A 72,089-nucleotide genomic window follows, 5' to 3' on the forward strand; every position below is an offset into this window, starting at 1 on the left:
GCATGAGCCACGACTGAAAAGACTTCCGATAATATCAAACATGTTTGATATTGTCGTAACGGCAAAACTAGAGAAAGACTGCCTCCGACGGACTTAAAATCGCTAAGATTGGCACCTTACACTAAACGATTTAGATGACGGGAGCGCGCTGCGATTCTAGCACAACTCTCAAGATTTCCGCCCGATTTTGGAAATTTAGTCGCCGACTGTTAAAACAGGCCAAAATCGTGCAATGTAAGCCAGCCTTTACCTACTTTGATGAGAAGGAAGAGCACTTGTTCTGCTATGTGGATGATACATGTCTGGCAGAAGAGGTCCAATTGGAGCAAGTCCCTCTGACGCCTGCACTTACTGTCTGTGGTAAGTCTGCTTCAAACGTCTTTCAAATGTCTTTCAATAGCTATATTCCCCTTCGGTCGTAATAATCAACTCACACCAGAGAGTGTTTGGTCTCTGCCGTGTTTGCTCGCTACTTCAGAGACTATTTTCAGCTGCTGCATCGCTAGGTTTGCTGGACAATGCTGGGCCCTCGTCACATGCACCTGGGCTTTCTTACACCAGGCAGTGGAGACAGGTGGGGCAGCTATCCCACAGGCTGGGGAAGACGAGGCTGCGTTATCTGACATGGACGAGGGGAGTGCAAACACTGGAGTCGAGGCCTCCCAGTAGTCCTCTGCTACGGCACAACTCCTTGGGGAGCACTATACCACTCAATGCGAGTCTGGTATCTTAAGCAGAACTTCAGAACTTTCTGATGGAGACTTCTCCACCCCTACAGACAGGAAGCAGTTACCTGGGAGAGAGGTGGATATGTCTCGTAGAAAGCAAAACATCCGGATTCAAATTGGTAAATTGTTAGTAAAATTAGATTATTGTAATGCGGTTTTGATGTGTTTCAGAAGTTGATGTATTTGGTCCTTATAGAGTGGGTAATTATATGCTGAAATTTGGCTTTTACATCATTGACGGTCGACTCCCTCACAAAGACCAAGGGAAAGCAACACAGTTGACAAACTTGTAAATTTTGGTGCAGCACTTGTAAACATGGCACAAACTTTAATATAATACAAACTAAAATGTGTTCAGTAGTGTCTGTATTTGTTTTTAGATAATTTTCATATTTTTCTCACCTCACTTTGTAGCACTGTTGTCATCAATCGTGGGTGGATGTGTCTTGCCCATAATCTGCTGATCCCGTCCACCATTGAATGGCATTCCGTGAATGAATTCATCATATTTTAAGATTCTAAAGATCGTGGTCTGCTGTGGGGTCTAAGTAACTAAGTCTGTATACAGTCCTGCACAGAAACATTTGCAGCTGAACCTTTTGCAGGGAGTAGTACTTGTATTTAGGGGCAGCCGTGGTGTACTGGTTAGCGCATCGGGCTTGTAACTGGAGGGTTGCCAGTTCGATCCCCGACCAATCCACCACGGCTGACGTGCCCTTGAGCAAGGCACCTAACCCCTCACTGCTCCCCGAGCGCCGCTGGTTGGGCAGGCAGCTCACTGCTCTGGGTTGTGTGATTCACCTCACTGTGTGTTCACTGTGTGCTGTGTGTTCACTAATTCGGTTAAATTGGGTTAAATGCAGAGAACTGAATTTCCCTCTCGGGATCAAAAAAGTATATATTCTATTCTATTCTATTCTATTTCTTAAAGAATGTCATAATTCTGTTGACAACTGATTTCTTTATGTATAGCTTTGCCTTTGCAGAGTAAACAGTATCGGAGTGTAGTAAGCATGGTTGGGTTTCAAAGAAAACAATGTGGAAAGGTGCCCTTTCTCATCTGTCCAGCTCACAGACTGCAGACCTGCCCACGTAAAGGAATAGTTCGGAATTTTGGACATAGGACCTCATTTCCAGCTTACCCGAGGTGATATAGGTCGGTGGAGACTTATAGTTGCACAGGTGATACCCGAGGTGATATAGGTCGGTGGAGACTTATAGTTGCACAAGTCACTGTTGCTAAACTGGTGTTGAGCTAGCGCACGTCAACGGTAACATCCAGCCTGTTACTAAAAACAGCTATAACTGCTCCGCAGAACACCCGAGACAAATGTATTATAACGTCGGACTATCGGTGTACATGTCAGTGTTGGTAGAATCATTTAAAAAATTAAACCAACCTTGCATGGCATTGGAATAGCTCATACTTTGTTCCCTGTTGTTGCTCAGGCTATGGCAACGGCGGACTGATATTATCTCCGGGCTAGTGAGGCTACAGAGGAAGACGGTTTCGGTTTCGCTGACAATTACGCAAGTTTATTCAGCTGCTGTCAGTTTTAGGCTAGTGGGAAGGAATTGGGATAACAGGAAAATATGGCCACTGCCAGCTATGCTGAGATTTCGGAGTTTGGGGACGACGAATATGAGGTTGATTTATCAAATCTGCCATACCAGTTTAAGCCAGAGTATACGGACGAAGAACTGATACAGATGGATGCTCAAAGGGCAGAACGTGAAAGAGTTGAGACTGCTACCGGTGGAGCTGCAGCAGACCCTCGCCGGGACAGAACACCTGGAGACTGGTGGTGCCAATGCAGTAAATGCATACCAATGCCGACAGATCAAGAATGTTTTTGCTGCAGGGAGTGGGACTTAGTAATCACACAGATGCAAGAACTGGAGCTGGACACTAGTTTCCAAGACCTAGATGTGTCCGGGCATAGCTTGTCCCGAGACAGAAAAATCTGTATAATCGAGCACCAGGACTTTCCACCTCTTCTGAGTCCAGGTGTGCTAGAAACGTTTTTCTTCTTCGACAAAATCAATTGGAGAAGACGACCCAGACCTGCTGGACCCAACGGCCAGTTGTCAATGACGTAATGAGAGGTGCGCTTTATTAGCAAGAGTAGGTTACCAAAAAGTTATTTGCCTACCTGTTCATCCGAAGCTGTATCCGTCATCTCTGCATCCGGAAAGACAGCTGGGACGGCATTTTTTTTTGAGAAATTTGTGGTCCTTCAGACTGCGGGGTTTTTCAAAGTCATCTTGTCTAAAATGATCACTGCATATGCGCAACTTCAGCACCATCTCCGCCGGTGTCCCGGAGTCCAAGCCAGCTGCAAGTAGCCATAGTTGGTTCCGTTCTGCTTCTTGAAAAGGAAATCGGTGGAAACTCTGTGGTGCCCATCTGTAACTTTTATTGTTACAATTTCTGAACGCACACTGAAGCACCATCTTTATAACGCTGCTGCTACTACTAGCTGTCACGACTGTAGGGCGCTTCTGGTTTCGTTTTGGCGCACTACTACTAAATCGAAAGTAAAATTCCGCTGCTGCTGAGAAACTAGTCACTCAAAATGTTTTATCATTGGAAATGCAAGGTTGGTTTAATTTTTTTTGATTATTCTACCAACACTGACGTGTACACCGATAGTTCGACGTTATAATACATTTGTCTTGGGTGTTCTGCGGAGCAGTTATAGCTGTTTTTTAGTGACAGGCTGGATGTTACTATTGACGTGCGCTAGCTCAACACCAGTTTAGCAACAGTGACTTGTGCAACTATAAGGACGGGCTCAAATGTGCTACAAACTGTCTCCACCGACCTATATCACCTCGGGTAAGCTGGAAATGAGGTCCTATGTCCAAAATTCCGAACTATTCCTTTAACAGTATACGGGCATTTGGCCCCAAAACATTCGCATGACAGATAGGCATCACATGACACACCAAAGTATGGTCTCTCATGGCTGATTCTAAAGCCTGATCTGTCCACTCTTAATCCTTCATGTACTTTGCATATACTGTGTACATCTTCAGTTACCAATATGTTGGTAGATAATTGGCCAGGGGCTGGGCCAACGGCCGGTGCATATTTGTAGGTCTCCAGGGCATTATTTGCATTGTCTCTTCCCCACTTAAAGAGTCACTTCACCCAATAACTCCACCCACTTCACATTTCTGAAAAAGGCTTTCAAAATGGGTGAGACGTTCTGACATTTGGAGAGGGAGTGCAGCACTGCTGCAACCAATCAACCATGGTGATTTCGTGTCAATCTGGGAATGAGTGCTGTAGACATGGCTTATCACAGGTAGGCTAATCAGGGCAGCAGGTGTTGGGGTGTTTCATTCCTAATTTGTAACGACCCAGTGACGTAGTGTTGGACGAGAAGTACAGGACTTCGTCAGCATTCCAACAGCATTTTGGACCAACATGCCATGGCATGTTTCAACCTGTAGTATGCGCAGAGAGCAATATCTCCAATACAAAATCAGACGAAATGTTACTTTTGTCGAGAAACACGATTTTTGTCAATATTAACCCTGGTAATAGTACAGTTCACCACTTTTGAGTATTTTCAATCAATCATCAGCTCAAAAAACATATTTTAGGGTGCAGTGACTCTTTAAGGTCTTTAGCTCCTGACATGATGGTTCTGATTTAATTAGTGTTTTAGGGTTTCTCTTGAATACTGTGAAGAACGGTATGAGCAAACCAGCTGGTGATTCTTGGCTCCTTCTTGGTGCCTTCGCCAGGCCTTACAGGCTGCCTGCATCACTCTGTCTGCCTCGAGGAGCAAGTTCGTACATCAAAGCGTTACTGAGATATGAGCTTACTTCCTGTATCACAGCGCCCCCTATAGAGTCCAAACGATACCAATTTCCTAGTGCATCATCACAATCAGTTAAGGAGTCCCCTTACCAATGTTTGGACTTCATACATCAAACCTGTTTGGCGGCTTCGCAGTCAATTTTGATTGGCTGTATTGGGTGAACGCTTATGCATATTGAAACTCTGAAGCTTTGCTGCTAGACCCCCAAATATCATACCAGAATTCTTACACTACATGGTCAGATATTGCGAGCAACTCAGAAAAGCTGTTGCTTCAAGAGTGTATATGTACGCATATTTAATCAGATATTGCCTAATTTGCATATTTAAAAAAATTAATTAGACAAAGTGTTATACAAAAAGTATTTCTCTTAATATGAACATTAATCTGGTAGAAGTTTATGACGATATCTATAAAGGGGAAAAAAGTCCCATTCACCTCTAGTGTAATAATAATACTGTGATCTATAGTGTCACCTATTGTGGTCCTTTTCAGGACTTTCGTCCAGGACAGAGATTTTGGCACACATCCCACGTTGTTCAATGGGGTCATATTAGTCTAGAACAGTTGAGATATTCTCCGCTAAATGAAGCGCATACAAATCTTATACAGGACCTCTACTAATTATGACTTTTTATCTCATAATTATGACTTTTTATCTCATAATTTCGACTTTTTATCTCATAATTATGACTTTCTATCTCATAATTTTGACTTTTTAACTCATAATTATGACTTTTTATCTCATAATTTCGACTTTTTATCTCATAATTATGACTTTTTATCTCATAATTTCGACTTTCCTATCTCATAATTATGACTTTTTATCTCATAATTATGACTTTCTATCTCATAATTTCGACTTTTTATCTCATAATTACGACTTTCTATCTCATATTTACGACTTTCTATCTCATAATTATGACTTTTTATCTCATAATTATGACTTTCTATCTCATAATTACGACTTTGCATCTCATAATTATGACTTAGTATCTGCCAGTTTTTTTCCACCAAGTGGCGGAAACGGGCTTCCATAGTGTGTTAGCAATTGGAAAAAAACTGTAATCAAAGGATTTGTCAATGGAACAAAATGGCACTATTTTTGGACTTCTCTGATTAATATTGTGTACTATTTCATTGTTTGTGTGTGATGCCAAAATGGATTCTTAAATTACATCGGTCATTCTAGTCTGAGATGGGTTTAAAAAAATAATAATAAAAAAAAATGTAAAGTATGTTTTTGGGCTTATGCTTTTAATGATAGATATAATGGAGAATGACAGGAAGCGAATGGGAGAGAGAGCAGGGGTGGGATCCGGAAAGGGCCACGGGGCGGGAATCGAACCCGGGTCACCAGCGTAACCAGCGTACGGTGCAGGTGCCCCAGCCAGTTAAGCCACAGCTGGGGCCTGAGATGATGTTTAATCAAGGGCTAGTACTCCAGCAGTCACATTAGTCATTGAGGCCTACCGTCACTCCTCTGCCACGGCTCCTCCGACTCACAATGGCGCGGGACACACCAAACAGAGTCGAGTGTGTGTGTGTGTGTGTCCGTCCATCTGTGTGAGTGTATATGTGTGTGAGTGTACTCATGCTGCCCCATGTTTGCACGCAGTGTTTTGGGGCGATCAGCAGCAGGGCTTTGTGTGCAGGTGCAGGATGCCGCGCGCGTGCATTTGCAGGAAGTTGAAGAGCTCCTCCGGCATGGCGTGGAAGCCCGGCCGGCCCTTGACGTTGTCGTAGTAGTGGTGGTTGATGACGTCACCCGCCGGGTTGGTGTCGAAGGACCAGAACCCGTACAGGTGCACCTCCTCGCACAGCTCCATGGCGATGCTGACGAGCATGAGGCCGGTGCTCAAGCGCTTGGCGCGCACGCCCTGCAGCGTCCAGAAGCGATGGACGTTGAGCAGGTACTCCGGGTTGAAGAAGACGACGCCATGTGGTGAGCCGAGGTCGTCCAGCGCATACTTGACGCGGAAGGAGAGGTCAGTGTTGTATTTCTGGTGGAATGCGGGCAGTACGATGGAGGCATTCCTGTACGACTGCAGATTTTCGTAGAAGGGCTTGCGCCATTTCTCTAACTTCTGGAATCTGTGGTGAGGAGTGGGTGTTTTCAGTGACTGTTATATACTGTAAACAGATGTGTGTGAGTGGTTCTGTGAGAAATTATGCTTTGTGTTCATACATTTAAAAACTCAGCAAATTATTGTAAAAGTGTGTCGCATATTCCACAAGTTCATTCAGACAATGCTGAAGTTAACAGGTTTTACTATCATGGCCCAGTTCAAAAGATGTAACATAGAAAATGAATGAAATTAGGCTCATTTAAGTATTTCCAGGTCATGTAAAAATCCAATATATCATTGATCAATTGCACATAATCACAAAAGCTCGAAAAAAAATGGATATACCTCGCTACGAGGATATATATACAAAAAATGGATATACCTCGCTACGAGGATACTTGGGTTGATGGTGACAAAGTCAGTCCTCGATCCCACATCGGCAGTGTATTCATCAGATATGGGTGGAATGTTGCACCTGAACAAAAGAACGAGAGGTAAAGGGGGTGGGGATATTGAATGCCAATCCAATTCGCTCCCTACAAGCGTCGACTATGGTGACATGGTTTTAAATGATAAATTGTATGGTAATTGCATGTATGTTGCATTGCAATGACAGAGCTAATTTTGAATTAATAGTACAGTAAAAGGATTAAAGTGAGTCGAGTCTATGTAAAAGCTGCATTTTTACCGGAACACAAAGTCAGCTGAGTCGATCTGTTTTCCACATCTGCTGTTTAGGTTGATGCCTCCATTCCCAACGACAGCACAGCGCTTAAACTGTGATCTTGAATATGGCATGTCCTGTGAACACACAGACACATATTTACAGCAAAGCTGCACCATGTAGTTAAGCAAATAAGCCCCGAGAGGCCGTGGTTTACACTGAATTTAGAACAGCTAAAGGGGCGTTGTTAGGCATGACGCGAAACGGTTACCACCTCGATCTAGCAAGATTTCATGAAACAAAGGCACAGCAACGAAAAATTGTACGATGTATTAATAGATAATCATTCTTCTGCCAAGAAATATATTTCCTCTATGGTTGCCATGCAACAATGAGACGCAGCTACTCTTAACTTTTGTGCAAGTTGTGGTAGCGCATTACTATAGAACGAAATGCGGTCAAGGTGTGTGTATGTTGGATTTTACAACAGCATCGAACGCGATTCAGCCAGTCATAATCAAGGACCGGAACTATCCGTTTTAGAAAACACATTTCCATCTTGTTGTTTGTTCAAATATGTCAGAGAGAGAACAATGAAGAGTGTGTGTATACTGTATGTGTCTGGTGACTCACATCAGGGAACATGTCAAATATCTCGGGGTTGATGTCCAGGGTTCCGCTGACCTCATAGTGCAGCGTGGTGCCTGATGGTGTGTTGCTCTTCGTGGTGAACAGGAAGGAGGATGCATTACAGCTCTCAGAGAGAGACGCACTAGTTCACACACACACACACACACACACACACACACACACACACACACACACACACACACACACACACACACACACACACACACACACACACACAGGACAATAGAGGGTCACATACAGTGGGGAGTATATGTATTTGATACTATGCTAAAACAGGAATATAAAATCATCATTTGACAATTGATCTTAATCCCTTAATTTAAAAAAAAAATATTAAAAACCAAGGACACCAATTTTCTTTGTGATTGAAGAATGTATCGTAAATGAATAAATGTTTTCCTTAAATGCCAGGGGAAGGAAGTATTTGACCCCCTATGTAACCCTATGGGAATTTAACACATACTGTAGGGTTAACATAGGGACAGGCAGATTTTTAACAGGCTAATAGGCCTACTGGAAAAAGCACCATGCCGATCTCTAGCTATGGTGAAGGGTACAGTATGTGATGATGTGGGGATGCATAATATCCTGGATCCATGAAATAGCTGGCCTTAAAAAAAAAAAAAAATCTGCCTGCCCCTATGTTAACCCTATGTGTAAAATTCCCATAGGGTTACATTGGGGGTTAAATACTTCCTTCCCCCTAGCATTTGGGAAGAACATTTATTTATCTATTTACGATACATTCTTCAATCACAAAGAAAATTGATGTACTTGGCGGTTTAGTTTTTACTCATTTATTGAATTAAGATCAATTGTCAAATGATGATTTTATATTCCTCTTTTAAGGCAGCTTTAGCATGGTATCAAATACATTTTCTCCCCACTGTATGTAGGTAAGGGTATGATGAACCATTTAGCACACAGGTTTATGTGTGTGTGTGTGTGTGTGTGTGTGTGTGTGTGTGTGTGTGTGTGTGTGTGTCACTGACCTGAAGTTGTTGCTCTCCACTTTGCTCTGCTCCCACTGGCACACCTGAATATTTCTCCATCTCTCAAGCAACTCTGAGGTCTTCACCCTGAGTGTGCACGCAAACACACACACACCTAAACATACTCATAATCAGGGCTCTAAATTAACACCCGCCAAATGCGGGTAAAAATTCATTTTGGCGGGTAAAAAAACCCCCTTACTAGCCACTTTGGCTGGTGGTGAGTGATAGAAGAAAACTGTGTCCTGATTAGAACGGTATAGTGATTCTTAACCATAGGGCTGCAGCCAGCACCCCACAGAGGGCCGCAACAAACACTCAGTTTTGCTAGCCTGGCACGCCCTCCCAGTGACGCAACGCCTTCAGGCTTTTGCTGCTGGTCTGGTCAACTGCTCATTGAGAAGGATTTCTGAGTTCCCGAAATCTGCGGAACTGCCCCCTTTGGTCGAGAACCAATCAACTTTGAGCAGCTCCAACGGCTCTGGGTAGAGGCGTGTTCAAGGCAGCGGAAAGAGTGTTGTTATTGGTTTAAACTCGGCAATCCGCTTTCTGACATCTACCAGTAGCAAATCGAGGCACTTAAAGGAGGCGGGTCAACCAGCGCTGGCAAGAAACCGTGTTAGCACAGGCTGTTGGTCAGACTAAAGTCTCGCAGAGCCTTTGAAAGTCGATGGTAATCAGGCTACAGTTTTGCACCTGTGGGAATGCCATCAGGGGTGTCCAAACTACGGCCCGCGATGCACTTCAATGTAGATCTGGCCCGCCACGCAAGTTATCATATTGGCTATTTTTTTTCTTCTTAGAGAACGTCTACATTTACAATGTCAATATCAAAACAGCATGTTACATAGAGATGATAGCCTACTCTTTGAAATTTCTGCAGCAAATCTAATTTACGTTATGTTACTAATAACGTTACTCTTAAGCCCACCAGCTGGCTTGTCATTGTTGATAACGCTGGTTACGTATGTAACCTTGGTTCTATGAAGGAATGAAAGGCCAGTCGATGGTCGAGAATGTATAAATAATAGGGCTGGGCAACGATTAAAAGTTTTAATCGCGATTAATCGCATGATTTCCCTGATTAATCATGATTAATCGCATTGTTATACGCAAAACTCAATGATGAATTCAAAGGTAATGTATGGCACATATTTATTTGAAATGTGCTGCCATATGAACGCAAGTGCCATAGCATTTTTTCTGCAAACATTTAACATCAGCATTTTGTTTATACAGTAGCAGTTAAATAATTGATTTAGTTTAAATCTCAACTTACACAATGTAATCAAAAGAAATAAAAATGTAAAGCTTAGGCTATTGTACACACTTTTTTGGTGCATGTAGATATTTCCATAATACTTGTTGTAATAAGCCTACCCTGGTATAATGTCAACATTATTTTTTTATTTAGGCCTATAGGGGTGGGTGATATGGGCAAAAAATAATATCTTGATTTTTTTGTGATTTTGACTAACGATAATTAGTCGATATCCTTTAAAAAAAATGTTTTTTAAACGTCTGAGTTACTTTACAGCTCATTATTTCTGAGTAGCAACATTACTATTATAATCAATTACCAACCTGTAACTTTTTAACCAAATCAACCAATGCATTGTCACTCTATGACACATTTGTAATTCTGCCCCCACTTGTGTGTGTGGTAATGATGAAGTCAACCAGCTACATTAGAATAGATGGATATAGGGCTAACCAATTTCCCAAGGGAAACTCTGATGCTGAAATTCTTTTAAAACTTTCACTGTAAAACTAAGCAGAACAACAGAGTAGGCTACATTTCAGTTATTTCCTTCAATGTTTTGTTAGAGTGCAGTCACGTAGGCTATCAAGTTACAGAATAGAGACTAATGCGTTAGCTTATGGCTAATGTCTATGAGAAATCCCATAGAAATGCTAACGGTTAGCATAATCGATCAAATTAGATATTTAGAGCGAACTTCAGTCCATTTACAGCTTGGGCTACATAGGAAGATGTCTTTGTTTACAACTGAATATTAAAATACTCAAGGCTAATGTTTTCTTTCCATACAACAACGTTACCATGTAGGAAAAAACGACTGTTTAACTTATCAATGCCAATTGAACACCGTAGCTGCAAATCCAGCGCAAAACATAAACATTAGACGTGCCTGTGACAACGTGCACCATGAACATGTGACTTGCACTTGCACTGCTACAGCCAGTGCCTGCTCTCACTTCTGTTGCACATCTCCTGATTTCGTGAATGTAGGCTATGGCATTTCAATGCGTGATGAGACGCCTGTGACCAGCCTGTGAGCAACAGACTTTTACAGTATAAAATAAATAATAAAACTGCGTTAATGCGCGATAAAATAATTGTCGGCGTTAAATGATTGATGAGTTAACGTGATATTAACGCGTTAACGTGCCCAGCCCTAATAAATAATTGTGTCATCACGTGACCATGCCACCGCGAAATACAGTAGAAGTACAGTAGCAATGACGCGGGCATGACGGTCTCAATGGACATTCTTGCCCACCCGAGTGACCAGAGACACTGGCGGTCTTCCATTCCTTCATAGAACCACGGTTACATACGTAACCAGCGTTCTATTTCAGTCATTCCAGACCGCCAGAGGCAGTCAATAGACTAGTGGAAGACGTATACGCACATGTCACAAGGGTGACCCCTCACAATGAGGAAAAGCAGCACGAAGCACAGCCATATTTGCCAGTGGGGGTGACGCCACATTCAGACGATAGAACCTAGTAAACGTACTAGGAGAAGACCATGTAGCAGCTGAACAGATGTCAGACAAGGGAGCACCACCCAACGCTGCCCAGGATGTAGCCACAGCACAAGTAGGGTGCCCTTTAAGGGGCGCAGGAGCAGCAGAGGACCGCCAGGGCGAAGTAACAGATACATATCACTGCAAGGCACGAATGGGACACAAAGCCCTAGCGCTTTCAGATGCTGGATCGAAAACGGCTAAAAAACTGAGGCGACATAACTTTAGGAAGGAAGGCAGGATTAGGCCACAAGGTCACAGAACTGCCCTCAGGGCCCCAGGGCATGCACTGAGGGCTAACTGACAGGGCATAAATTTCACAGACCCTTTGTGGACACTTCAGGCAGCTAGGCGGACGAAGACGAAAAGCACCTCTAAGAAAGGCCGCAACGAGCCTGTGCGTACCCACAGATACACCTCCAATAAGATCATTATGATCTGCAATAGCAGCTACATAAACCTTTAGTGTGGCCGGGGACCTACCAGAGTCCAGTAAGCCCTGAAGATAATCAAGCAACCGAGGCACCGGACATGATTGTGGGTCCAAAGATCGCTCTGAACACCATGCAGAAAAAAGTTTCCGCCGGTTACTGTACAAGCTGCATGTTGATGGAGCACCGGCATTCATAACAGTGTTCCGAACCCCTTGTGAACAGTCCACAAGCTGTCGGTTTGCCCCAGCGGCCTTACCCACAGATTCAGCCTCTCTGGGTGGGGATGTCAGAACGTTCATTGTATTTTGGACAGGAGATCCCGTCTGCCCGGCAGAGGACAGGGCTGGGCTGCCAGAAGCGACAGCAGCAGAGGAAACCACGTTTTGGATGGCTGGTGAGGTGCAATCAACAAGACCCAACAGCCTGTCTCCTGGATGCGGGTCAGAGTCATCCAGATGAGGGACAGAGGGGGGAATGCATAAAGCAGGCAATTGGGCCAATTGTGGGCCAGAGCATCTTGACCCAGGGACCCTGGCTCGGTCATCTCTGAGTACCAATGGTGCATTCCAGACAGCATTTAAACTAGTGGGATGTGGGATTTATCCTACCTCCAACTACGAAAGATGCACTGGAACCTGCCCCGACCTCAACAAAATGAAGTGGGATGATTATGGCGGCGCCCATGGAGACATGCTCCGTGAGAGGCAACTTCAAGGAATACGCTATAAACTTTAAGGTAGGGTTGTTTTAGACACGGTAATTAACTTGTTCTTTATATTATGACTTAAAATTGTGTCAACAAAGAATACAACGTATTGTGAAAGTAACGTTATAACGTTATACAGTTAGCCTAGCCTAATATGCTAACGTTACGGCAGTCACCCATGTTTTCTAAACCTCCCACTCCAAAATGCTTGGAACGCTTTGAAGTGGGAGGTAGAACCTTTCAGGTAGGGTAGATCCCACCTCCCACTCGTTTGGATGAGGTCTGGAATGCAGCATAAGATGGGCACTGTGACGACTGCTGGGTAGTGAAAAGGTCTACTTCCGCAGTTCCGTACATCCTCCACAACATCTGAGCCACTTCCGTGTTGACACCAATCCCCCGCACGCAGACCTCTCCGAGAGAGGGCGTCTGCCGTGCAGTTTGCAATCCCCGGGATGTGCGCTGCTCTGAGGGACAGCAGATGCTTGTCCGCCCAGATGAGAAGCTTCTGTGTCAGGTTTAGGCACTGTCCAGACCATGCTCCCCCCTGATGGTTGATGAAGAACACCACCGAAGTGTTGTCGGTCCGAATCAACACATGCCTCCCCTCCAGGCTGTCCTTGAAGTGACAAAGTGTCAGCCACACAGCCAGCAGCTCCAACAGGTTTATGTGCCGAGAGCGGCGCTCCGGTTCCCAGCTGCCCTGTATTCCCTGGTGATTCCATAGGCCCCCCCCCCCATCCTGTCAAGGAAGCGCCTGTAGGTACCACTTCCCGCCGTGCTGGCGGGGGCCCTAGTGGCACACCGCCTGACAGTAGATGCCTTTGCTCCCATGGTAGTAGTGCCCTCGCACAACTCAATGAAATGCGCACAAGGCTGTACCTGTGGCGGACTGGGCAGAGGCGCTTGGACTGCAGCCAGCGCTGAAAGGGACGCAGATGCAGGAGACCAAGCTGAAGATACAAGACGAAGCAGTGCAAGGCGAAGCAGTGTCAGATGAGGCAAGTTCTGGCCCCTGCGGACCAATGCAAGGGTGCCTCTGATGGCGCGCTGTCTGGTCGAAGTGAGAAAGGCTAACATTCGTCCGGAGTCTAGGTTCATTCCGATAAACTCGATCGACTGAGAGGGAGTGAGAGAGCTCTTCGTCCAATTGACGGTAAAGCCCAATGCCGTCACATGACTCAACAGCTGACGAGTATTGGCCACCTGCATTGGAGAGCGTGCAATCAGCAGCCAGTCGTCGAGATACGGCAACACCTACAGCCCCTGGCACTGCAAGGGATCCAGGGCGATCTGCACACACCGTGTGAAGATAAGTGGCGCGAGAGAGAGGCCAAATGGATGGACGCAATATTGGTACACCCTCCCTTGAAAGGCGAACCTGAGGAAGCGCCGGTGATCCCGGGCGATGGGCACATGAAAATATGCGTCCTTCAGGTCCACTGAAGTGTTTGAGAAGGCGGTTCAGTGCCCTCAAGTCCAGAATGGGCCTGAACCCGCCATCCTTCTTCTTCACAAGAAAGTAGGTTGAGTAGAGCCCGGATTGGCAATCCTGAGGATCTACATGTTCTATTGCACCCTTGCGCAAAAGCTCGAGAATTTCTAGCTGAAGGGCATGTGTCTGACCGGGGTTGCGGACCACTGTGGGCCTTACAGTGGAGTGAAGAGGGGGTCGACAGTGGAACTGGAGTCGATATCCCTCCGAAAGTGTTTGCAGGAGCCAGCGATTGGAGGTGATGTCTCTCCAGCGGTTGAGTTGGGCCACTGTAAACCGTCCCGCCGTCGACCCGGGAGAGTCAGCGTTGTGGGGCAGTGGTTTTGGCACCCTTGGGGGGGCGCTGACGAAACGGAACCCCAGGGGGCCTGAAGTGTTGTGGCTCTTGTCGACTGAATGACTGCCCAAGATCCGAAGCATGTTCCCGGGGAGCAGGGGGACGAGGCTGAGCAGGGCGTGGAGGCGGGGCACGATAAGGGGCCGCCTGCTGGCGAGTGGTGAGGTCTGTTGTGGGGTTGTGTGTGTTTGTATGGAACTCACATAGTGAGGACCTTCACATCCAGGATTTCCTTCTTCAGCATTTGACACGATGTGGAATTGAACTCCAAAAACCCATGTGAGGACTCCAGACATCTGCCAGAAATAAAACTCTGAATCAAAGGCCACACTTGATATACACTTGTATATCATACACTTACTGTATATCATGACTACACATTCACAGCATTTCCTCACCATCTCACAGTATCGATCCAGTGAAAAAACATATCTTTTTTTTCACAAATGTAATCTGTTAAATGGGAAATGCGAGACTACAGATAAGGAAATAAGGAATAAATAAAACTCACAGAAGAAGACATTTACTCTGGCAGGCCAGCGAAACCTTCTTCTGAGTTTTTTAGCAGTTTGCAAACAGAGTGCATTACTGTGATCTGCTGGACTGAAGTGTGATAGCAAGTGTACCCCAGGGGCGTTTCTAGACTTTAAGGACAACCTGGGCTTAGCCCCAGGGATGTGTGGGAATGTGCGCGCATAGCGCGCGCCGAACATTTTTTAAGGGGACATTAAGGGGTGCGTGAAATGAAGAAGGCAATGGAGGATCTACAGTAGCCTATTATGTTATAATCCTACATTGTGTTTTTTACAAGGAACACAAGATAACCTACTTAATTATAGGAAGAGCACTATTGAGAGAAAAATGAGGCTTATCTGACTAAACAACTACCCATAAGCTTACACTATCCAGAGACACACTACAGTGTACCAGTGGATGACAAGGAGTCTGATTTCGAAGTTTAAGCAGAGAACTTTTAAGCCTAGCCTACACTCATCTGCTCCTCTCAGAATGTGTGTAGACAAACACATAGTCCTACCAACAATTCATATCAAGCATCTGCCATGGCTATATGACAAACAGGGGTCTGAATACAACTTCTGATATGAAAAATAAATGCGAAAATATCTCGCAGCAATATGACCGAAAAGAATGGGTGCGGCCACGGCCGTGGCCGTATGGTGCGTCTCTCGGAGAAGGCAGAGAGTGTCGGCCGGCGGCCCGATGGTAATAGTCTTCTCGCGGCCCGGTACCCATAGATTGAGAAACACTGGGCTAGCCCATGTAGAAACGTGTAGTTAGTGTTGTATTATGATGCCTATCGATAGCTTGCTTAGCCTACTACTAGTGGTGCTCAACATTTAGCACCAGGCAAATGCTGGTTGGTTTTGAAACTGGCTGATAGGTTCAAGCATTAAAAAAAATTACCCCGGGCTCGGCTCAAATTACCCCGGGCTGAAGCCCCGGTAAAATCGACTGCTGACGCCACTGGTGTACCCAGAAGCTAGCTTGGCTAGCGCCAACCACTTTTCAAATGAGACGTTGTGTGGCAACCAAACGTTCATTTTCTCATATTTGAAAAAATGCCCAGATCCGTTCATTGGGCGCCACGGATATCTATCAAATGCTTCTGTGCATAGCTCATCATCATCTTGCTTTCCCCCCTGTCCTGTGGTTGGTCCCCTATCTCCAGACTGCCTTAGCGGCGTGAATGAAATCGCGCGCAAGGCAGCATGGGAACACCAAGGCTACCCAGAAATCCAAATTCGCCGGCAGGTCAGGCAACAGATCTCTGGCATAGATGAGTGAAATCGGTACCTGCTCCTCGCATATCTGGCAGGACTCAGTGGAGAGTTGTCTGGCAGGTTGCCGGCCTCATCTCCGTACAGTCGGCTAAGCTGTTGCCCACTGGTGGGAAAATGAGTCAGATATCTTTATTTAAAACTAAAAACACGTTTATTAAAATCATTGACACACACACACCACTGCACCCCTCCTCTTACACATATACATACGAGCAACAAATAATAATAAGGGGAAATTATATAAAAAAAAAAAATTACAGCTGCTGACAGAAGACTGCGTATACCTTTTGACGTAGTTGTTGCCGTAGTGGTCCTGCTGAACCAGTGTTACCACAGAAAAGCCACATAAGACGATGAAACAGAGGGAGAGACTCCATATCAGGTCTTGACCAACCGGTGAATCCACATAGCCCATTCTCGTCATCCTACAATGAAACAACATTAACATTAAGATCAGATTTCAGAGATAAATGTAACTGTAGCAGATGTAAGAAATAATAGATATTTTTCTATTCAAAATGCTTCAGCTTGTCGTTTTTTCATATTAAGCCTACCTTAAATTGACAGACTTTGCAAAGATTTGGAAAAGAGTTTTGCAAGACTACAGTCTCAGACCCTCTCACATCTAAAGACAATTTATCGAGTTTCTAGTCAGTCTAGTCACGGGCCAGTCTCAGATTAGGATTTTGCTGTGGGACTGTGGGTCACTATTTACAAGACTGCTACTAGATTCCTTCAAATTATTTCCATCGTGCACTAGGCTACACGTCATCATCAACAGAACTCTGCAGCATTGTTTCATGCGTGACATTCCTAACATATATAGAGCTGTTCTGTCACAGAGAATAATTAGACTAATCATTTATAAGAAATGAAATAACAAATAATCATATAGGCTACAGCTGTCGCCTATTTTGCCCCTTCCTGTTTAGTGTTGGAGCGAGGTCACTATTGGTTTTTAATGTGCATGTCACTATTTGCATGAGCCACGACTGTCACAGGGGCGCTTGCAGGAATGACTGTTATGATACGCACCCCTTACCAGAGGTTGAAAGTAACTAAATACATTTACTCAAAATACTGTATTGAGTAGTTTTTTTGTGTATTTTGGATTTTTTTGAATAGTTTTAAAAATCTGTTTTTAAAATTTTACTTGATTACATTTTGAGTGAAGTATTGTACTTTGTTACATCACAAATCCAATTAGTTACTAGAGTTAAAAAAAAAAGAAAAGAGGAAAAAAGTGAATCGTTGGAACTGCTAAGGTGACAATGATCAGCATGTCTTTCAATATGGCATGAAGCGGTCCACTAGCGATGCGCAACTAAATAAACAAAAGATAGCCTATTTTATGAATCGTTGTGCAGGTGGACTATTATAGGCCTACCATTTTGCGCTTTAGAAAGGGAGAGTGAGAGTGACCTTAGATAGTCTTTATAGCCTATTTATATTAGGGCTTTGACTTTTGGCCAAAAATCGTATTCGAAGTTCGTTTGGTTATTAATATCAAACTTCGAATGTATTCGAATATTTGTTAATAATATTTTGACCATTATTTTTATGCTATTGGAAAAACACGCAGCATTCATTAAGCTGAATTTCCTTTTCCTGCTCTCCCTCCGTCTCTCTGTCACTCATGCGTGTCTCTCTCTCTCTCACAAACATACACACACACACACACACACACACACACACACACACGTACACAGCCCCTCCACTCCGTGCAGACCGCGTCTGTCTCCATGAAAACAAGATCCCTGGAAGCTTGATTGCACCGACATAACACTGTTCAGGTGGAGGCACTATGTATACAACTTTACCAAACAGTAGCCTAAGTAGCCTAAACTCATTCTCCATGGCCCGCTTTCTCTCGTCCTCCCTCGTGCGCGCTCAATGGACACCCGTCCCTCGACATGCATCCTAAACATTCACAATCGTGAAAGCAATGACGCATAGTGACAACAAGCTAAATTATCCGGTTAGCATGATTAGCATGCTGCACAGATTAAAACTCTTGCATTCAAGTTGATTGACCATCTCAATACCAATGTCTTCCAACTCCAAGACTTAAAAGGGCCTGTCCCAATGAGGAAGTTACTATTAGCTTACCTTGAAACTTACACACACGTGCAGAGATGTATAGTAACGAAGTAGAACTACTTAAGTACTCTACTTAAGTACTGAAATGCAGTATCTATACTTTACTGGAGTATTATTTTTTTCTCCTACTTCTACTTTTACTTCACTACATATTTTTGATGAGTAGGCTATAGTACTTTTACTCCGATACATTTTTTTATGTGCTCCATCGTTACTCGTTACTGGTGTGTCGGTCACGAACAAATCCGTTCCGGATTGCTCACAAAGTCCTAGTCACACTGATGCGTGTCACTTTCCAATGGGAGTAAATAGTTGCTGTAATTAAGGGTTCGCGAGAAAATCAAGGTGAAGTTAGGCTACATGAGAAGCATTCATTTGTACAATAAGTCATTCTCGAGTAATCCCGTTTTTAAATTGCAACATTTCTTCTTGGTCTCCGACTTCAGTCTGTGTAGCACCCCACAATAACTAGCCTACTACTTGAATATTGTGTTCTTCCACTTGTTTGGTTTTAGAACATTTATTTAAACTACATAGATTACATAGAAATCATAAGCATCACCTCCACATATTCCTATGCATTATGCCTATTCTAGACTAGCCGGATAACCTACCACGACTGAGGCCTAATTACTCTCATGTTCTTTTAAAGTGACAGGCACTCAATTAGACAATTGACATTAAAGATAAATGTAAGTCAATATGACAATCGTGTAAAATGTGAGTCAAAATAAAAAATCAATATCAAATACTCAACATACTATGTATTTTAACTAATTGTGCAGATCATAAATAGGCCTAATGTAAACTTCATATGAATTTCAAAATGTTTGAAAAACAAACATATGATATGAAGCCACCTTTTCACTGAGTGTGGGGAAGTATGCCTTGTAATGTCTGGTCTCCACTGGTGTGGTGGGGCTCCCATATCAAATCAGTATCAAAATTCTTAACTTATGTTAAAACAATTGTGACACTATAGTCTTATCATGTATTTTGCATGCTATGGCTACTGACTGATGCATTAGATAGATAGATAGATAGATAGATAGATGGCTACAGATGATCAATGATTCTGTGTATACCTATTATTGTATTAAAAGTGAGTTGTATCGGTCATAACACCCCTACAAATGACATTGGGAAACCCATACAGTTATATTTATTCACCTTGTTTAACTACTACCACATGTTTATAGCCTAGTCTAGGGCCTAGGCTATGGCCCCCGTGTGTCTGCCAAGGGGCCTGCACTGAACGATTGTGCTGATACCTTTTGGACCCATCTCGTTCGCAAATCAGCTAATTACACAATACTTCTACTTTTACTTCCAGTACTTGAGTAGTATTTTAAAAAATAAACTACTTGCAATACTTAAGTACAAAACATGTTTAATACTTTAGTACTTCTACTTAAGTACGGTTTTTAAAGAGCACTTCTACTTCTACTCAAGTCACTTTTTTGATAGAGCACTTGTACTTCTACTCAAGTCTGGATCTCTAGTACTTTATACATCACTGCACACGTGGGGAAACTGAATAGGCTAGTCAAACCACTCGCTAACATCACCTACAGGAGCCCAGATGAGTAAGCCTAATAGCCTTGCTAATGAGCTCATGATTCACGACTTTACCAGATGTGAGAAAGCCGCTGAATCTGAAAACAACGTTTGCATGCAAACACATGTACAAAAAAATAATGCTCATAACAGGTTCGAATATTAAGAGCTGCCTAAAATTCGTTCGAATATCATATATTTTTCAAAAATTCGAATTATATTCGAATAACGAAGTTCGGAGTCAAAGCCCTAATTTATATACAAAAAGGCAAACTTTACATTTTGTCTGACATTCATTTTGACATTTAATTTGGACATTGAAATATTTAGGTAAAATAAAATATACAGTGGAAAGCATACATAAGCAGAAATAGCACCTAATTCTAGAAAGGAGAACTTTAGTGTGATTTTTCATATAGATCTCCATTTCTCAAGGTCATGGAGTAGCCATACTGTCAGTATAAAAAAAAAACCTGAGACAATCAATATTATCTAGCAATTTAGCCGCCTTAGCTGCCTCCCTAAACAAAAAAAGTAACTAAGTAACTTTTACTTAAAGTACATTTTTAATGAACTACTTTTTACTTTTACTTGAGTATATTTTCAGATGGGTATTTTAACTTAAAGTAATATTTCAGCAAAGTATTGGTACTTTTACTTGAATACAATATTTTAGTACTTTTTCCACCTCTGCCTCTTACCTTGTCAGACCCGACGACAGACACCAATTCACGGACGGGTGGACCTATGGAGGATGTGGACGTGCTGTCGAGACTGGAGCTGGAAAATAATGCAAATAATGGAAAATACGAAACCGCAGACTAAACAGAATTTCTTGTCCATATCTAAACCACTTTCAAATCGAGGAAATGGAGTTAGCCCCCGAAGAACTACTACTACGAATTACGATATGAAACATAGCCTACCTGCGATGATAAAGTAGCCTACAGTGCGCCTGCACTGTCACATCATGAAAACTGTTTTAGATAATTAGTTCACTTTGCAATCAGCAGTGTAAATATGGCACAGGTAAGCTGTCCGTGTGGAGTACAATGGAGGGAACAGGAAGAGTGAGAATTAGAGAAGGCCTAGTAAGAGGACGCGGAGGTGAAGAAGTATGAGGAAGAGGAAATGGTTAATGGTTAATATAGCGCTTTTATCGGCTTCTGCGAGCACTCAAAGCGCTTTACATATCATACCTCACATTCACCCATTCATACACCGACGGTAGAGACTGCCATGCAAGGCACCAACCTGCTCATCGGATTCGGGAGCACTGGGGTTAGGTGTCTTGCTCAAGGACACTTGGACAAGATCAGGAGGAATTGGGCTCGAACCAGCAACCTTCCAGTTACTGGATGACTCCTCTACCACCTGAGCCACTGCCGCCCCAAGGAAGGGAAAGAAGAGTAAGAAATAGGATTACTGATGACATCAGAGCTACAATAGTGGACCATGTAATCAACCATGGAATGAGCCTGAGGGCCTGAAGCTGGCCAATGGATTCAGCCGAAATGTTTCCATAGCTGCTTTGGCCCGCAGCTGGTTTACAGATCACCCACTCTTTATTGTACTCAACCTTCCGTCATACTCTCCATTCTTGAATCCAATTGAAGAGTTCTTCTCTGCCTGGCAATGGAAGGTCTGTGACAGTCATCCCCATCAATGCATAACACTTTTACAGGTGATGGATGAGGCATGTGGGGATATTGACCATACATTGTGTCAGGCCTGGATATGGCATTCCAGAAGATATTTTCCCAGGTGCCTTGGACTAAAGGACATTTTAAATTTTGAGGGCCGGACCCAGAGACAACATGGGCGCCCGATGCGGCCATAGACAGTAAGGATGCTGCTGTAGTTGTGATTACTTGTGAGTCACTTGTGAGGTCACATTGACAAAAAAAAGGTGTGGCCAGAAGGAGTGCCATTATATAAATTAGCAGATTACTTCAACTCTATCACTGGTCTGCCATGGAAGCATCAATATTTCAGGCCGTCATACTCTACAGCAGGGCTATTCAAATAGTGAATGCAGCCTGTTGGATTTTATCTGTGACCAACCCGCCAACTGCTTTCAAGTCTTTCATGAAAAAGAAAAAAACAGCCAAAGTAACACTATACGTCAAAGGAGTAAAGTGTACCCCTCGGTCACTTTTTACAGAACAAAATAGAGCTGATAGCATTCCTTTGTGTAGCCTGGACATTGACCCGTCGCCCGACATAAGAGACCCCTTTACGAGTCTCTTTTACATAGAATACATATAATATATCACCGGATTGAGGCTTTACAATGCTGTTTATTGTTTGTCAATATAGTTATACGAGATTTACGTTGCCTATCCTAAAGTAGATGAGGAAGTCTCAGTTGAATGTCCTTTGTAGTTAAGTTACCTGTTTGCATTTGATTGCTGCTATAATCTTCTTGGCACCATGTCAAGCGCCCCCCCCTGTCTTCCCTCCCCCCAACCCATGGACTATTCTTGAACTGCTATTGAAAACTGAAAAGTATCTGTCAAATTGCAAATGATAATGTAACTGTGTTTGATATCATTTTTAATGTCTCGAGAAGTAAGAGGGTTGTAGATTTGTAAAATAAGTGTATGTTTTCCTGTGGTCTAGGGGGAAATGGTCTGGGTTCTGATGAAAACACTCCCATCGCCTTTTGTTGTTGATAAGAAATACCCTGTGGAGGTCCATGGTCTTTCATATGTAGCATCTGTTCCTTTCTAGTTTGGAATATTATCTAAGAAGCCCCTGTTCTGAATAAGGATAGGCAAAAGGCAATTCTAGGAGCATATGCTTTGCAGAGCTCCAAGGTGAGTGTAGCTGAATCTAGACACTAGGGAAGTCTCTGCTTCTCAGGGCTTCCACATGTGTAAGGGCCTTCTGTGTAGTCAAATCTATGGCAAGCAATATTTCTGCTTCTCAGAGTTTTCACTTCTGTGTATGGGCAAACCTATGCCAGGTATGTTATTACCTCCGCCAAGGAGGTTGTTTTCGTCTGTCTGTCTGTCTGTCTGCAAGATAACTCAAAAAGTGATGGATGGATTTCGATGAATTTCAGGGAAGGTCAGACATGACCCAAGGAAGAAACGATTACATTTTGGGAGTGATCCGTAACACCGTCGGGATTCCGGAGCCGTTTACGTGTTTCGCTTAGTGGTGTAATGGCATGGTATGGCCACGTGGTGGCGATCTGAATAGTTTAGGTTCAAATGTATGACAACCTAGAAAGAACAATACAGGCGTAGGTCTGCGCTCTCTGAGTGCTTTTCCAGTTTTGACTATTATAGTCAGGGGGCCTACTGTATATGTGTCTAATTTTGGGGGCTCGTGGGAATCGCATGTTAATTTTTGGAGAGTGTTATATCTTTGTTGTATGGGTTCATAAGAGTAAAAAAATATGTCTCCATTTTTTCTTGAAGGTTTTAGTGACCCTAATCAAAGGTCAAATTCTGAAAACGGTCAAATTAGGCGTTTTGCCCATATACCTCACATTTCTGGTATTGTAGCACAGGGTTTGGTGTCAAAAAGCAAAGATATTCTACAAGGTTCTGTGCAAAAGTGGACCACATAAACAAAACAGCATAAAAAATGTTTGGCTGATAATTGATCCCTTTAACAACACATTGTGCCTAAAATGCTCAAAATTGTCGGTCTAAAAATACTTCAATATCAATACTATAAATTCCAAATTCCAAAAACTGCCCATTCAGAGCACAAGTGCAGAGATCTCTGTTAAATCAAGTTTAATCGACTTCTACATAGCCAGCACCAGCTGAGGCCTGTAAGGCCTTCCGTAGCCTAAATGTGAAGAAAAGTAATTATAACGCAATCAATTTATCAAACCATATTGTGTTACAATGACTTTTCTATTATTATTATTATTATTATTATTATTATTATTATTATCTATAATTACCAAAAATAGGGTTAAAAACAGGTAATAACAGAGATATAATTTCATGTTCAATGACTACTGAACTCTGAACATATGTACAATGAATACTGAATCCAACCACTCTCCAAAAATTAACATTTCAGTCCTACGGAAACCACATAGGCCCGGTCTATATCGAAATTGATTGAATTGTCTTTGATTGTTGATTGCGTCTTGAACATTGATTGATTGTAACGTAAAATTATTCTTGACATTACAATAAATTGTAACATTAATTGGTAATCTGTAATATTACTTTCCTGAGGTTGTATTTCTAGTAAGGAATTTGTTTAATCAGATACCTTAGCAGTGAGTGAATTGAATTCTCAGTTAAACCACGTAATTATGAGGGGCCTGTTAGACTCGAGTGGTCCCTAGGTTATTTCAGTAAGATTGCACCAAGCCAAAGCCTCTGAGACTTAAAAGCCGGGCCCAGCCTTAAATAAATAAACTGCTAAACGTCACTGAACGAGTACTGGAAATTTAATAGATGTACAAAGGTCACTGAACTGAGAAATATCGTTAATGGTATGGGGTTGGATCCTTTATGATTAACAGATCATATGAGAGCTATTCCACTGCTCGGTTGAATTCCCTGCGTTCTATAAGGGGGTCATTAACCAGATGTTATTTGAACAGTAGATCCATCTTTTTGGCCGTATCACGCTTGTACAGTATATTAATTCGCCTAACTCGTGGTCACAATGCATCCAAGCTGTAAAATACAGACGTTCAGAACATAGTAACATTTAGCATATGACGGAGATGGCTTTTAGCTAGTTGGATGGCAGTAGGCCTACGCTAAAGTAAAATAGCGATTGCTTTCAAAGCTAAAGTTCATCAGAATCCTGGGATATACCCCAAAGATTCTAGAGCGGAGCGCTCTATGATCTCTGATATACCCGACTGGCATTTGGCCATAGCAACCATCCATTTAGAACTACAGTAGCAACGGCAGTTTGTCCTGCAAGTTGAAAAAATTAGTTTAAATGTGTCAGGGAAAAGTAGTCTACAAAGACAGTTCTAGCGCTAAATGTTTAAATTACAATATTTAGAAAATATAATTCCAATAACTGTAGCCATAATACCATCTTGAAAATTAACAGTCTGAAAGCCCATTTCATACTCTTTCTGGAGATGCGTTCATTTCATTATAGCTTGTCATACCTCTGTTTTGGGGAGATGAAATATCATCCAAATAGATTATTTTTCAGTTTTGTGTTACAATAATTACAATAAAAATGCAATATAGACACCTCTAATTACTTTTTTCAAAGACAGCTGAAACACATCTGTAAAATTGCCCAACATTTTGTTTTGTGTAATGGGGCAGCCAATGTGAGGGTTTGAAAAAAATCTGCAATTTTTCTTCTGATTTCACAAGATTGTATCACAGTCAGTATCAACACATACGGCTTACAAATGTAGAATCTATGGGTAGCAATCATCATTCACAGAATATTTGAAGTCTTTAGCTTGAATACATTTTGAGATAATGACATCTGAATTTTGCTGCAGATTTAGATGAGCGTGCAAATGTGCCAAAAATCAGAAGGGTTCAGAAATGTTTTTCTCTGGATGTACAGTATTAGATATATCAAGCTAATATTTTGGCTAAGCTAGGTTACATGGTTACTCTTTAGATGGTGGAAGTGATGGTCTGCACACTGCAATGGCTCCAAAAAATAGTTTTTTATTTTTAAATAATAAAAAACTATTTTTTGGAGCCATTGCAGTGTGCAGACCATCACTTCCACTTTGACACGTTTTTTTGTCTGGCACCTGCTTAAGAAAAATCTGTGGATGTGCGCACCCGTCTCTCTAAATACTCTTTAGATGGTAAAAGTTAAAAGCAAATCTGAGGTGGTCAAGCAGAAAGTTTCTCTCTGAGGTGGAATGACCCCACAGGAATGTTATGCTATTAGGTAGAGCCCCTTTAGCAGATTAGGTTCCCAAATGGAATGCCCAAAATTCCACTTTGAGAAACAGACAGCTCTGATCGCTTACCGTTGTTGGCACACGTGCTCGCCTTTTCTTTCTGCCACTGATGCAACAAGTTGCACTCTGACAGAGCCATATACTGGGCTCTGGATTTCAGCCAATCATGTGCATGTCTAAACTGGTTGAATGGACAGGTTGAAAAAAAGGGGCACATGTAGCACTGTAACAAATATTTTCAAACATGTCAACATAATTTGCAGTTCAATCTGTTAAATGATAACGATCCATGTTCAAACAAAATGTAATATGGGATCCTACAACAAATTACATCAAACTATATCTTTATACCCCCACAGGTGAAATCTATATCTATTGTATGTGTACTGTATGTGTGTGTGCATGTGTGTGTACAGTATGTGTGTGTGTTACAGTACATGCAAGTTAAAACTGTGGTATAGGTTTTGTTCTTTCCAGTAACTCTGCAGCTTAAATAGAATGAAATGTGTCTTAGTCATAACCTACATATTTTTTCAGTTGCCATTGTGTATTGACATGAACACAACATCTGATTACTAAATGTTCTGAGCTTCAGGCTGCGTGAATTGAAGTGTCAATACAGTAGGCAGAACGCCTGTGTTTGTAGCTTAAATGAGTTGAGTTATTCTTTTAAGCAATAATTCCCCACCGCCAACATGAAAATGACAACTGGTTTTGCTCACACTCACTTTTTTGGAAGTGCATTTTAACAATAACGTCAGCAATGTATAGCAGACCTCACAACATCCAAAAAGTAATTTCAGGGAGATATCTCGAAAAAAAAAAAAAACTTTAGCCTACTTAGAGACTGAAATACAGAATATGTCAATAATGTCTAGCCAGTACACCAACTGAGGAATGCCTATTGATAAAAAAAATTGATAATAAAATATGTAGATTTTGGTAACATTTGTTTGCAATTCTGCAACACACGTATTGCAAAACACTACACATGATTTCTTACATTAGACACTTATATTCAAAAGTGAAATCTCATTGAGTAAACACTGGTAATTGTGTTACCGTACAAAGGTGGAAGTAATCATTGTTTGTCTTGTGCATCCATATCAAATACCTGCTATAGGATCACTTAATACCCAAGTTAAGGCTTGCAGCCTCGATATGTCTAGATAGCCTATAGACATGTCTAAAGCCTACCTTACATTGCCAGACTTTGCAAAGATTTGGAAAAGATTTTTTGAAAAACTACAGTCTCAGACCCTCTCACATCTAAAGACAATTCATTGAGTTTTTAGTCACAGTCTAGTCTCAGATTAGGATTTTGCAAAGACTGTGGGTCACTATTTACAAGACTGCTGCTAGATTCCTTCAAATTATTTCCATCGTGCAATAGGCTACACGTCATCATTCACAGGAAATCACATGATAGCCTACTGATATCAAAGTAATTTTTCGCGTTTCTGCAGCATTGTTTGATGTGTGACATCACTAACAGATATAGAGTTGTTCTGTCACGTAGAACAGCCGACTAATAAATTATAAGAAATGAAATAACAAATAATCATAAAGGCTACAGCTGTCGCCTATTTTGCCCCTTCCTGTTTCATGTTCGCGCAAGGTTACTATTGGTTTTTAATGTTCACGTCACTATTTGCATGAGCCACGACTGAAAAGACTTCCGATAATATCAAACATGTTTGATATTGTCGTAACGGCAAAACTAGAAAAAGACTGCCTCCGACGGACTTAAAACCGCTAAGATTGGCACCTTACACTAAACGATTTAGATGATGGGAGCGCGCTGCGACTTCAGTACAACTCCCAAGATTTCCGACCGATTTTGGAAATGTAGTCGCCGACTGTTAAAACAGACCAAAATCGTGCAATGTAAGCCAGCCTTAACTTGCTACGTAGGACACCCCACTGAGTGCTTTTCTAGTTGCTTTTGTAGCTAGCTTACAGCTACCAGGTCAAAGACGCAAACTGGTGCCCCCTTGTGGAGGAGATGTGTTTGTGAAAGCGTATTGTAAGATGACACTCTGTTCAAAAGTGAAATCTCTTGTCATTGAGAAAACACTGGTAATTGGTTCCCACACATAGCTGAAAACACTTAGAGAAAACGGAACACCAAGCAGTCTGAGCCTTAGCACTACAAATAGACTTCAGGTAAGTTATTGTGTAACTGTTCAATACGTACTTTTACACCGAGTACCTGTGTACTATAACAGTTCTGTAGGCCTATTTGCTACTTTACTCTCCATTGCTCAGAGGTGTCAAGTAACGAAGTACAAATACTTCGTTACCTTACTTAAGTAGAAATTTTGGGTATCTATACTTTACTTGAGTAATTATTTTTCAGCCTACTTTTTACTTCTACTCCTTACATTTTCACGCAAGTATCTGTACTTTCTACTCCTTACATTTTGAAAATAGCCTCGTTACTGCTATTTCATTTTGGCTTGTCATCATTAAAAAAAAAAAAAAAAAAAAAAAACCTATCCAAATAAATTGCACAATCCGAATAGTGTTTCCGACACCCTATACATAGATTTCTCGAAAACATGCGCGCGCACACAAGGGGCAGAAAGCACCATGAACAGCATTAAGCAGCTGCTCTCCGTGAAAAGATTAAAATGAATTTTAGTGCCGAAAACAGCACTATTCGAAATGACGATGGTTAGAGAATGTTCAGGAATGTAAAGTAATGCATATATTTGCCAGAAACCACCAAAACCGCCAAAAAGACGATGTTTTATAAATAATGAAAACGAACGACAAACTCTGAAATAAGCTCATAAATGAGATGTTATCATCATTTAGACAACAGTGGCATACAAAAAATGCCGATTATAACTTACAGCAGCTGGTTATTAGGTTAACTTTATAACGTTAAGACCGGCCATTCGGCGTCTTCTGCCCCATGGGTGCGCGCGCATCTAGTTTTGTTAGTAAACACGCGATCCATCACACCACCTGTAGGAAGAGCAGCCAACTCGTGTATAGGCTATCCCTCGTCCCTGGAAGAATTTTCGAAATGGTTGGATGCAAAAACAACTCATTTCAGATGTACTGCTGCAAGGTCTGCACTCAAGACCTTTCAAAAACTCGCCGTCTAATTTGAAAAGCATATTGAGGTAAGCTGAGAGTTTGTTATTATCAGTTAATTGTTGGCACAACATTGTAGTAGGCCTAGCCTAATCTATTAACGTACTAGCCGAATGGTATATTTTGAATGTTTGCTATGGCTATACTGTAGCCTACATGCTATGATTCAATGTTGCCAGTTTGTTTGGGGGCACTGTGTGATTTGCTATGGCTTGCTAAATGCTTGGTACATGGTAATTAGCGGTAGGCTATGATTTAACGTTGCAAGTTCGTTTGGTGGGCACTGTGTGAGATTTTAAATTCAACTTTAGCCAAATTGTATCTGAGCTTACTGCTATATGGGATATTTGTAAGTTATTTGTGTAAAGATATATAGTTGACCAAGGATAACATGAATCTCAATATGTGCCTGTGCATTCATTTTTCTCTACAGGAGAAACATCCAACTCGTCTGTAGCCTACAGTAGGCTACACGCAGTTTACTTCAGCAGCCCTCAAAAGAAAGTCATCCACTGAAGGTTCTTTGGCCCCACCTTACAAACAAGTATTTTTTTTTTTTTTTTTTTTTTTGATGAATCACCTGGATTAGTCGTACATTTTGACAGCACTAATGTATACTGTATAACCAAACAAGGGTAGCTGCCACTAAGCCTGCCCTGGGTACACCAATTTGTCCAGTTGTCTTGTCCAGTTTTGTTCTTACATCCCTTGCCCTCACAAATTCCTGCAGCTAAGCTTGGATGTGCATGTACATTCTAATAAAGGTTATTTATTGATAATTAACATGCCTCTGAAGTTTGACTTTTTGCACCATTAATACTAAGGAACTAGTCATCATATCTTCCGCTCCATGAAACACATTTTAATGCTCAGTAGTACACATATGGTTCTTTAATGTATCTGCATTGTTACTAGAATGTGTTCATGTTCAATGGGCACATAGGCCTACAGTATGCGGCTGAAACAGATAGCTAGTGGATCCCACATTTTTCAACATTAACATTTTAATGTATCATTGTAGGCATTATGGCCTTTAGAAAATGTTTTGTTTTTGGGGAAGTGGGGTAGTGTACAATAGGCCCCTGTGGCGCGGCCTAAACTTTTGTTTTTAACGGCATTTTTTCCCTTACATTACTTTTACTTTTATACTTTAAGTAGTTTTGAAACCAGTACTTTTATACTTTTACTTAAGTACAAAGCTTGAGTTGATACTTCCACTTCTACAAAAGTATTTTAAAAACCTAGTATCGTTACTTCTACTTGAGTAGTGAATGTGAATACTTTTGACACCTCTGCCATTGCTAAAACCTATCAAAGTCTTATTTTCAATGGGCATATAGAAAGCATGCTTCTTTTGCAACCAATGGAAGGGGCATGCAGAGTTTGTATTTGTTTGAAGTACATTCTTACACCCTTGTGTAACAGACAATAAAGTATTATCTAATCTAATCTAATCTAATCATTCACTTACAGCATTGCCTTGATAAGTGTGATTCTACTTTTCTTTACTTCTGCTGCAAATAAAATTCTCAGTTGATTACAGCATAAATGCTACTTTTGGGTCTCACAGAAGACGGAGTCCAAGAAAATGACAATAGAAATAGAAACACAGACTGTAGTCTGACAGGTGTTACATGGGAATCAATAGAACTCCAGGAATAATACCACAGAGGTAGGTTATGGTTGAAAATATAAAAAATATAATTTATTTCACATGTATTTCATGGAGAACAGTTTGAGAGCACATGCGACACTTTGTAAGCCTTCCCAACAGTTAGCTAGATCCACTACAGCTTCTAATCATCCACCTCTGAGACAGAGCAAGGGGGTTACAACCAAAAAGGGCTCACATACCAAACAAAAGATCAAATACGCTCAGGGCCTCACAGCGCCAAACAAAAGATTCAAACTCAAGCAAATGGGTCACAAGCATAAGCCCCGCTCCACCTCCCAACAACCACATACATGTACTAGATGCTGGGTTAAACAAAGACACTTCTAGGGAATGGTTTGACAAAACAAACAAACAGTATAAATAACCAGCACAGCAGTAGTTCACATAATTCACACAAGTTGATCCATAGATCAGCATTACCACTGCTGCTGGCTAGCAGAAAGGAAAATACAAGCATACACACTCAGTCACATATAACCAAAAGAAAAGACACATACAGTATAACCAAAAGACAAGACACAAAAAGGAACAGCCATCGCCACAACCAAGCCTCTACGCTGCGGTCCTCCCAGAAGCAATGGCCAAAGATCCCCCTAGTCTCTACAACAGACAAAAGTAACATCACCAGCATATTCTTTAAAAGGTTAATATGCAGAAACTGAACAGAAGAAATTCCCATTACCAGCAGAAATCAATAATACATAGGCCTACCACCGGACAAAGTACATCTGCTTACATCTGTTACAAGATAAAATAACTTTTACAACAAGTTTTTTTCACAACCTCTCCACAAACAGAGAACAAAAGAGGCACCCTGAAACAAGGATGACTCAACCCAGCGAATCAAGGAATTACAGTACTTGATACTGACCACTGAAAAAAACATGGAATTGGTGAATGAGCTGGAGAAAGATTCAAGGGTGTCTTACAAAAAGGAGAAAGACCAGCTGGCGCTGAAAAAGAAAGATTTCCAAAAAATAAAAAAATCACAGCTGCCTGACAGTCTGAAAAGGAGCACCAAGAAAAAGCTGCAGGTAGAAGAGGCTGAATTTGAACAAGGCCAGAAGAGGGTTGATAAGGAGCTGAAACGACAGACAGCCAACCTGAAAGCTTGCTTGAGCCAATATAAAAAGGCCTTGAAAGACGTGGAGAAGAAGGAAAAGGAGAGGCAGAAACGCCTGGAAAAACTCCACAAGGAAAAAGCAAAGGCAGAGAAAATCAAGCAGAAAAAAATAGAAAAGGAAAAGGAGAAAAAACTTCAGATGGAGTTGGCTGAGGAGCGAGAAATTGCAAAAGCACGATTGATGGCACAGCATAAGAAAGACAAATTCAAGAAGCTTAGCAGCAAAATAATGGAAAAGAGGGAGGAAGAGGTACGCAAGACGGCACATCTAAATGAGAAATACGAAAGAAGGCGCCAGAAATTCAAGAGGAAGTGGACAAAGCGAATAAAAAAAGCTACAAAAATAAAAAACAAAATCACTTCAGCGCCAGGACGTTTCTTCCGGCTTTTTAAACCAAGCTATGGAAAGAAGGTGGACAAAGTCTTGAAGGAGGAACAGGTGGAACGGCTGCTCTTGCAACAAACTGCAAAGGACAACGAGCAGTGGCTTCCTGAGGAAGAGGTGAGGAAGAAGCAGGATAAGGAGCGAGCAGAGGAGGAGAGGCGCAGAACTCTTGCTGCTCAGCAGGAGGCCACGGAATGGGGCGGCAGGATGCTGGTTGTGCTGGCATCAGCAAGGAGCAGCACAAGCAGTATCAATTCAGAGTTCTGAAAAAAGACATCAGGACACCAAGAAGGAGCAGGTCAGACAAAAAGGTCAGTGAGATGGCTGGCAGATAGAGACCTCCTTTATAAACATGCAGGTTCTAACACCCGGGCTACGCCAGGTCCGCAACTAAAGCCTACCTTACGCTGACAAGATTTTTCAAAGAGTCTTTTAACTAATGCCCCTCATTCAAACTTTACTCAAAAGACTACAGTCTTTCAATACTTTTTCCCAAAATCTTGTCAGTGTAAGGTAGGCTTCAAGTGTAAATAGTTTTAAATCAGGTCTGGTGTAGTCAGTTTCATTGATTATAGTGCAAATTAATTGTTGCGATACTCGTGCACCTGGTGTAGCCTCCCTGTAAGGATGAGACAAACAAAGAGCAGCAATTAGAACTGTTTGTGTTTCATGCCTAGTGGTGCAGAAGAAGCATCTCCGGAAGATGGAGTTTCCAGGGGGAGGAGAGAGGGCATTTTCACAGGAACTGCTGCCACCAAAGACACAGGAACTGTCATTATAAATCTCCTTGTGTGGTTTGTATGAGAAGTGTAGGGACGTTGTTGCCAAGGTAAGGAAGATTCGGTTCATTTGCATGGCATGATGCCAGGAAAGTTTCTGTACTGTTATGTTATCCAGAGATGAACACACTAGCGATCACAGCCTATGCGTGTTGATATCATTCAGACATTAGAGGTGAATCACAGGTACATGGGCAATGCAAAACGATGAGGTGCCGAGCGAGCGCTATCAGTGTGTACGCAGTTTTAGACGGCCTGACAAAGAAGGTTAGTTACACTAATCACCGGCATGTCTTCCCCCCTCCAAGTAGACTTGGCCTAAATGTGTCCTGACCACACAAACATGAGTATCATACAACAGAGAGGACGAGGAGAAATTATGGTGGAAGCAGAGCTCCCCGCCCCAGTTGGAAGTCTCTCAACTAAGAGGTAGCAAGTTTAAAATTAGTTGAAGTGTATGTATGAACAGGAAATCATTGCAACTGTAAATTGTGCTTCTGTCATTATCTGGGAGTTTCTTTGTACATCTTTCACAACTATATGGTTAGATGTAAGCAGACTTTCATTTGTTGAACAGATACTGGCAAATGTTTCACTGTCTGGTGTAAAGGAAACCATGGTGCTGTAAAACTAATAAGCCTGACTTTTCCTGTTTCAGCTTCTCTCGAACATCACTCCATCCATCTGCTGTCCCAGCACCAGCCCAAGGAGGATGGGTTCCCCCAAAAGCCTGGGTCCTCCCAAGGTTTCTTCCAGCTGGGAGTTTTTCCTTGCCACCGTTGCCTATGGCTTGCTTTTGGGGGCATGACCAGGGCTGGACTGGGACCAAAAAACGGCCCGGGCATTTTTGGCCATAGTGGCCCACCATGATAATTTACACGATAAAGCATATGTGCACACTGTTTTGTTTGTAGAAAATATTTAAGCAAACCGCAGCCTGCATGGAAGCGAGTAGGCTAGCCTACCCTTGCTAAAACAAATATTAATTATTATTATACTCTCTCTCTCTCTCTCACACTCACACACACACACACACACACACACACACACACACACACACACACACACACACACACACACACACACACACACACACAACCACGCACCCACTAGAGTGACCTCTAAACCAGCAAGGATGAGGTTGTGCACAAAACTCATATGCTATTAAATGCTTCACTAAATAAAACCTGCTATAATTTCCTATGTTGAGCATTTGCATAGTTTTAGCCAACAATTCACCTTGATACTATTTAGTGAAGATGTATAGGCTACACATCCCAAAACATTGTCATTGTTAATTCCATGGGCTATCACCATTCATGTTTCATTCTTTCATTCATGCGTCTGACTGCATGTCTGTGTGTATGGGTGTATGGGTGTCTGCTTGTCTGCGCAAAGAAATTTGATAGTTTGCTTGTTGTATTGCGTCAAGATTGACAACAATTTCGACCAATCGTGACTGTCTTAAGATTTCAGAAGGTTGATTGCGTTCTTAAGCCCACAACTCGTTAATTTGATGGGTATCGCAATTCAAATGCATGCGAGAGGGGTACACACAAACCACACAAAAAGACGCGCTCACACTATAAAACTTTGTTTTGCTTAACTGGGTGCTGAATCCTACATAGTAGGCAGGTTACTACATCTAAAAGAAGCCAGGGGAAGCAGCAGTCGCAGATTTCAAACTTTTAAATGTTCGTTGTGCGCCCAAAAAGTTCAGCCAACATTTCGGCTACTTCTTACCGGGCTCACGGTAGCTATTCTGACCTCCTCAATCTGTCCCTGCTGGGTCACGTCTCTCACCTCTTCCTCCTCCTCCGAATCAATTTGAATAGCTACTCCTTCCTCTGTGTAACTACTCTGTTGCACACTCGCATGTGCCTCTCTGACAGCCTGTGCACTCGGGGCTGCTTCTGCACTGCTGCTATGTCGACGGCCCTGTTTGAACTTGTGGTGGCAAACATTTCTGTAATTTTAGCACATTTTTGCTGCATCCACTTGTAGGCTTTTGCCTTTTATCTCGCAACTTCTCTGCGCCCCCTTGCGCTTTCGTGGTTTGTCTTTGTACATTTTCATATATGGACGGTCTCAAACTCCGGTCGAACTCCATTCAAGAGGGAGATGAGGCCGGGAGGGAGAAAGGGAGGGGCCTGAGATTTCATTGGACTAGCCCAATGTCTATTAAGGCAGTCAACCAATGGGCCGCGATTCGCTACCGTTGCGGCCGTACGCTATGTAAATGAGCCTAATATTTTTTAATTATTATTAAATTATGACAGCCTCGGCCCGAATATATGCGTCGGCCCACCGGGCATTGCCCGGTATGCCCTATGGCCAGTCCATGCCTGGGCATGACAGTAAATAAAACCAAAAATATTTACGTTGGTCTTTTACTCAGATTTGTCATCTAGGTTAACACAAGCTGGAACTTCTAAATGATTAAATGCTTCTTCCATGTAAACACAAATGAAATGGCAATTGGTTTAATTAGTGTTCATGCAACCAATGGTTCTGTGTGGGGCGGGCCCCACTAGTGGGGAGTAGAGACAGGATTTTTTTGTTTTGGGCCTATCTTTAATAATACCTTTAGTTTTGACATTGATTAAAAAGAAAAAAGAAAATAACCACACACAAACATAGGAGTCATAAACAGACCAACATATGAATCAAAGCAAAGATCCACTTTAACCCTCTCTGATCAAAGTAACATCTGATCCAGTGGACAGGGGTGGTTGCCACTGTTGTTGAAAATGACTGCAATCAAAGCTCAACAATCCTTTCTAAAAATGTTATTGTTCCAACAATAAAAACATGCACCATTTGAGTTACTCTTTCAATAACAACACACTGATGTGTTTTATAATTCATTTTATATAACACTGCAGTTGTGGCACTTGGGTCACTATTGAATTGATGGCCACTAGAGGGGGCATGCTCTCATTAAGATGGCTCTACTCCATATGAGGGCGAAGGGAGGGAATGATGAGTGCCACTGCTGCAGCTCCTCAGACCAAGTGTGTAACCACCAGCCAAAGGAGGTTATTGATTTCCTTGCCTGGAGGTATGGCCTCTTTTGTTCTCTGTTTGTGTGCAGGCCAGTCAAGTTCATCCACACCAAACTCTGTCATCCATGTCTATGGACCTTACTTTGTGCATTGGTGCACAGTGATGTTGGAACAGGAAAACTGAGAGCCAGTCTCTTCGCCCAATATCAGTGTGTGACCTCACAAATGCCCTTCTGGAAGAATGGTCAAAAAATCTCTTAAACACACAACAAAGTTGAAGCTGCAAACGGTGGACCGACATCATATTAAACCATATGGATAAAGATTATCACTTAAATTCATGTGGGAGTCAAGGCAGGTGACTCAATACTTTTGGCAATATAATATATATGATGTATAATGACTTTAACCCAATCCCACTGGTGTAACTTATTAACTGACATGGCATTTCAATGTTTTAGACACTCCTCGTGCAACCAACATGATGTTAGGTAAGTCAGGGTGAAAAATTAGCACAGATTATAAACTGTGATGTGGAACTTTAAACAAGCTGCATTGTTTTAACTTATTAACTGACATGACATTTCAATGTTTTAGACACTCATCGTGCAACCAACATGATGTCAGGTAAGTCACGGTGAAAAAATAGCACAGATTATAAACTGTGATGTGGGTTTATAACTTTAAACAAGCCCCATTGTTTTAACTTATTAACTGACATGGCATTTCAATGTTTTAGACACTCATCGTGCAACCAACATGATGTCAGGTAAGTCAGGGTGAAAAATTAGCACAGATTATAAACTGTGATGTGGGTTTATAACTTTAAACAAGCCGCATTGTTTTAACTTATTAACTGACATGGCATTTCAATGTTTTAGACACTCATCGTGCAACCAACATGATGTCAGGTAAATCAGGGTGAAAAATTAGCACAGATTATAAACTGTGATATGGGTCTCTAACTTTTAACAACCCCCATTGTTTTAACTTACTAACTGACATGGCATTTCAATGTTTTAGACACTCATCGTGCAACCAACATGATGACAGGTAAGTCACGGTGAAAAATGAGCACAGATTATATACTGTGATATGGGTTTCTAACTTTAAACAAGCCCCATTGTTTTAACTTACAGTACTAACTGACATGGCATTACAATGTTTTAGATCCTCCCCGTGCAAACTACATGACGCTAGGTAAGTCAGGGAGAAAAATAAAATCAGATTATAAACTGTGACGAAAAAGGTAGTACATTCATCTATTCCTACATATAGCCTGGATATGGGTTTGTAACTAACTCAATCATTCTGGTATATACTTGTTGACTGACAAGACATTTCAATGTTTTAGACTCACCTCATCCAAGCCACACAGTGCTAGGTAAGTCAGGGGAAAAGGGGGGGGGGGGGGGGGGGACGACGACGACACAGATTATAAACTGTGATATCGGTTTTTAACTTTAAACAAGCCGCATTGTTTTAACTTATTAACTGACATGGCATTTCAATGTTTTAGACACTCCTCGTGCACACAACATGATGCTAGGTAAGTCAGGAAGAAAAATGAGTACAGATTGTGTTAATGTGATATGGGTTTATAACTTTAACCCAATCTTTAACCAACTTGTTAACTGAAAATGTCAATGTTTTAGACACACCTCAACCAGGCCAGATATTGAGGGGTAAGTTAAGAAGAGAAGTAAGCATAACTATATGTGATCAGTGTGAAAGTAACATAACGCTGGAGTCAAATAAGAACATTTTGATTTATGCAAGGTGTGACTGTACTTACAGACATAGGCATTACAAAGGTTCTGGGGATGCTGGCCCAGGTCCTGCAGGAAAATAAGGAGATGAGGGGAGAGATTTCTAAACTGTCTCAGGAGGTCAGATGCCTGAGAAGAGAGATCGGGAGCAGGGAGTCAGAGGAAGCACCGTGCTCTATAAAATTACCTCTGGGTGACGAAGAAGGGTTTGACCAGGCAGAAACAATCCTGCGGGAACCTTCCGAAAAAAAAAAAAATGGTACGGCTTACAACTGTAAAGCAGTAAGAGTTAGAGGGAATGACTATAAACCCACCTCTAAAATAATCGTCTTGGCTCTCTTTTCGGCAGGCAATATCTTCTGATATCCTTGGATTGTATAATTGAAGGGAAAAAACACAGAAAGCCATGATTGATGACAGATTGATTGTGAAACAAGCTAATCAACTAACCCCAATATTTCTGTGTTGTTAGGTGTCTTTCTTTGCCCTCGTTGGCGGCCACACGGCCGAGATCATAACTCGAAGAATGCTGGGCCAAGCTATGACTAACAGCCTGGCCTGCCACTTCAATTGGGCTGGCAAAGGCCAGAAGAGAGCATTTAAAAACACTGTGCTGCATGATGTCATGTTTGGTAAGTTGAAAGTGGGCTGTGCCATTAAGGAACAAGTAATTGAACACTGTATATTTCACAATACTTTGTTTGCACAATTATGTGTTATAGGTCAACCAAGTGTATGGCTAAAATAGGCCCTAGATGTGATTTGATATGAATTAACTCTTTCATTATTGAAGATAGCTATGGCAAAGCATGTCAATAACTACCAGACCAGATCTAGATAGATAAAAGAAGGGGGTGGGGTGGTAAATGGTAATGTAGTGGTTAAGGAACTGGGATGCCACACATGGCCACTTCTTGGTAGCCCAGTTAATAAGAATAATTCTGTAATCTGTAGTGAAATTAGTGCCGCCACAAACTACTAATAATCTTTCGACTACTTTTTCAGTCACTGTGCTTCTCAAGAGTCTATTACCGGAGTTAATTAGGCCTACAGTGAGCCGTTTGATAAATTGCCAAATTGCTTACAGCAATGCATTTTTAATTATTATGGCTACGTACAATGAAGTATATGTAGTAGGCCTACCACCTTCTATATTTACCTGATGTTTGTTGTCCTTTGTTCGGTTTCAGCGGCACTCCAGAAACAGCTTTCCGGAAGCACAGCAGTGTTTTTTGGGGAAACGGTGAAGAAGTGGCTAAAATATGCCCCCGAGAGGGAAGGTGGTGTTCCCAGGAACGCGTAAGTAGGTTCAGATTGTCATTAATAATCAGCTGGAGAATTTTGTCGATTTGTTTTTTTTGTGATGCGGTGTCAGACATGCAAACTCCTCACCTTTCGGCGAAATTCGCCGTTTTGAATCAAAAATAGGTGACTTACATGGTTCGTGCAGATCCGATGAGAAAATATTTAGGGGGGGGGTCAAGGTGAATTTAATTTACAACTAAGTTTAGAAATCATGCGCAGATGCTAACGCATCTTGAGGTGTTTCTAGAGCCGCATTTAAAACGTGTCTGATCAGCAAGGGATGCGTGAATGTAGCCCCTATGCGTTTAATAAACATTAGTGGAAGCAAAGACGCAACGCGAACAGAACGCGCACACCAAGCCTCTGTTGTGAGCGCAGATAGATGCGTCTGAGATGTCAGGTGGAATTCTGGCGAGAAGAGATGCCGAGGGATTTCACAGGTGGGCTAGTTAAAACTTTCAACTTCTATTAGAAAAAGACGCTGAGATTAGTGTAGCAACGTAGCTAGGTTGTTTTCTTCTAATAATGAAAGTTAGCGAAATTAGACAAACATGTATAGACATGACGAGTTCTTTTGATGAAGAATGCGTGCAGTTTGAACCACCTAGATCGGCAAAAGGTGAAGCAAATAGGCAGACTGTATCAGTATATCAAAGGCTAATGTGACAGTTGAATTAAATGCTCATAAACTGGGCTGGTTCGTTTTGTCCAGAGACGTAGTTGATTGACATGATAATGCTGTCTTTAAGAAAAGTGGGCCCTGTTACTCGAAGCACACTGCGCATAGACCTTACGCAAAGCCTACGCAAAATATATGCAACTCAAATGATTCGCTATAGTAACGTAGCCAAAAAAAGTTGCAACTGCTTCAGACCACACGTAACGCACGTAACCGTGTGACTTGCAACAAGTTTCAGTTGCACCTGGGCCGGATCATTACGAGTTCGTAAGCCAAGCGTAAATTACATTTACATTTGATTGTCGAGTTACAGGAGGACCCTGATCAGTAGCCTAGTCTGTGCCTAGCCTACAGTTTAACATGTAATATGAAGACAGTTCACATAACTTTATTGGTTGGTTAAACATACTAGCACAATATAGCCTAAAAAACACAATCTGTAGTAGCCTAGGCTGCATATTAAAACGTTTTAAAACTATTTGAAAAATTAAAGTCTATCTACCCTATTTTATATAATAATATTAGTTTGAAATAGTGTGTGTCTCAAGCAAGATTATTGATGACCTGGTTTGGTCCAACAAATATTCAGACTTTTCCTTATCCTGATAGTTTAAGTGTCCATTAGGCCTATGAAATCATCAGAAATTTGTAATAAGTACATAATAAGTACATAAGCACAGAAAAAGAGAGAGATAGTAAAGAAAGAAAGAAAGCGGGTCCCTCACACTGGGGGGGGGGGGAGAAGAGTCTCACCTTTTTCACCCCTGACCAGTTATGCAAGTGTATTCATTGGGCTCTGTATCTGTTTTTGTATTACAGACAGCAAGATTGACAGTGAATAAGACTGACGAACGTTGAAAAGAAATAAATACATTTTTTTTCCTGACAACTGTGCTGTTATCATTGGCCAAAAAGCTAAATAGTTGTAATAGTAACCTTAACCTGTTGTAAGATAAAAACAACGAGGGAAAAACACATGTTGTGTAATTGTGTTTAGTAGGTATGCCATTAATTTAACGTCAGTTTAGCTGGTTGTTATCCGTATGAATAGCATACAGGACGTGCGTGTCTCCTACAAAGTTTATGAAGCAAAAGGATCCTGTCAGAAGGTGGTAGAGAGAAGACAAGGAAGTCGCAGTAGGCTACGGTAAGAGCTACCCTGTTGTAGATAAAACAGGATGTTATAGAATGTTGTAGATAAAAACCGGATGTTCTAGAATCTAGACCAACATTCTACCACAAAAATAATAGTTGAATAAAGGTTGAACTGGGGTCGATACACCGTCATTTCTTGTCACGTTTTCAACGTTGATTCGACGTAGAACAGTATGTGCAAATGTTCGTTGTTTCGACGTTAGACATCAACGTTGATTCGACGGTGATTCGTTGAACAGCTGACGGTGATTCCACGTTGATTCAACGACCTTTTGCTATCTGGGGTGGGCCTCTGCTGTCCGCGCGTTTTTGTTGGCGGGACGTTTGCGTTGCTCGCTTAACCTGTCCCTAACCCTCTGCATAAGAGTAGACTGAGACTCTGTCATATCTCCTCTATGCGTCCTCATAGCTTGCTGCCGACAAAATGCCCTCAGAGCAAGCCGATCCCCATAGCTGATGATATATCTGGCTAACTCCTCATCTGTCATTACATCTATGACGGTGATGTCGATCTGCAATGCAAAAGCACATCATATCTTAGCCTAAAGAAAAACCTAAAAACACATCATACCTTAGCCTAAAAGACTACTGTAATTTAACCTAAGAAACCTAGCAGAACAACTAGGCTAATGTAAACAGACAGAGCCAAGACTAGCAATAGCCTATAGCCTAGCCTACAATAGCCCGTAGGCCCTATAGCAGTGGTCCCCAAATGGCGGCCCGCGGGCCAGATCCGGCCCGCGCACAGCATTTTTTTGGCCCGCGACGTAATGACTGAACAAGGTAAATAGACATGCGCTATCTATGGCCATGCATGATTAGCGATCTCTCCACTTCAGTGTTACATAGGCCTACATCTCTGATAGTCATTCACAGAGAGTTAAATGTTATCTACAGTATAACATGATATAGCCTACAAAAAAACGTAACGTTGATAGCTGTTTTAGAGTGCTGTTTTAAAACTGTTCGCAATATCCCCGACGTCCATGTCAAATCCATTCCACTTGAATACAAATGCTACAATGAAACTCCATCTCATTCTCGGGTTTTCATTGCTACCTGCACAGATGAATGATCGGTCAAATTCAACCGCTGGAAGAGTCAAAACACTCGCAAAATCGTGTTTTCGTTACGTTAAATAAAACACTGCTAATATTAATTAACAGTTTTTGCGAGCGCTGTGATACTTTATTAATATTTGTGAAACTGATAATGGGTGACTGTAGGCTACTGCTGAGGTGTCACGACGACACAGCAAACGAGCTTCAGAAACAATCTTGAAGCTCACGACATTCAGACTAGCCCAAAACGTTAACGAATCCTCCCGAAGCCTGCATTCAAAACATTAAAGAAATTAATTTAACAGATATTGCAACTGCATGCAAGATTAGGCTCATCATGAGGTTATTAAAGCTGGTTCCGAATTAGTCATTAGTCACTTTGTTAGATAGAAGTAGCCTATCTAACAACCAGTGTAGATGTACCAGAATCGAGGAAATTGTGTCTAGCTCATAGGACCCCCACTGACCTGTCCCAAACACTTTCAAAAAGCCTTTGGGTGGATGGTATTGTCCATTTTGCCTCTGTTCACATCAGCCACTTAGATAAATGTGTGCCAGCTGATAATGCAAGTTATAATGGGGGGGTGGGCCGGCCCTTAGCCTCACTTGCTGTACATAATTTGGCCCTCGGGGAAAAATAATTGGGGACCACTGCCCTATAGGCTACTTTGTGAATCGAAAGTTAACTTTTTGTTGCTTAAGGCTAGCTGCTACCAAAGTTGAACATTTATCTTCACCTTATCATCTTGCAGATGCTTAATTACACTTTCAGATATTTATCTTCCTCTAAGAAAGTCAACTAACAGCTCCTGATCCTGCCCTCCTTCTGCCATACTGCAAACGCGAATGGTAGGCCTACATGACAGTCTACCGATTTCTTCCCATAGACAGTAAAAGATTTTAGGTGCGAAACTTTCAGGTGCGCACGTAAAACTTTCAGGTGCGCACGTAAAACTTTTCACGTGCTCACGAGAAAGTTTTAGGTGCGCACGAGAAAGTTTTACGTGCGCACGTGAAAGTTTTACGTGCGCACCTGAAAGATAAAAGTTTCATCAGGTCACTTTAGAGGCTCCGTACACTACAGCCTTGCGTAATCTATAAACAAATTTCATAGGGTTTTTTTTATTTAGCTATTAGTTTCCCTGAGTCAGGCTTTTTTCCTATAACATGAGCGACGTCCATTGGTGACATTCTGCGAGTCGTAGGGAAATGTTAGGGTAAGTTCTTACACACGTCTGCAGCAGCCTGTCTGAAGTAATAATATGCTTGTATGCATAGGCTACCTTCACACTGGAGGCATCTCATTTTATATAATAGACCATTTTGTTTGGTTTATTTTGGTTTAGCTTTACAGTGTAATAGTTCACCACTGTTAGCTGGACGCAAACTAGCTCTCAAAACAAAAGTGCTTGTCAGAGGAGAAATTCATCGCTTCATCTAACACAACGCAAGAGGGTAAACACCGCTACGTATGCTCCAAAAACACTGACGGCAATCATCAAATCCATTAACCAAGCCAGAAAACAACACTGAATTGTCCGTTGTCACGTAGAAGGTGATGTGTCACATCCATCAAGGAGGATAAAAAAATAAGTAGTTAAGTGTCAGTTGTCATGTGGGAGTTTGCTTTAAATACACCAACGATAGTCTACTCTAGTACTGTAAATAAAAAAACACAGCGATCTGACGTTTCAGTTTGGGGTTACCATGGTTTCTCAGAACGTTAGAGCATTCTTCAGAACGTTAGCGCATTCACCGGCAGTTCCCTAATGAATATTCATGAATCTTCCCCTACCATCCTGTAAAAAAAAAATTCGCAGTTGGCTAACAGCGGTGAACTTATTAGCTGGCCTGCCTAACACAAGCTTATATCCTTTTATTCGATATTAGCTACTGAAGCAATGGATCTAAATAGATTTCCTCTTACTCAGATGGGCAATTTCAGGAATTTTCAACCATTATACCTACCGTAAAAGTATGTGGTCTTCAGCACAGGTCTTCACTATCCAGCAACGGGCAAAAGAAAGATGGCGATGGCACTGGCAGCCAAGTTTATTTTCCAGTGGGCGGAGTATCAGAGATTCAACTTGATATTGTTTGTTGGGTGTTTCAACTTGATAAGATCAGCTGGTATAACTAAATAACCCATGTAAATGTAAGAAACTCACAATTATACCTGTTTTGAACAAATGTAGATTAATATCAAACAATATATTTTCATGTAAACACACAAACTGATTTGTTGTTGTTAATTTCACACATTTGAATCATGTTAAATCTACAAGGGGGCAGAATCATTTTTTCCAGTGTATTAAATGCAGAGTATGTTTCATGTTAGAAATTAAACACCCATTTAGACCATTTAAAAGTTTCCAAGGGTGAGGGCTTGCCTGTAAATGACTTAAAACAAATGGATATCATCATAAGAAGATAGCTCAGGACCTAAGCTTTCTAAAGATGTATAATATGACGATTCTTCATGTAGCTTGGTAGAGTGCAACATTCATTTGTCATCACCTGGCCAGTTTCAATTTCAATTATACTCCATGGGTAGCCTTAGAATGTTCTATAATGGTAGTTCTATAAGGCGTTCCATGGGGAAAAGAGTTAAAAATAGCATGTTTTCATTTAATATTGATGAGGCCACGGACAAAAATATGGACAAATATACTTTATATTTGTAAAATATATTATATTCTTACAGTAATATAGGCCTACTCCGGTTTTATGACGAGGATGCTGGCAGTGTGAAAACACAGAACCTTGCCAGCAAAAAGGTCAATGTTGCAACTGCCTCAGCACTGATGCTTCAAATGAAAGATGTTCTGCAAGCAAATGGGCTGGAGTGGAGACAAGTCACTAGCATTCTTCTGGACAATTGTGCTGTACATGAGGGGAAGAAATCTGGACTTGAAACATTAGCAAGGAAGGAGAACCCTAGTATCCTGGATATATCAGGAGACACTGTTCACATGATGTCCAATTCTGCTAAAGCCCTCATGAGACCGTTTGGCTCAGAAGTGGATGACTTTTGCTCTGATATTTATTAGAGCTGGTTGAGTCCTGACTCACTCGTATCTTTCACCCGTGTCTTTAAATTAACCCATGAGTCGCGAGTCTCTAGCATCATTAACCCAGATCAGTTGAGTCCTACTACAATCTAATTTCAAATGAAACCAGCGCCACACACAGACATCTTAACCTAGTCCTAGACATCTTACAGTAGCTGCCAAAAGTTGTAGGCCTATAACTTACAATTTTGTAGGCATCCACTCCACAAGTCAACTCTAGCGAGTCTGTGTGCACACATTCTTTTAGGTCTATGGTGCACGGTTCCGTATCATTGGTCCGACATCCCATTAGTCCGAAAATGAACCATTGACCAGAGATACCGTTAGTCCGACATCCCATTGGTCCGAAAAAAAGAGGCCCATTGGTCCGACATCTCATTAGTCCGACCATACAATGAATAAACAAATCCATACTTTGGTCTATTTCCTAAAATCTCCGTCTGCCACTGTTTACAGTTAGACTGATGTGACGCTATTGTAGTTTGATTTCAATAGCATAGTGTAGTGGGTGGGTGCGGTTACATGTCGCTATTCAGACATGTCATTAGTCAGACATTAGCACCCAATTGTCGGAGTAGCAGCATTTTCATTTAAAAAAAAACATACCACTACTCCGACATTTTTTATTTCCATTGTCGGAATAGGGGCATGATACTATATAGTTTTGAAACATGCCGCTTTTCCGACATGAATAATTGTAATGTGCTCATGCGAAAATGTGCCCAAATCAAAACGATTCCTAACCCTAACCATCAGTACAGGTGGATATGCTTTATTTTACATTAGGTGCTGCTCAAGCGTAAATGTGCCTAACCCTAAAACTATGCCTAACCTTAACCGTCAGTAAAGGCATGTGTTTATTACAATGTGCCCAATCCTTAACTATTCCTAACCTTAACCGTCAGTAAGGGCATGTGTTTAGCCTATATGTGCGTAACCCTAAACATCAGTAAGCGTACATGTGCCGTAACCGTCATTAAAAGGCATGCGTTCATTACCTTAGTAATAGTTGTGTAAATGTGTGTAAATGTACGTAATGTGCGTAAATGTGCGCAAATCAAAACAATCCCTACCCTTAATCGTCAGTAAAGACGTGTCGGAATAACGGCATGAAAAACTGTCTGAACACCGGGATGTCTGAATAGAAACATGTCTGAATAATGGCATGTCGGAATAGGGAGTGAATGCCGGTGGGTGCATGCATGACTGTCACGCAGGTGACCCAGGCTCGCATCCCGCGGTGAACTTCATCTATAGATGTGTTTTATATTTTTGCAAACGAACATCGAAGCTAACGTGTTTCAGTCGTATAAACTTTCACACGACAAAACCACAAATTAACCTAGGCTACATTCCAACATAGGTAAACGTAAGGACAATGAACTCTTACCTTTATGGTCTAGGCTACAAGTTATCCACAGTTATTTCCATCGTGCATTCTACTTGATATGAACTAGAAATAGAGCCTTGCCATATTCTTCTACAGGTCTGACTAAATTCAAAGTTTCACTCCAGAAACATGTCGTTAAATTTCGTGGTCCTGGCTTCCCAAAATGTCGCACAACACACTGCCACATTGGTTTGTGCCATTTCTTAAATATTACATTGTTAATTGCATATAATATCTCTGTAGTTCTCATGTAATATAATTGTATGTATATATGTACTTATTTATATGTATTTTTTTATATGCACGCGCACCCACGCACCTTACCCGGTGATGGGGGCGGTCTGAAGAGGGTATAGCAAGTGCGTCTGTGAGATTTTGAATCTGTGGCGCCAGTAGGCCTAGCCTAGTAGCCTACTCAGTGCTGCGGCAACGACTGTTTGTAAATGTTTTCCTGCGAGTTTGAAACTAACAACAATAAAAGACTACTGAGGAAACTTATTTTCACATTAGTTAAACGCTGTGCGCAGTTCGGACCGGTGCGTTACCAAACAGAGGACGCACGAAGAGAAAAAGCCTTCGTGGACTGCTGGTGCATAGACCTCTGAAGTTCGCCTACAAAAAAGCTACCATCTTTGCCCATATAAGGAGTTACGGTATCTGACGATTTTTCCTATGGGAAATTAAAGGGATAGTTCGGATTTTAAGACACGAAGTTGTATGGGTTCCCTGTCAGCAACGTAGTGCATCAGCACTGACTTACCCCCGACAGCGTCCTGTGAGCCGAGATCCAGCCGGTTTTTGATCGTTTTTGATGCCGGACTATTTTCTTCAGCAAGTTTCTGGGGTCACGAAAGTAAAGTGTTTTTCTTCTCAAAACCATATGCGTTCAACAGAGTGATATATTTGCACCACAAAAACGTTGTCCAGCTGTCAGTAGCGCGCAGTGATAGGAATCGCGAAAAATAAGTAAGTGATAATGAGATTTGAATTTTTCCTGGACAACGTTTTTGTGGTGCAAATATATCACTCTGTTGAACGCATATGGTTTTGAGAAGAAAAACACTTTAGTTTCGTGACCCCAGAAACTTGCCGGACTACTTTCTTCAGCATCAAAAACGATCTAAAACCGGCTGGATCTCGGCTCACAGGACGCTGTCGGGGGTAAGTCAGTGCTGATGCACTACGTTGCTGACAGGGAACCCATACAACTTCGTGTCTTAAAATCCGAACTATCCCTTTAACATGGGGATTTGGAATTATCACACCTGTTAAACTCTCGCGGGGATGACAAAATCGGAAATTCAGGTGTTTTCCTGAACACACTTTTGTCCTCTGCCTTCGAGAGGAATATGTGATCTCCGGTACGCGAAGACGGCAGACTTTGATTTTCGCTACCCCAGAGCTAACTTGCAATGCAACTTGCCATTAAGTTAGTTAGCCAGTTAGCTCTGGGGTAGCAAAAATCAAAGTGTGCCGACTTCACGTACCGGAGATCACAGTATGCACAAGAAGGCAGAGGACAAAAGTGTGTTCAGGAAAACGTCTCTATTTAAGACTATATCGTCCCCGCGAGAGTTTAACACGTGCGATAATTCAAAATCCCCATGTTATTTTCCCATAGGAAAAATCGCCAGATACCGAATCTCAAAGATGGCAGCTTTTTTGTAGGCGAACTTCAGAGGTCTATTCACCTGGGGCCTCATTTATAAACGATGCGTACGCACAAAAGAATGCGTACGCCTCGTTCTACGCAAGCTTTGGTATTTATAAAAGGTGAACTTGACGGTAAAATGTGCGCACCTCCACGCAAGCTCTGACCCATGCGTACGCACAAAAAAAGGAAAAGCAGAAAGTGCGACCTCAGGAGGAAACAGGTACAACGACCCGAAATTGGTTCAATAATCGAAGTTTAACACAAACATAACATCGCGCAATGACGCGCATCAAAGACATAACTGCCTTAACCTAATCCTGTTTAAAATCTAAAACGTAGTTGATTGTTGTTTCGTGCGCCCGTCAAAAAATCCATCTTATTTGAGGCAAGAAAGACATGTTGATAGGCTATACACATTGTATGTTTTGTTAATTATCCACTTATGGCTTTCGTGCATGTTGTGATATTTGTCAATAATACATCAAGGCTCAAACATGTTGCTTGTTAGCTTGTTAGCAATATATACAGTAAGAGGGATTTGCCGAGAGGTACCCGCCCGAATCATGCCATGCAGTCTCGCTGCAAGTGCTGACTTGCATCGGCTTTCTTGCCACTGGCTGAATCGAGAACTGGCTGACCCGAGTAGGATAGCCAACCTTCAGCCGAATTTTGCCAGACGTGTTAGGAGGTGTAATTGTTTTATCACCAAACTACATCAGCTTTCCTTACACGGTGAACAGGCAAATAAAAACGCAGCAAAGTCTAATTTCCCAAATGTGATCCGTGCTATTGACTGCAATAATAGTGCTATATAAGAGCACCGAGTGAAAATAAATGTGTCTTTGTTAACAGGAAGCATATTCATTCCCTCAATGTCCATGTTATATATGTGCCACGGACATGTTGCTCACAAATGTTGTCGCCCGGTGGCCTGATTCATATTGAGACATAGGCCTACTGTAGCAGCGTTGGGCGAAGACTGAATGCTGGAGCTGTGCGCGATGGTGGCTTCTACTGTAGGTGCGGGTGAATCGTGTTTAAATCCTGTAATCCTAAAATAATTTGGAACAATTTTTCGACCATTTCTAAACATTCAACCCTTTACTCATTGAAGTTATGTTGTAGGTGACAGTGGATATCCGCTGAAACGGTGGCCTCTCACGCCATTTATGAACCCACAAACAGTCAATGAAGTTGTGTTTTTTGTCTTTCCCGCTGTTTTCGGCATGTTGTCCACAGACATCAATATTCATTAAGGGCGTTTCGCTGAATATTTATAGGCAATTATGGGTGTGTCTTGAGGTACGCACAGGTACCGCAAATGTAGAGTAGAGCTTGATTTATAAAGGGAAATTGGCGTGGAACGTGCGTGCGCACGGTTTTATAAATCAGAATATTTCTGTGCGCACGCACTTTCTGAGTTTTGAGCGCACGCCATCTTCTGGCGTACATCCTACGCAAAGTTTTATAAATGAGGCCCCAGATCTGGTGAGATCGATTGCTTTACTGTGTATTCATATTGCTTGGTCTAGCAGAGAGACAGCAATCGCATTTTCCCTTTTTTCTGAGCATTATATTTTTTGTTTGCTACATCGCGGGACGTTTGGACTCTTTTGCGCGGTCCTGGCAAAATACAGGACATCTTTCGTTTAGTTTGGACTTTTAGGTTTATTTTCGGGGCTGAATGAAAGGGGGAATTGCAACGCTTGGGATTGTTTGGGACATTTATTTGTGTGTGAATATAAAGCGCCGCTGTGCACGACCTGGGTTATTGTTTGGTGTGTGTCTTCCTTTACTGTTAAACCGAAGAAAGCAACATTGTTTCATTGTTATAATCAAGAGACGAACTCAGATGCTACGTTGAACTTCATTCTCAGAATTATCTGTTTATTGCCATTCATATTTAGTCATATTAAGAAAACCTTGTGCGTTTAGGCCTAATTAACACAGCCGAAGGTAAAAGGTTAGGCTATTTCCACCTGTTGTTAGACACACGATGCTGCAAAAAAGACGTCTCCTCTTTTCCACGAATTTTGCATCTTTCAGTTTCAAGTCATCCATGCATCTCTACTGTGTATGGTCGGACTAATGGGATGTCGGACCAATGGTTCTCTTTTTTTCGGACTAATGAGATGTCGGACTAATGGGATCTCTATTGAATGGTTCATTTTCGGACGAATGGGATGTCGGACCAATGGTGCACACAGGCAGTCCGAGATAAGAACTTCCCGCAGAGCTGGAAACCGAGCCTGTCAGTTGAATTGAGCCGCGCGAATCAGCCGGCTACATTGTCATGAGTGGATCTGTAGCGCGAGTGTGTCTCTCGTGTCAGTGTGAAATGCAAATCCACAACAAACGCCATTCTTTCACTTCTGAAATAAAATACTGTTCTGAATCAAGCCTAGACATATTGTAGGTTTGGTGTAGATAGATGTAGTGTATTAAAATAAAATTTGGTCCTGAAACATTGCAAGCTGCATGAGCCTCTTGCGTCCTTAAAGGGATAATCCGGAGTGAAATGCACTTTAGATCAATTTTTCGGACTATTGGGAGTAAATACGTTGAGTTGACACCAAAATCATGTCATTCGGATGTATTTTGAGAAAGTTCGAGCTCCCCGTTTTTAGCCAAAACTCGTTAGCCTGGAGGTGACTCGGGCATGTCATTTCGCCGCTACAAAACGCTATTTTTATACCTCTTCTACTGTTCCAAACAACACTACACTTACGTGGTAGTGAGTAGAGGATCCCTAAAGCCAAACCGAAGTATCCCCACGCCTTTATGTGGTCGGATAGAGAGTCCAGAATGAATTTAATCGAGTCCGTACCTTTCCGGAAATGTTAATAAAGTGTTGTTAAAGCGTTGGCAGCTGCAACAGCGACATTTCCGGAAAGGTACTGACTCGATTAAATTCATTCTGGACTCTCTATCCGACCACATAAAGACGTGGGGATACTTCGGTTTGGCTTTAGGGACCCTCTACTCACTACCACGTAAGTGTAGTGTTGTTTGGAACAGTAGAAGAGGTATAAAAATAGCGTTTTGTAGCGGCGAAATGACATGCCCGAGTCACCTCCAGGCTAACGAGTTTTGGCTAAAAACGGTGAGCTCGAACTTTCTCAAAATACATCCGAATGACATGATTTTGGTGTCAACTCAACGTATGTACTCCCAATAGTCCGAAAAATGGATCTAAAGTGCATTTCACTCCGGATTATCCCTTTAAGTCGGGTCGCGTGAATCAGCCGGCTACGTTGTCATGAGTGGATCTGTAGCTCGAGTGAGTCTCTCGTGTCAGGGTGAAAAGCAAATCCGCCGAGATGTGTAGGCTTTCAAAGTGGACAAGAGAAGTGAGAGTGGTGTCAGATAGAGTTTAAGTTTAAGGAGTTTAACATGAGCTCACGAAAGAAGAGCAATGTGTGGATTTACTTTAATGAAGAGAGCAAAAATCAGGCTAAATGCTGCATTGCAAAAACCTGATCTCAACTGGAGGGAGCACATCCAACATGAGGAGGCATTTAAAAACAAAGCATCCTGCTTGAAGACACCCTAGAAGGAGCAGGAGGAGCAGAAGCAACAACAGTCAGTTGCAAGCACATCTGCTAGGCTACAGCATCTGATAGGACTGTGCCAGGTAGGTTATGTCACAGGAACGGAGAACTGCCGGCAGTAAATAAATGATTATATTATTAAATTATCTAGCCTAATTATTAAATTATCTATTATATTATCTATTACATTATTAAATTATCTAGCCTAAATTGTCTAGGCTACATACAAAACAGTATGTTATTTCAGAAGTGAATGGCATTTGTTGTGGATTTGCTTTTGGCATAAACAGCAGATCTGCAAAAATAAAAGAAACTGTTGTTAAGCAAATGCAGAGGGCCCTTAAAGGGATATTCCGCCATTTTTGGAAATACGCTCATTTTCCACCTCCCCTCGAGCAAAACAATCGATATTTACCTTGTTCCCGTTCATCCAGCCATTCTGTGAGTCTGGCGATACAAGTTTTAGCTTCAGCCTAGCATAGATCATTGAATTGGATTAGACCATTAGCTTCTCACCTGCTAGCTTCATGTTTAAAAGTCAAGATTTCTGGTAATTTTCCCATTTAAAACGTGTCTCCTCTCAAGTTAGAAAGTGCAATAAGACCAACTGAAAATGAAACCTGGCGTTTTTCTAGGCTGATTTGACATGGAACTACACTCTCATCTGGCGTAATAATCAAGGCAACTTACAAACTACTGGCACTATACTGCTTGTTGTCTATGGGGACTATTTTCAGATGCTGCGTACGATATCACTGCGCCTATGGTACGTTTGCAAGTTGCCTTGATTATTACGCCAGATGAGAGTGTAGTTCCATGTCAAATCAGCCTAGAAAAACGCCAGGTTTCATTTTCAGTTGGTCTTATTGCACTTTCTAACTTGAGAGGAGACAAGTTTTAAATGGGAAAATTATCAGAAATCTTAGTCACTTTTAAACATGAAGCTAGCAGGCGAGAAGCTAATGGTCTAATCCGATTCAATGATCTATGCTAGGCTGAAGCTAAAAGTTGTATCACCAGACTCACAGAATGGCTGGATGAACGGGAACAAGGTAAATATCGATTGTTTTGCTCGACGGGAGGTGGAAAATGAGCGTATTTCCAAAAATGGCGGAATATCCCTTTAAAGCTGCCAGCACTCAGTTTCCACACGTACAAACTTAGATACCCATGCTCAACTACTCTGCAACATTATCACACAGCGAGAGATCGAACATTGAGTCCATGAACAAACATAGCACGCAATTATAACTCCATCCCCATGGACCAAACAAACGGCAGAGAATACACACTGATTCGCCCCACAAGCTCCACATCGGGAGAGGGGCCTAAGAACACAACGATACCAGCTAACGTGCTAACATTAGCCAAACACTTTACACCTACAGACACACAGCTCAACTTATTCTATAAAGGACTTACATTCATACCAGCACTTAATTTATTTAAAGAACAAAAACAACAACTACAACATGATTCACAAGAATATCACAGAAAAATTAAATTAGCTATTTATTTTGAAAAGAGACAGACTCACCCATACTACCGTTCCTACCTAAATCAAAATGGACTCCAGATGACAAACACCTGACGCAGTACAAGAATTAGTCAAAAAAGACCTCACACACCTACACAGATTACCTAAATTCCAAACAGAAAAATACAACTTCTATCTATCTATTAATGCGAGGAACGTCTGTCTGTGCCACGCATAACTCTCGAACTACTTATCCGACTAACCTACAATTCACACGTCTTGCTAATGACATGCGTGAGTGCAGTGCAAAGTTTGGTTGGTTTTGAACAAAAAATGTAGCCTGGCTAACGCCTCCCACTTCTCAAATGAGACGTGGTCTGGCAACCAGACGTTCATTTTCTCGTATTTGAAAAAAAATGCCCAGATCCGTTCATTGGGCGCCACGGATGTCAATCAAATGCGTTTCTGCATAGCTCATCATGGTCTTGCTTTCTCCCCTGTTCTGTGATTGGCCCCCAACATCAGGCGAAAATGGGGGCGTTAGTTTCCAGACTGCCTTAGCAGCGTGAAAGAAATCACCGCGCAAGGCAGTCAGACATCGGCTATGGCAAAGCCATCGATGGCTTTGGGCTATGGGCATAACATTCATTCAAACATCCAAGTTCATAGCACTGGCATTGCCATGGTTAGGCAATCATTTTCCAACAACATTAAAAATGCACGGGTAGACTATGTAATATGTCTAATATTGCCATTAGCTGCAACTCAAACGCCTTTCCCCTTCACAGTAATAAGCTCTACTAACTGCACAGGCTTTCTTGGAAAACATTGTTTGTACGGGCATTGCACTAGTACCTTTGAATGAAGTTCAGGCCCTAAAACTACTCATGCACAATCCAAACATAATAATAAAACCAGCTGATAAAGGTAGCACTATAGAAATATATATATATACACACACAAAGTATGCCCGGTTGCTGCAAAGGTCCCCCCAGCGGGCGAGCGGGTTGGGTTAAGTTTAGGATTTGGGTTGGGGTCAGGGTAAGGTATTCGCCTCCAGGAGCACCCTGCGCAGCCGAGTGAATGGCACGGTCCATCCCTGTCTGCTAGCATGGCTAAATCCACCTCATGTTGAGCCCTCTAGGTTGTAATGTGTTTAATTTGTAAATCCATAAATAAATTCTCCGTGATGCGCCGAGATAATTTTATAGTCTTGTAATAATCCATTGTTATGTATGCTTGTTTCAAAATAGTTTTTACCTATTCTGTGCATCTGAGTGGTCATAGAAGAGAATGTAGTAACTAATCACATTTTCCACCATAATAGGTTTAGTATGTAAAAAGGTTTTTAAGCATCGTCTTAGGCCCCGTACACACGTAGCCGGGTATCGGCTTAAACCAGCGTTTCTCAAACTGTGGGGCGCGAGCTGACGTGAAAAACCGGAGATTTCTTTTTAATCTGTAGCCTGTGCCTTCCTTTATTGATAATTACGAGAATGCACCTCCATCTCACAAAACAAACACAAACAAGGTAATCTAGACTCTTAGGCCTATCATTGACCAGATGAAAATGTTAGTCTGTCCTGGAACCATAGTCCGAAAAAAATGATTGATGTCGGAATTTTAATTGCAGCGGAAACAAAAAACCTGTTTATGTTTGAGACGAGCGCAGTAAAATTTAAGGATATCTTGGCTATCTGTCCGACGACACAATTGCTGTTCTGCGATCTCGAAGAACAACTGCTTGACAAACGCAGTTTGTTTTGCCTTGCAAGTGGACAAGGCCACCGACAGTTACAAAGGTGGTTTAGTTATTGCTTATGTCCGCGTTGTTAACTTGACAGCGGGCGAAGATTCTATTCTGCGAGTATGCCAAAAGTAGGGCCACTGCAGATGAACTATTCAACATTGATCTCGACAATTAGTCTACCTGGCAGAACAGGACATCAAATGGGAAAACTGTGAGGGACTTGGTTGGCGCACAAACGATAGCAGGGGGAGAGTGGGGGCAGTTGCAACGTGTGGCAGTTGCAACACTGTAGATTTCTCCAATCAGAAACAAGCTAGAGTGATGAAACTCATTTTACACATGCTTAGTTGGACCCTCCATCTTTCTGCAAGATTGCTGCCAGTTTTGAACTTCTCTTCTGGGAGAACCAAAAAGCAAGGTCAAAAAGTAAGTTTTTTTATGATCAGAATTTTTCTCCTAATGTCAAAACTGTTTGCAGAAAGTATTGTTAAGTTGTATCATTTAAATCTGCAGTTTCTTAGCTTTTAATAGGCATATCTACCATGTATCAAAGCTAATGTGCTAAGCTTGTATGGCTTGTTTTAGAATGACTGTCCCTGTGGGGACGGTTGCAACGTTTTGTTGCAACTGTCCCCAAGGTCCATTCATGTATACCACAACTGTGAATCAGACAGTGAGTAATTTTCTGTCTGATGTTGATAAAGTCAAGATGGCTGTTTTGTTAGGCCTATTTCTTTAAATAATTAATGCTGAGCTATCAAAATGAACTGTAATTATTAAAATTAAAAAAAGGTTTTTTTTTACACTCTTCAAAGTCAAGATGGCGCGTTACAACAGTTCTGAGTGTTTGTTAGGTCTGTTTCTTTAATTAATTCATCAATTAATACTGAGAAGTCAAACTGTGGTTTCAAAAAGATAAAATAAATGATAATCAAGAGTGATTTTTGTCATTTTTAAGACTGTTGCAACCGTCCCCTTGTGTGGGGACGGTTGCAACGTTTCACTCTCTCAATTAAAATGTAATTTATTTCAATATTATAATATTTACACATGTTGCATAATTATGCATGGATAGGTGACAGATGTGGGCTAAACATATACAAATTTTGTGTTTCTATTGAAAACGGTCTCTGAGATATACAAGGAAAGGTAAAAAGTGGTGCAACTGCCCCCACTCTCCCCTAAAAGAAATGCTATCGTCGTGATAAAGAGGGTAGTGCCCGATGCGCAACAGACGGACTGTTTCATTCAGGGAAGCGCTCGCGTCAAGGCTTGACCTGAATAAGATTTTGAACGAGGTTGTGAGAGTGTTGAGCTTCATTTATAACACAATGGTAGCATAGTTGGCCCTTTTGCTGTATTATTGGAAATCAGCTTTTTTTGAAGCAAGGATTGACACCTTGTCAATGACAAAAAATGACGTTATTGATCATTGATTTAGATTTTTATTTTCTCTATTTTTGAACTGATATTTATCTTTAGTAGCCTAACTGTTATTTGTTAGGCCTACTGATGTATATTTAGCAAGTGACGTTATAAATATGACCATTTTGAGCTTTTTTTTTTTAAAGTATATTTTTTTGGCTTTTGTGCCTTTAATTTTGACAGGACAGTAGAGAGAGACAGGAAGCGAATGGGTGAGAGAGTCGGGGTGGGATCCGAAAAGGACCTCGGGGCGGGAATTGAACCCGGGTCGCCGGCGTGTGGTGCAGGTGCCCCAGCCAGTTGCGCCACGGCTGGGGCCAACCATTTTGAGGTTGACCTATACTTTCTATAGAGCGATGATGGACAGGTGGGGCTCGAGAAAGCCCCCTTGATCAAAGTGGGGAATGAAAGAAAAAGTTTGAGAACCACTGGCTTAAACAAAGGTATTTGTCTACGTTTGGACCTGTCATCCACATGACAACGCATATAAACGAATGTTTAAAAAAACTCCGGGCAAAGTGAAGATCTGCGAATTCTCCATTTATAAATTGATGTGTAGCCAGAGATAACCGGAGATCTGTGGTTTCGAACATCAGAATATGCGCCAAAACAACAACATATCTGCTCTGACGTTAAACGTGCGACCTTTGTTCACTGCAGAAGCATCGAGTGCCTTCTGAAAGTGCCTTGAAAACGGAGATGTTTGGTTATATGTGGAAGGTTTTTTTCAAAAACGAGGTAATGTGGATAAAATTATTTTATAAACGGAGGGGGGGAAATATTCGGATTTAAAAATACCCGGCTACGTGTGTACATAGCCTGAATAGCGTAAATTATGTCTCCCCAGGGATACAATAATAATACCAAAGATACTGACTAACCCGTCTCTGACAATACCCCTTCAAGGAGACCATAATAATATAAGTGGGATGTTGTCAGTTTTCTAAAAGATGATACTGATGGTGATGCTACTAGGCAATGATATGAAAATACCATATACCCTTAGCTTATGTTAGCATTTAATCAAACGCAACCAGTCAGCAACGAGTTTGCTTTTAACTATACCTACAGTACTATTATACCGCCCACGTTATGATTTTCACAATCAAACAATGACACATTTCAATTTAGCCTGTAACGTGACTTACCTGTCAATAGAAAGCAGGCAAGCTCTGCGTTCCTTTTGAAAGCTTTCTCTGCCATTAGCGCTTTCCACCTCGGAAACACGGCCCCTATGTTAATTCTTTTGTTACTTTGCCGCTCCCGTTCTCTTTTTGCTTCTCTTTTACGCTTATTAGACGATGAGGATTCGCTCTCCTTTGCACCAGCATATGTGTGGTCTTGCATGATGGCCAAAAGTGCAGTGCTTGCCTGTAGGTTAAGTATGGCCGTCTTCACGCTGCTTCTCTGTGTAACGCGAAATGGAAAAACGCGTTTTTCCCTTGCGGTATTAACAGGTAGTGTTATATGTCCCTCTCGGCAGTTCATATTTTTCTATACACCGGAAAGACATGGAAGCCTTCCTGTGAACGTCCCTTTCAATGTAAATGCCGGGAAGTGATTCTTCGGCCAGTAAGTCAGATCATTGGCATATGTTATTTTACACCAAAGACGATCTATTTATGAATGAAGACGTTGACTTGAGGTACTAAAACACTTAAAATCCTACATAATGTACCTTTAAGATTAGAAGTTGCTTTTTTTGTATGGGAGTTATAGTGAGTGAGAGGGACCAAGGGTCATGACAAAAAAAAAAATCACGAAGTCAGAGGACTGTGAAAAGCCCAGGAATGAGGGCGAAGTGTCTGCGGTGTGTTTTTTTGCATGTCCTCCTATCTCTTCTCTTATCTGCCTTGTACATCCCAATGGACCGAAGAACAGGGAGACATAGGAAACACTGACCCACATCAGCACCAATCAAAGGTCGCAGGCACAAGGAGAAGTGGCCATGGGCTGCAACTAGTGCCCAGAGCAGGGGGCACTGCTCATAAAAGCTTTTTCATCAGTGTAGACCACTGATGGAAACAGTCTTCAATCAGTAGGCCCTCTATGGTGTCCTCCATGTCGGCCGTCAGATGGAAGAGTGCACATGCCGGAGAGACTTTCGATAGCTCTTTAAAGAGAGCATTAAATGACACATCCGGCTTGTGTATGTGGCCCTCCCTGGCCATTTACTGCCGAACAGGGGAAATAAATGGAGCCTCCCTCTCTGCAATGGCGAGCAGGTCATCCCAGTCCCCAGGTGACAGGCCATGGCAGTACGTGGCCAGGAGACTTCTGAGCTGTGGGCTCCTTATTGTAATCCGTGTGATGTGACTAGTAAAAAAGGGAACATGCCCTGTCAATTATGGTAATATATGACATGAAATATGAGGTATATGAAGTAATTTGATGATTAAAAAATGTTGAGTGGTAATCATTACCTTACACGCCATAGTAAGAGTAGAAAAACTTATCTTCCACTATTCAACCTCTGATCTTGAGGCGTCGGGTTGTCTTGAAGCTTAGTGGAATACTTTTGATGGTACCCAAGAGTGGTCCCATCCATGATTACCGCTCTGAAAGGACACGTGCACAACCTGGGGTATGTATGCACCACATGCATGGCAATGAAAGCCCTCAGACGCAGGGATCTGAAGGAGGCTCAGGTATCCCAGCCATGCCCATCTAAACCTCTTGTAGCACATAATGTCTGCAGTCCTGCAGGGTTTGTCTGAGGGTCTGATGATAATTATACATCAAAGGAAATATGTCAAGATGGACAATGAGAGTAACACATTCAGTGATAGTATTAAATAAAAGAGTAATGCACTCAGTGATAGTATTAAGTTGGGTGAGGACTCATCATGAGGAGAGTTGTGAGTCTGGAACACCAGATACCAGCGTTGAGCATGGAGGTGTCATCATAGGCCTAATTCATCTATGAAGTCTGTTTTGATGGTGATGTTTTTGTTTTGTTAGCAATTTTGGTTTGAAAAGTAAATAGGCTTGGTTGTAAAGATCCCCTACCTATAGCACAAGGAATTTAAAGCAACACTAAAGCACTTTTCCTCTGTCGCACACACGCTATTTGTTTATCCAGCAAATAACAGACAAGGTAGAATATGTTGCATGATTTTATGAAAGTCTGATGTATTGCGACATCGAAGCAAGTCAAATGTGTTGTTTCTGTAAGGATCTAAGTTCCCAGGCTGATGACATTCCTTTCAATCATATATGGACTCTTGATTAGCTACTGAGTGTGGGCCTATTGTGGACCTCCTGTCACACGTTTGTCCAAAGTCCTCAGAAGTTAACTTGGACCAGGAAATGTAACCAAATGTATTGTCATGTCTTGATTGATTTACTCAAGTGGTTTCACTACAACAATGGTCTCAGTTTCACCTACAGTACTCATCATGTGATCTCCATTCATGTAACCCCTGTCACTGTGTGAACCAATCACAAACTTTGTAGCCTATAAAAGGGTAGACAAAACATTATTCATGGAGTCTCTATTAGCTATGAACTCCCACACTTCGGTGTGTAGTCATCTTCCTCTGAGCTGGTAAAGTATGTTTCATTCTCTGTCTGTTTTTGTATCTTAGCTTGAGTATTTCTTGAACCTGTTTTAAGTAACTTTCACACTTTGCATTTAGATGTACTTCTGTAATGTGTTGGATGACTAGCTTGTACCTGTCCAATAAATTTGTTATGCTGATCCGCGTAGCCATTAGTGCTTATACGGCTGTGTCCGGTCCCAGGTAACGTGCTAGCGTAATGGATGGCTAGGGTTTAACTACCGCCGCCGTAGGAGTTAACCACACTGGAAAGGGCAAGTTGTCTTTGAAATTGACTGTAATATTATGAAGCGGTGGGTCGCTTTGTTTACGGGGTCCGCCATAGATTAAAATGTCTATGGTAAATCTGCATTGAGTAATCGCATCCTAGCACAGCCAGAACCCTCTGTGCATAGCATGTGGTTGTGGGTCAGCACGTAGACATATATAGTGATCCGAGTCAGCGGGGCAGCCTCTGCATTCCTTTCTGGAAACTAGTAACAATGATTGCGTCGGGAACCGCCCGAATATAACCGGCAGTGGAGGAGAATAGGACCCTCAGCATATTCCTGACGATACGGGGTCGGTAAGAATGTCTGTGGCAATACACAGTAAATAGTAATGATCAGACGCTTATGACCCACATGAGCCTGATCCCGGATAATTCACAATGTTACTTTCGAAGGCCACCAGGCTCACCAGCCTGACCCCTGAGAATAATGTTACTTTGAACTAGACCTTCTTTATATTTGGCGGAGTCAGCTTTATTAGGATTCAACAGGGGTTATCAATTAATGTCTCAAACAGCGCGCGGCTGCTTCACGGATTTTCCTTCGACCACTCTCTGTTCCCTCATTGGTTCAGAAAAGTGACGTCTTTACATTTCTGATGTCTCATTTCATCGAACTACATACACTACCCCACCTCGTAAAGTTACATAGTGCGGTTATAGCCGATAGAGGGCCATGAAGTGAAAGCAGAAGTGCCGTTCACCCTGTTACGAGTTGATGAACTGCTGAAATGATTTTGGAAACATTATTCTAAGGTACGAAAAACTCTTTAGTGTTGTTTTAACATCTCTCCAGTGTATACTGTATGTGAAAATGAAATGTGAAACGTTTTTCATTTTTTATTCTTCCAATGCTTACCCAGAGCAGAGGAAATGAAACATGTAATCCCTCAGGAGGCTATGGTGGACACAATATGTTCCCATGTCCAGAATGAAAGGATGCCTGCCATGACTTACCATGCCACAACTGCATCTAAAGTGGCAAGCTGGGGTGAATGGGAACATAAATGAATGAGGAAAATTAAATGTGATTATTTTAGTTGTTTTTGATTCATTTTGATTGCATAATCTTTGAAGTGAACTCACGCTGGCATATAACTGTTGCAGCTTTGGAGTACAGCTGCCTCACAGTGCCAGAAGGGATTGGCTCTGGGCCAAACGTGGCTCCACACTGGCATACAGTGGACTGTGGAACAATGTCCACATGTTGCTGTGGGGCATTGGCAAACAATTCCTTAATTAAAACAAAGTTATCAAAAATGAACATTAATTTGTGTCATAATGCATGTCATTAATGTCATTAAAATGTCACAACACCTTTAATTGGGGGGGGGGGGGGGGGTGTAAAATGGTATCCCCCCCACCAACGGCCTGTCCTTGGATTTCCTTGAAGTTCGGCCATGTGTGCAGTGTCCATTTATGAACACAAAGCAGTATGGATGTCCGAACTTTGGGGACAGATAGGCTGCCTCCTGACCGACAACCGAAACAAATACATCCAGGTCAAAAGTTATTATCTGGATGAAATGTCTGCCATCCTAGGGAACACAAGAGAAGAAATTACACGTGTGGGCGTTATGTTGGTGAGTGACGTAAAACTCAACGCATTTTGGGAATCGGTGGCCCAAAACTTACGTTGTTTTACTGACGTGTGGGAACAACGAAGTGCAGTTGTCGAAATGCCATTTACCTGCTGTGTTATAAAATTCAATAGAGTAACATGAAGCTTATCTTTTATCGTTTTCCAGCGTGGAAAAATAATAATACACGCCATGTTTCAGAGGTGACAAAAAGGTGAAGAATGGTAAATATATATATATAGTAAATCCCACACTAAATTGTAGTATATTATAGTAATGTATAGTATACTACACTGTGTAGTGACTTACTATAGTATTTACTACAGTACACTACAATGTCTGGAAAATTACTATAGTAAATCCCAGACTATATTGTAGTATATTATACTAATGTATAGTATATTACACTGTGTAGTGACTTACTATAGTAATTTTCCAAACATTGTAGTGTACTATGGTAAATCTATAGTAAATTCCACACTATATTGTAGTATATTATACACTGTGCAGTGACTTACTATAGTAATTTTCCAAACATTGTAGTGTACTATGGTAAATACTATAGTAAATCCCACACTATATTATATATTATAGTAATGTATAGTACACTACAATGTCTGGAAAATTACTATAGTAAATTCCACACTATATTGTAGTATATTATAGTAATGTATACTACACTGTGTAGTGACTTACTATAGTAATTTTCCAAACATTGTAGTGTACTAGCCTGATTGCTCTGCGAGACTTTAGTCTGACCAAGAGTCTGTGCTAACACGGTTTCTCCAAGCGCTGGTTGACCCGCCTCCTTTAAGTGCCTCGATTTGCTACTGGTCGATGTCAGAAAGCGGTTTGCCGAGTTTAAACCAATGACAACACTCTTTCCTCTGCCTTGAACACGCGTCTACCATGGAGGTATAGAGCTCCACAGTCCCGCCCACAGCCTTGTCCGGAAGTAAAAATCCAATACAATTTCTCCATTGACAATTGGAGAATAAGCCATCGTAACCGTCCATGGTAGACTTAAAACCAGCTACGATGTGACTAAGCGATTATACCTGCTCATATAGATGTCAAAAGTTAATGGGGGCATCAACCTTGTTTTGAGAAAACAATGCTTTATTCACGATTTAACGAGAGAGTACTACACTACCCGACACCCTAACGTGTAAAACTGGTGAAAGCAGAGCCTTTGATTGGTAGAGATCGCCGTTGCCATGGCAATGCCAAACAAACTGTACTCAGCTTTTCCCGCGCCTATCGTTCAGCTTCGTCTCGCTGGAACTTCAAAACTTAAAATGGCTGCAGGGCTGATCAGGACCGATGTGTGGTCTTCCGAAAAATAACGGTTTTCTCATCTTGAAGGTTGAATTTACTCAATGGAAACGGTAGGAAGTAATCATCTTCTTTTCTCAGATTAATATGGAACCATGTTAAACTATCGTTAGGCTGCAAATGTTGGAAATGTGTGTACGTTTGCAAAGCATCCTGGGATTTGAGTTCTCTATCTCGGAATTTAAGATAGGCCTATGTACACAGTCTTGTACCTTTCGCTTTTTTTACATTTTCTGTTCATTTTTTCACTCGAAATTATAAGTTATATGCTTATGAGTCACATCGTAGCTGGTTAGCCTAAGGCATGGTCTAAAACTCTATATCCGAATTTTTCCAGAAGTCAATGTGAGAAATGAATGAGAATTTTACTTCCGGACAAGCACCTCTCTCGGAGGAGGGGCGGGACTGGGGAGCTCTATTATCCACGATATTCCGCAGCCAACAATGGGGGTCGCCATGACACCGAGACGGTTTTCTATTTCCGGCGAAGCTGCATTGTATCTGTTTTAACGTGACGGTTTACGGTGCTTAACATATCATAACGCATATAAAAGTCAACTTTTCTATTTTATATCGGTTATATGTGATGCAGTATATACATGCTGAGGGCAGAATTGTCAACATTTCGAAAGAAATCTAAGTTGAGGCATAACCTAGTTTGCTATGGAGAACGCACATGTTAACAGAATGAACGGAAGTTGAAAACAGTATCGTAACCATCGCAACGATACATATTTCCGGGTTAAGGAAAGAGGTGGATAAGAACTGGAGAAAGTGAACAAGTCCCGCCCCCATTCATTTCAACGAGAATGCTAGGCTAGTGAAAATTGCCAAAATTGAACGATTTTTTCAGGCTTCAACATGGCGTTTTAAGGGGCTTGTTTCCGGTGCCGTTTTACTTAGCCAATGAAGTGCCAGGTTACTGATTGACGTAAGGTACAGAAGGAGAGCTCGTGCCCACACTAAGATCGTGCATGAGCTGAGAGTGGAACAGCCACCAATCAACATGAGGAAAACGCAGGGAAAACGGCACCGGACATGATGTATTTCTGGAAAATGGCGACGAGGAAGTGCCTTGCTAATCGGCGAAGCTAATCAGTCAAATCCTGACCCCCTGGCGTCTACCCAGAGCCGTTAGAGCTGCTCAAAGTTCATTGTTTCTCGACCAAAGGGGGCAGTTCCGCAGATTTGGGGAATTCAGAAATCCTTCCCGATTAACAGTTGACCAGACCAGCGAAAGCAACGCAGAAGGTGTTACGTCACTGGGAGGGCGTGCCAGGCTAGTAGTGTACTATGGTAAATACTATAGTAAATTCCACACTATATTGTAGTATATTATACACTGTGTAGTGACTTACTATAGTAATTTTCCAAACATTGTAGTGTACTATGGTAAATACTATAGTAAATCCCACACTATATTGTAGTATATTATAGTAATGTACTGTGTAGTGACTTACTATAGTAATTGTCCAAACATTGTAGTGTACTAACCTGATTGCCATCGACTTAAAAAGCTCTGCGAGACTTTAGTCTGACCAAGAGTCTGTGCTAACACGGTTTCTCCAAGTTGCAGCCCTCAACTGATGTTGATGTTGTTATGTTGTGTTTTGGTTTGATGCGCCGCCCTACACTTATCTACGAATCACGAAGTCAGTAGTATTTCGCCATCCGGGTTGCCAGCTATGCTAGTTACCACCTTAGACAGCTGCAGCTACAAACGTGTTGGATAAAATATGTCTACCGTTATGGAACCTAAAAGACCTTGTTATGAATCCGAAATACGTCTAAATAAAACAAGGATTTAGGAGATTGAGACGGCTGAAAACGGAGAAGAATTTGAAGACAGACGTCAGTGTTGTTAATTTGTTCCTGGACAGGTAAAGATTCATCAGTTTGGCTAACTTACTTGTAGGCTACTGTAAATGGACATTTTAAATAGCCTATTCATGACAGTTGAACAAATTATGCAAGTTCGTGCAAAGTAACGTTATGTTGACCATATGGAGGAGGTGGGTCATTGAATTGAAAAGGTAGGCTAAGGAATTGTTTGGGAAATAAAAGCAGCTATAGTCATTACTAACGTTAGCAATGCATTATCAGAGTGAGTTTGTTTCTCTGTCATTATGCTGAGGAAAACTTGCCAGTGAAAGCTAGCAGGCTACGTTCCTGCTGCAGCTAGCTGGCAACCGTGACTCAGAGGGGAGGGGGAGGCGATTCACCGCTCTACAGTATTTTGAAAGTAATTGCAGTACTCGTTTTGGCCAAAATCCTACATACGGCTCCTTTAAACCAATAACAACACTCTTTCCTCTGCCTTGAACACGCGTCTACCCAGAGCCGTTGGAGCTGCTCAAAGTTGATTGTTTCTTGACCAAAGGGGGCAGTTCCGCAGATTTGGGGAATTCAGAAATTCTTCCCGATTAACAGTTGACCAGACCAGCGACAGCAACGCCGAAGGTGTTAAGTCACTGGGAGGGCGTGCCAGGCTAGTAGTGTACTATGGTAAATACTATAGTAAATTCCACACTATATTGTATATTATACACTGTGTAGTGACTTATAGTAATTTTCCAAACATTGTAGTGTACTATGGTAAATACTAAGTAAATCCCACACTGTACTATATTATAGTAATGTATACTACACTGTGTAGTGACTTACTATATACTAATCCAGCGAAACACGGAAGTAACACAAAACCGCCATTACTGCGTGACTGGCTGCTAAGAAATTAGCCGGTTGGTTTCATAGGCGGCTGTTGCAGAGGTTAGCTGTCATTAATACACGTCTTAATACCTTATGTTGTTAATAAATTACCTTCATTGGTAAGTTTTGGCACAGTCTGACATCATTGATCCAATGTTCCCTTTCACCTGACATTTTCTTTCATGAGCGGGATCTCTTGTTAGACATTCTTTGACAGGATGCTTTCATTGAAAAGCACAGGCAAGTGTCACTCGTCACACTCGCAGGCACGCAGTAATGGCGATATTCAAGATGGCAGCGCCCATAAAGTTCGCGCTGGATTAGTGTATAGTAATTGTCCAAACATTGTAGTGTACTAGCTTGATTGCCATCGACTTAAAAGGCTCTGTGAGACTTTAGTCTGACCAAGAGTCTGTGCTAACACGGTTTCTCCAAGCGCTGGTTGACCCGCCTCCTTTAAGTGCCTCGATTTGTTACTGGTCGATGTCAGAAAGCGGTTTGCCGAGTTTAAACCAATAACAACACTCTTTCCTCTGCCTTGAGCACGCCTCTACCCAGAGCCGTTGGAGCTGCTCAAAGCTGATTGGTTCTCCACCAAAGGGGGCAGTTCCGCAGATTTGGGGAATTCAGAAATCCTTCCCGATTAACAGTTGACCAGACCAGCGACAGCAACGCCGAAGGTGTTAAGTCACTGGGATGGCGTGCCAGGCTGGTAGTGTACTATGGTACATACTATAGTAAATCCCACACTATATTGTAGTATATTATACTAAAGTATAGTATACTACACTGTGTAGTGACTTACTATAATAATTTTCCAAACATTGTAGTGTACTATGGTAAATACTATAGTAAATCCCACACTATATTGTAGTATATTATAGTAATGTATAGTATACTACACTGTGTAGTGACAAACTATAGTATTTACTACAGTACACTACAATGTCTGGAAAATTACTATAGTAAATCCCACCCTATATTGTAGTTAGGGCTGGGCATGTTAATGCATTAATATCACGTTAACTCATCAATCACTTAACGCCGATAATTATTTTATCGCGCATTAACACAGTTTTTATTATTTTTTATACTGTAAAAGTCTGTTGCTCACAGGCTTGTCACAGGCGTCTCATCACGCATTGAAATTCCATAGCCTACATTCACGAAATCAGGAGATGTTAGGCTGATAAGCAAAACATTTGCGCATTTTATGCATGGATTAAAGTTTTCCGTCATACGACGGATTTCCGTCAACCGGAGGCGCTAGAGGTCAATCATGAGATTGATGCAGATCCGGGGAGAAAATATTTAGGGGGGGGGGGGGATGCGGCGCGATCTCCCTTGCAAGCTGCAGTGATGGTTACACCTCTTGTTGAACCCTGTTTTGTGATAGGCCTGTGTTTTAGCCTATGTTAAAATCTTCGTTGTGCGCAAAATAAATACATAAATAAATGCGTTCGTGCAACTGCGTTGATGAACATTAGGCTACTACTAGGCTACTACCACTATTAGGCTGCTACTAATAATAATCATCATCATCATCATAATGATACAATAATAAACGAGAGAAAGGCCAATTGAAACAGATGAAAGAACAGTCTTGATTTATAGCCGGCTACTTTGGAGCCGCAACAGCCTATTAGACTTTTGTAGGTAACAAGCTTTGCAGAAGTTCAGGAAAGCTGTCGTTTTTTCGGTTTAATTAGTTTATGATTTGGGCTAATTATTCTTCATAAAAGTAAAATGAAAATAAACAGTAGTTTCGCCAGTTGTAATAGTAAGCTATAGAATAGCTTCAGGACAGACATCCACGCACTAGCTGCGCAAAGTTCTGCGCTGTTTGCGATGACTTCTTGTCCGCACTTGCTAGTTCCCCGATCTCATCAAATTAGACTACTTAGAGGTCGGCAGTGTTGGGGAGCTTAAAGATGAATAGTCAAAAAGAACATGGATATAGCCTACTTTCGATCATTATTAATAGAGTCGGGTGCGCCCGAAACGCAGAGACAGACAACGGAAAAGTGTGTGTCTGCGCCACGCCACTATTAGGCTATCCTACTGTTTAGTTTAACTGCTAATTTCTCTAAAAATAATTATAATAAGCCAACAAGGTTAATTTATACAACTCAAAAGGATCCAGTAGCTTAGGCTATGTCTATACAGTTTGCCTAATTTGTCTTCTTCAAAGAGAAAGTCGTAGGTCCGCTTCCAATAAACGAAACTTATATAATAGGAGTCCTATGACTGACGCGTGTTCTTATAAAAACGTCTTGTCTTCCAGTTAATATTCTTGAATGTTTATTGTAACAAACAGCACAGTTCTCATACAATTGACACGACCAACACGGTCAGAAATACCGTGGAACTCCTAACATTTCTGCCGTGCATCACGTTCTTACCCAACAACTAAAACGTCTTAAAGTGACATGCACCTTTAATTAAACAACATGTCACCTAATCACACTAAGTTACACCAAATTATATCCTGACATCAGAAAACATCAGAATTCTTTAGCATATTACATTTCAAATCAGTTATTCCAAATCTTCAATAACAGAGGCCTATCTGACGGTTAACCTATGGCTGTGAGTTTTAATTGTTTTCATGCATGTCTGATAACAGGTGAGGAATGTTTTGGAGACATACATGCATTTTAGGCATAATGCTGGCCCTAATCTCTGACTGAAAGTGCACAGAATTTATGCATTTACATAACAGTATTTAATAAATGTTCTCGGGGGTGACAGTGACACTGGGGGGGGGGGGGGGGGGAGGTGGGCTATGGCCAGCCCTCGGAGCACTCTTAATAAGCAACAGTGTGCAGTATTGAATAGCTAGGCCTACTTTAAAATGTGTTACTTGTAAACAGAGGGTACAATTAGTCTGTATGGCCCTATTTTATGTAGGTGTACGCTAAGGCCCTTTTATTTGCCTCACTTGCGTGTGTCAATTTTTTTTTTGGACAACATTTTTGCAGTCAGATGAGTTTTTTTCACTTTAATCCATGATTTTATGACTAAAGCATGAAAGTTATCTATCTATCTCCAATGACCCCTACCCCCATTATGAATGAAGAGTACAGAGTGAGTAATATTCAGCTCTGAAAAAAAAAACCTTAAGAGACCATTATAAATGGGGTTTACTATTTACAGTGGTCTCTTAATTTCATCAAAAATGTATGTTTCATGACTATTTTATGTGCACAACAAATGAAACTCTTCAATCACTTCCATAACATCAGATGTTTTTTGTAGATTATGTGTGCAAAGGTTAGGTTAAATTAGGGAGTGCACACATTTACAAAGACAACAAACTATAAATTGACTAATTTACAGAAAAGGCTTTTATTGTGGCCAACAACATACCTCAATACAAATGGGAATTCAAAACTGAAGGTTATAGCAGAGGCGATTGCTCATTGAGTGCAGGGGAGGCTCAGCCTCCTCTAAAATATCACGGAAAATTGCATGAAATAATGCCTATTATGAGCAACATTAGCAAGCCTATTCCAACTAGAACATGCTAAAAACGTGTTCAACTTCATGGCTATATCGTTATAGTTTTGTTTTGCAACAAGGTTTTGCCTGTCATCTATCGCGATTTCGCACATCTAATGCATTGCTGTGACGACACGATCCATTAAAATCCCCATAGAGGCTCGGCCTCACTGGACTTCGATGGCACTACGGAGTGGGCTGGTCTTAGTGCAGGAAAAGCTAGATTAATATTGGATAAACGCCACAAAATCGTCATATCCAGGGAAGCCCGGCCTCTCTGGGGGTGAATGGGACAGTGGGATGGCTCGGATGCCGAGCTTCTGTATGATGATTGGAGGAACCGTCATATTTTTTGATTGACAAGCATATTTTGCGATTGCACAGGAAGTTTCAACAGAGACGGGCTCTGGTTTCAGGGATGCGTGAAAGTTACGGAACCTTACAGGGTTGGCAGGTGAACTCGAGAGGCAAGGCTCAAATTTTTAATTCTATTGCATGTTGTACAATCCTATCCTATCAATAAAACCGTAATGTGGAGTTACAGAGTTCGTGATTTGCATTTGTTTCAGTTGTGTATTTAGGCTAAGTTGTAGGCTAGCCACATAGCTCGCTATAATAACTGTGTTGCTTGGCTAAATTGCTAATGTTTACTTGAATTTTATAAGCTATTTGATAGCATTCCCCACCATGGGAGATTCCAAATAAAACAGCAAGGCATATGAACGTAGAATAGTCACGCACTATAACTCTAGTAGGCCACCAAATAGCATATTTAACCCCCCAAAATGAACTGGTAAAATGTAAGCTTAGTTCTAATCTAACCAAGCCAGCTGCAATGTCTACCCTACACTGTATCTGACGGATTTGTCTATAGGCTACTGTTTGGTCTATTTTGTTTTAGGATATATGCGCCTGAAGTGTAGTTGCCTCATCATTGGGAGTAGGCTCTTGAGGAACTGCTCATCGGGGTCTTCTGTCTTTTTGGCCGCCTGGTCCAACACCTCTAGGACCCTGCTCTCAAACGCATCCTCTCTGGCCCTCTTGGTTGGCAGCCTGGCTGGAGTATGCATGGCGCTGCGTGGGAAGGACACAGACCTACCAGGAGTGGATGGTGGTAGGGTAGGTGCGGACGTTGCAGACTCCCCCAGAGCGGACGGTGGTAGGGCCTGTGCGGACGATGCAGACTCCCCCAGAGAGGACGGTGGTAGGGCCCGTGTGGACGATGCAGACTCCCCCAGAGAGGACGGTGGTAGGGCCTGTGTGGACGATGCAGACTCACTTTGAGTGGACAGTGGTAGGGCAGGTGCGGATGACTCAGAATCACAAATAGAAGAGGTTGGCATGTTGCCACTAGTGGACCTCCACTCCATGAATGGATTTAAAAATGCCATTATGGCAGTATAGCGCCATATCCTCTGGAATGAGGCCTCTGCACCACTTTTCGGACTCCTTGCGCAGGACCTCCCTGTATGTGTCACAGAGGTTTTTCCAGCGCCTCTCACAATCATCCACTGGAAGAACAGAAGCAGAAACAACATAGTTACAAAATAATTAAGCTACTTTAGTTACCTGATTCAGGAAATAGTGAAGCTACTGAGAATTGTAGTTAGTTAGTTACTAGCTTAGCTACAAGTCTAATCTAGCATGCTGATTTAGTCATATGAAAAACCCACAGAAATTAATTTGCACGTTTCTTGCATCAATATTAAGGGAGATTCAGACTAAGACAGTTTGAATAAATTGGGGTGGGGACTATACCTTTGACTTATTGTATCTCCTTTACTATAAGTCACACAGAAATGGTACCAAAATGAAAGGTAGCCGAGTTATCAGAGATTATAATATTAAAAATTGAAGAGCAAAAAAACCCTATATTTTAAAATTCTGGTGTTTGAGGCATTGCAGAGATATTGTGACCTATAAGGTGGCATCACATAGATTTGTCACAAATGGGCCACTTTGACATGCCAACATCAGGCAATCTGACAGCAACTTCCCTTTGTACATATCCAACAAAGATGTTCCATCAAGCTATTGAAAACAAATTGATACGAGACATTAAAGGAACACTTCACCGTTTTTTCATATTAAACTACGTTATTCCCTTAACTAAGACGAGTTGACCTCTCACGTTTTAATGCGTGCACTCACTGGCTCTGGCGCGTGGCGCAACTTTGATAGCACTACCTAGCCCAGTTCATTCATTAGGACCCAAACAGAGATGAAGTTAGAAGCGACCAAACACCTCCATGTTTTCCCCATTAATATACAGTTACACGAGTAGTCACATGAAGTATGTGAGACAAAATAAAACGTGGTGCATTTGTAAGCAGATAAGAGGGATAACTATAGCCTATTGTGTGGCGCAGTAATATCCTCACTCTTGCACTTTCAGTTTCTCTCTGGAGTGAGGACATTACTGCGCCGAGTCTAAGGCTGCGTTCAGACTGCCAGCCAAAATCAGATTTTTAGCCCATTCAGATTTTAATCGGATGTCACTTTTGAAGTCTGAACAGTGACCGATCACATGAAATCTGATTTTTGCAAAACGGATCCAAACCACATCCAGAGGTAGTTTCATATCACATTCGTATCGGATATGGACAGATGTGTCTCAGTCTGAACAGCTTCACGTTGTTCTATTAAATGCTGTTAAATAATTAAATAGCCTTCAGTTTGAAGCGGAGCTTGCCACCGATTGGTTTCGCAAATGCGCGCATGCATGCATTCAATGAACACTCACACTAGTTATTGTTC

General features: G+C 41.7%; 1 protein-coding gene and 1 long non-coding RNA gene across 3 annotated transcripts; one reads left to right on the top strand and one right to left on the bottom strand.

The window, feature by feature from the left end:
* Positions 1 to 6,190: 6,190 nt before the first annotated feature.
* Positions 6,191 to 16,897, bottom strand: LOC134069858 (alpha-2,8-sialyltransferase 8E-like). Of its 2 annotated transcripts, XM_062525984.1 has the most exons (8): positions 16,767 to 16,897; positions 16,496 to 16,585; positions 14,884 to 14,976; positions 8,938 to 9,024; positions 7,928 to 8,066; positions 7,319 to 7,431; positions 7,013 to 7,105; positions 6,191 to 6,655 (listed from the first exon to the last, which is right to left on the bottom strand). In XM_062525984.1, the coding sequence occupies exons 1-8, from the start codon at positions 16,895 to 16,897 to the stop codon at positions 6,193 to 6,195; spliced, it is 1,209 nt and encodes a 402-aa protein (XP_062381968.1). In that variant the 3' UTR covers positions 6,191 to 6,192. The 2 variants fall into 2 exon arrangements, with proteins under 2 accessions (XP_062381968.1, XP_062381969.1); XM_062525985.1 differs by lacking the exon at positions 16,496 to 16,585.
* Positions 16,898 to 38,079: 21,182 nt separating this feature from the next.
* Positions 38,080 to 39,128, top strand: LOC134069860 (uncharacterized). Its single transcript, XR_009936862.1, has 3 exons — positions 38,080 to 38,120; positions 38,334 to 38,493; positions 39,052 to 39,128. It is a non-coding gene; the product is annotated as an uncharacterized LOC134069860 (long non-coding RNA).
* Positions 39,129 to 72,089: the final 32,961 nt, after the last annotated feature.

Source organism: Sardina pilchardus, chromosome 22, assembly GCF_963854185.1.
Source record: "Sardina pilchardus chromosome 22, fSarPil1.1, whole genome shotgun sequence".
In the NCBI taxonomy this organism is placed as follows: Eukaryota; Metazoa; Chordata; class Actinopteri; order Clupeiformes; family Clupeidae; genus Sardina; species Sardina pilchardus.

Coding starts and splice junctions, on each gene's coding strand:
- LOC134069858 (XM_062525984.1), bottom strand. CDS start 16,897: ATGGGCTATGTGGATTCACCGGTTGGTCAAGACCTGATATGGAGTCTC. Junction 7,432..7,927: donor TATTTGACATGTTCCCTGAT/GTGAGTCACCAG, acceptor GTGTGTTCACAG/GACATGCCATATTCAAGATC. Junction 7,106..7,318: donor TCAGCTGACTTTGTGTTCCG/GTAAAAATGCAG, acceptor TCTTTTGTTCAG/GTGCAACATTCCACCCATAT.